At 45.7% G+C, this 72,089-nt stretch overlaps 2 protein-coding genes, 2 long non-coding RNA genes and 1 other non-coding gene across 6 annotated transcripts; 4 read left to right on the plus strand and 1 right to left on the minus strand.

Moving 5' to 3' along the window:
- The first annotated feature begins 18,525 nt into the window (after positions 1–18,525).
- On the plus strand, positions 18,526–20,816 carry LOC120639950 (SUPPRESSOR OF GAMMA RESPONSE 1-like). Its single transcript, XM_039915864.1, has 6 exons — positions 18,526–18,612; positions 18,716–18,852; positions 19,230–19,371; positions 19,821–20,007; positions 20,060–20,062; positions 20,443–20,816. Exons 1-6 carry the CDS (start codon positions 18,526–18,528, stop codon positions 20,814–20,816), a joined length of 930 nt encoding a protein of 309 aa, XP_039771798.1.
- Positions 20,817–28,992: 8,176 nt separating this feature from the next.
- Positions 28,993–31,662, plus strand: LOC120639839. 2 transcript variants are annotated; one of them, XR_005661711.1, is made up of 2 exons: positions 28,993–29,654; positions 31,185–31,662. It is a non-coding gene; the product is annotated as an uncharacterized LOC120639839 (long non-coding RNA). The 2 variants fall into 2 exon arrangements; XR_005661710.1 differs by having other exon boundaries at positions 31,194–31,662.
- Positions 31,663–33,011: 1,349 nt separating this feature from the next.
- Positions 33,012–39,311, plus strand: LOC120639840 (acyl transferase 15-like). The gene is made up of 2 exons (XM_039915778.1): positions 33,012–34,111; positions 38,975–39,311. The coding sequence occupies exons 1-2, from the start codon at positions 33,021–33,023 to the stop codon at positions 39,201–39,203; spliced, it is 1,320 nt and encodes a 439-aa protein (XP_039771712.1). The 5' UTR covers positions 33,012–33,020; the 3' UTR covers positions 39,204–39,311.
- LOC120639841 lies at positions 39,256–39,820 on the minus strand. Its single transcript, XR_005661712.1, has 2 exons — positions 39,710–39,820; positions 39,256–39,599 (listed from the first exon to the last, which is right to left on the minus strand). It is a non-coding gene; the product is annotated as an uncharacterized LOC120639841 (long non-coding RNA).
- Positions 39,821–51,740: 11,920 nt separating this feature from the next.
- On the plus strand, positions 51,741–51,849 carry LOC120643192. The gene has a single exon (XR_005662881.1). It is a non-coding gene; the product is annotated as a small nucleolar RNA R71 (small nucleolar RNA).
- The last annotated feature ends 20,240 nt before the right edge of the window (positions 51,850–72,089 follow it).

Raw genomic sequence — 72,089 nt, forward strand, 5'->3', positions numbered from 1 at the left:
GTGGCCGAGTAGCAATACTCTTAGTGAGTGCTACAACAACGTGGATGTAGGTGTGCCTTTGTGGCTAACCGAACCACGGGATAAACACCCGCGTCAAGAGTTTGCTATCTCCTATCCCTCTCTTTAAGCTTCCGCATTTCATACTAGCAATTTGTGTGCCTTTACTTTCATAGAATAGTTTCTTGATAGGAAAGGCTATAGGTTGCTAAACTTTTTTGGGATAGGGGTTTCACACTAGAACAACCTAGTTGCACATCTAGATAGCATGTTTTAGTTTAAGCTTTGTGCAAACTAGTTGGAGCCATAGGTCTAAGTTTTTATTAGTGCCTAATTCACCCCCTCCCCCTCTTAGGCTAGAGCACCCGATCACTTTCAGGCGGTAGCTGGCGGCGGCGGCGAGCTTGGCCCGTGGCTGCGGCGGCCATGGTTCGGCGCTGGAAGGCGGGGCGAGCGGGGCGGAGCGGCACACGGCGAGTTCGGCTCGCGGCCACGACGGCCATGTCGGCAACGGCGTGGCTCGGGCGTGCACAGCGCGTGGCGTGCATCGGCGACGCGAGGGGCGACGGCGCAGGGCACGCGGGCTTGTGGCCGCGCGCGCGGGCTCTGCACTGCGGCAGCAGCGTAGGCAGCAGCAGCAGCGCTAGCGAGCGGCGCTCGCGCGTGAGAGAGAGAGGCGAGGGAGAGAGAGAGGAGCAGCGGTACCGTGGACGACTTGATGACGGAAATGATCCGGGAGCTTCGAGAGGATACGAGGAGATGACAAGCGGGCCCAGTGGTCAGGGGAGCACAGTGAACACATTTGAATGATTTTGACCCGAATTTGACGATCCAAAACTCAAAAATTTATACTGGAACTTGAAATTTAGCCAAAATAGAAGTTGTAGAGGAAAAGAAAATCAACAACTTTTGTTTCGGGCAAAACTTGATTTGAAGCTTAGATTAGGGGAAAAAAACACGACTGAACCTAGCTAAAGTGGAGTACACCATTCCAACTCAGTTAACGCTAATGACCTGTTTAGGCTTGAGATTAGCGGTTTAAACCTAAAATTATCACCGGGGTGTTACAGCCTCACCCCCTTAAAAGAATCTCGTCCCAAGATTCAGAACGGACGACTCTTAAGGGAAGAGGAGCAGATCAACCATCAACAGCAGCAGGAAACAGTCACACTAGAAAAGACCGATGTTGTCGATATGATCCTTTGCAGATAAAGACTGAGAACTTAGAGAAAGTTTAAGAAGCAAGGTATAGGAAACACGATATCTCCCACGATTTTGTCCAACGGTTAGCTTGTCCAACTTTGCATGTTTTATGCCCGCTCGTGCCAACCATAATAGCACAGGTTGCTTGATCATCGGGGTAAGGTTCCTTGTCTACCACCTCTTGCAGTCTTCTAATATGTTCGTCCAGTAGCAGTTCTTTTGAAGTAACTTCGGTAGAAAGGCCCACTAGATTTAGGTCCAACATAGAGATCTCTAGGCAGAACATCGAAGGATAGATGCGGGAAATGTCCACGAGGAGATAGCACACCAACATAGTTGAATAAGGGATCATAATTAGCAATCTCAATACCAGCGTGTGTCGAGAAGTACAAGCATATGTCGAGTGCTCAGCGTAGGCTCTTGGTTTCCTTGCGACACCGTCAAGCATACTTCCAACGAGAAATCCCTTGTAGCATAGATAGATCGTGCATGGATAAGCATTACAAGACGGAGAGATAGCAAGGAGGCGATCCAAAAACGGAGGCATAACATGAGAGCAATAGGGGTTAGCGGCCACAGACTGCAGGAAATAAGATTCTTGCTTAAGCTTCACATACAGCTTGCGTCCACCGAAGAAATTGCCAAATTAACGATCAGCATGAGATTTGGTCCGGTTGACTAGCAATACGAGGTCAAGGTTGATAAGCATGCGAAGACTTGAGGAAACTAAGGAAAAACAAGTAGGACACATGAAACAAATCGATATACCATCTAGAGACTTAGTTGATAAAGCAATGACATGAGTTACAAGGGAACGATTTTGAGGCTACGGTAGAAAAAGAAATTAGCATTGCGCCAGATCATCTTTAGGATAAGCGATAGAAAGGTTTAGCAAGGATTATTAGGCATGATTTTTTTTAACAAGGAGCAGTCCAAACAAAAGGTACAAGGGGTGCATACATACAGGTTTTTACAGCACAACAACCATAACCAGCACTTCATCTAAAAGCTTCTAGCTCCAACCCTTGATCAGGGTCGTTTATGGGACTCAAAGAGTTAAACACACATTTCGAACCCAGGGTTCGCTGCCAAGGCGGAAGCAGCTTCCTTTTTAGATGTAGCTGGGAACACCTCCTAATGACGATGATAATTGAAGAAAACACCCGAACTCGATTCTTACACGGCTCCTCAACTAGATAGGATAATTGAGTGATGTAAGGTTTTTCGATCCAAACAAAAAATGGAAAACTGAATAAGGAATGACGATGAGACAAAATGGTTAAGTTCTCACAGAGTTGAGATCACAACATGAGGAACATAAATATCGAAAAGATTCATCACAAGGCTTATAGATGGCAAGTAAGGATAACACGGAAGATTGATTTAAGATGAGTTTCTAGAACATCCTTGCTCAGGATTATATTACTTGAATGAGTTGCACGATACTAACTGTAAAACATGCTTCTTTATGCCAACGCAATGCCACTATGCCAAGGGATAATGACAGAATGTTCCAACGCATGGTGCACATGCCCGATAACCATGCTAATGATGCACTCTTAAGATGAATGATTGCAATGATGGTGCAACACGAGGATGGAGTGTTCCATGTGCAAATGAAATGGTGCATATGACACGATGCATTTTCCATGATGCTGGCCCAATGATGCATACACCATGATGCAAAAATGACGATGCTCTTGATGTATGCATGTACGAGATGCATAAAATATGATGCATACACACATGAGTTTGCGATGCACACAATGCAACACGCGTCTTATGACTGTTCCCTCGTGACTAAACTCACGTTAACCCTATACCCTGGAGTAAGTATTAGAAGTTAAGACACCAGTAAGGGTTGCACAAGAAGGGATTGAGGTGAGGTATGTCACATATACCGAGACACCAGCGCGCTCCTAGTGGCTCAATCATGTGGCTGCCGCACACATGAGGCCCTAGGTTCCGTCGCGGCATCAGGGTCATGCAACTAAACACCACCACAAGAGAAATCAAGAGTAGCAACCCAACAAGGCCAGAAGAGACAAGATAGGTTAGAGGGAACCCAAGACAACCCACGATGTTTCACTCGAACGCATTCCTGTTAGTCAATCTATGGATTATCGATGATGATGCAACGCCATGCACTAACCAATGACGTGATGCATGATTGTTGCAATGGCTAGATTCAAAAAGTTATCTTGTCATGAACCTTTTTAATTTATCCAAAACTACTGACCAAGAATTGAATGTACAAGGTTCTGGTGTTAGAATCAAAATTGCCAACAATATAGATTACGACATCAATGATAGGCCGGTCATTGAACGATGGATTGAAGGACTTTGTTGGCAAAATCAAGGCTTAGCCATGGAAAGTAACAGTGGTTTTGTTGGAATAGGTCCGAGACATGGATCAAGTGTTTGATTTGAATGATAAGCTAAGATTTACTGGAAAGGTTCTCACATGATCCAACCCACTCGATTTACAGAAGATTTTCTCAACCAAGGTTAGGCTAGCAGATTATATTGGCCCCACTAATACAACACAAAACCTAGGCAGACATTTAGGTAAAAACAACACATTTTAGTAAAACAATGTAACAATCAAGGTGATCAAACCAACCAAAGATGAGATGATGCATGCACGTTCTATTCGTTCTTCACCCAAACAATTGCCAATAAATATGCATACGGGGACAACCGGTGGCACAATACGTACTCTCCCTATATATACTAGTCGTTCTTAAGTTCAAAGCTTATGTAACGTGGTTAGCGTACCTGCAGACAAACACAAGATATAAAGAGATATACAATTCCATTTCTAGACCCTTCGTGACAGCACACACGAACGGTCCCCATGTGTCCTACGTCACACGGGTAATGCATATGCAGTTTCCTATATATTCACACATACATTACCATCCACTATAGAGATGGCGCCCAAACGTTCGACGCTGAATGGGCAGCGCTTCATACGTTACCGGGGCAACGTATTCACTTCAAGTACAAATCGCCTTACGGGACACCCAAGGGTACACGTGTCCCAAGGTACACGGTTATGTCTAACCACATAACAGGTCTTCACCTCGTAACATTGCCTTACGAGATGCCCGTGATTACAATCACACGGTGGAAGTCCGCACTCCATATCAGGCGGCAGATAGAGACAGGCTCGTTTGAATTGAGCCTTATCACCTCCTCGTATGCTCATCATACGGGACCCGCACACGTATGAAACACGTGAGCTATCCTAAAGGACTACCAAGAATGCTTTCCTTGCTCACCTCAGCGTAGGTGCGTCGTTACAGATATTAAATACCAGTTGTGCAAGAAAGTAAGTTTTAACAGAATGTAAAGTGCTGGAAGTGCTGGAATAAAGTAGATATATAGATGCCACCATAGCTAATAAAACCTAGATAGGGCATACAAGCTATCTATCTTATTCCTTAGCGCAACTAGCATCAATCTTTCGAAACCGAACATTTTGCAAGCCAAAAAAAGTTAGTTTTAAACTTAATTAAGCATACAAGTAATCATCCCCAGTGCATTTCGGCTCTGATACCATCTGTGACAGAACCGCCCAAATTAAACCGGTTTAAGTGCGCTAACTATCATCTTAATGGTTAATCAAGTAAACACGCACTTAAAACAGTGTAATCTGGCAGCCTGTTGGGTTAAGGATCGAAAACACTGGAAGTCTCGCACGAAGACGAGCACAGAAGATTACAAGCAGACAAAAGTTCTCAAGGTTAATTTATAATGCGGAGTTTTACAAACAAGTTTACGTAAAATAACATAGTTCAAAATGCAGCGAAAAATAAATAGAAGTTTAGTTTAGAAAAACAACGATAACTATGATGACGTGAGGATGTCACATCGAGCCCACTGATGTGAATCCTGGTTGACTCCAACCAGTAACAGCTACCTGAAAATAGGATAACAACAAACCCTGAGTATACTAATACTCAGCAAGGCTTACCCGACTAGTGGTATATACTTAGCCGACTCCTAGACATGCAAAGATTTTTGGCTCTGGAGTTATTTTGCTCAAAAGCTACTAATAGTGGATCCTTATTTTCAATATTTTAGCTCAAATTTATCATACAAATACCAACTAGGTTTGTCTGAATATCTAGAGCATGCATGGTTGATCACATTATCTTTTTAGAGTACCACAGTCATATCTCATAATCTCAACTTTCCAGTCTCATTTCAATCTTTTACTACAATATGACACAGTGACCAAGGTTCTCTTAACTGAGAGAGATGGCGAATCGATCCGATTTAACCTTGCAAGGTGGACCTAACTGACACGACACATGCAAACCACGCCGGGCCACACGCGTCAACTGTTCCCATCATCACCCCGACATATGAATCACGCCTGCCAAAACCCGGGTGAAGGGCCCCTCACAGCGAACTCCCAGAGAACCCGGAGTTGACATACACTCCAACACCCGCCATCATTCTACTCCCAGAGTAGCAGGTCGCGATTCAAAGTATCGTTGCAAATCAGGTAATTAGCTTACCGGTTTCGACTACCTCCTACTTCCGGCATGTGGTTAGTACTGTTCAAACTCGGTCAGCAGGGCCAACAACGGTACGGTCCTCAATCGACACAGGTGGAGGCTTACTTTCCATCCATTCCATATCCAAAAACAAAATCATCTCCGCCCGGTCTCCATTTCTCTTTCCTCATTGATTCATTCTCAAGCCACATTGCCATAAGTAACAAAAACCTATAGCTCGCGAGTGACAGCAATCACTCGACTTCTACCGGATCATAGTTAAGCATGGCAATAATAACGACACCTGTATACTAGTATAGACTCATAGGTACCTAGGGAGAAACATGCATACTAGGGTTCCATACAACTCCTAAAAACGATAAATGCACAAATACTTAAATAAACATTGAATACTCAAATTAGGGGTTATGCTCTGGGGCTTGCCTGGGAGTAACACTAAGTCAGTGTTGGTTAGATGATACTCGCTTGACGAGCAGCTTCCTTTGGTCATGCACATCGGGATCCATCCATCCATCTTCTAGATGCGTCCACCAGTGCACCCTCTTCTGGCCCAGCTCCAACTTTATCCTTTAGTTCCACGCATCGCACATCTAGCGTACCTAGATGAAATGCAACGATGTAAGCACACGAACTTAAGGAAACACCACACGATGCATTTAAAAAGCACACAGAGGCAAGTATAAGGTCACAATTGCGTGGGCGCTGATGATGCAAAGCAATGTAACACGATTAAAAGAAAGACATGACTGGGTAATCATTTATCGAGCAAGCACCGCATACACACTCACCAAGACAAACTGGGTTGATGCTACAACACGAGAGTTCATTCAAGTATTTTAGCCTGAAGTGTTTCCTACTAAAAAGCATTGCTAGCTTGGTTATAAAAAGCTAAGCAAGGATATAAAGCAAGAAAGAACAATTAGGACAATTTATTTAACTAGCAAGCAACTTCAGCAAGCCCAACAAAAGCAACCTACGACTGATCATAACAGATTTGGAATGATTTACAACTAAGCAAAATACATTTCTGAAAAGTACACATGCAGATAAAGGATTTACTTAACAACATAAAAGAAAACTAGAGCTGGAACTAAACAATGCAAAAACTTAACTTGCAGCCATGATTTAGTAACAAAAAGTTACCAGCAAGACAAGCTAGTGATAAAACATGCAACATAATTTTTCCCACATTTATTGATGACCCAAAGCATTTACTTTAGCCCTAGGATGGAAATCCAACAATAATAAATCCACAAACATGCACCAAGGCTATGCACCTGAAAATTTTCCAGTGAACTACACATGCAAAGAGTAGGCTACCACAAATTTTCAATATTTTTAGACAAACAGAACAACAGATACAAAATAAACTAGATTAAACACAACCCAAAATTTTAGCAGGGGCAAAAGTGACATTTCACAAGCATGGGTATTTTTCCTCGGTAGATCTTGATTTAAGAAACCTAACAAAATTTAGTTTGTATTTTTCTGATTTTTCTATGATTATTAATTGAATTTAGAAGTTCACTGCTTTTAAAACTAAAAAGGAAAAGGAACTTTGCAAACAGGCCCCTGGAAACTTAAAAGATATTGCAAAATGGCCCTTGGCCGGGGTTGGAGACAGGGGAGACGGCGGCGGCCCGTTTCCCGGCGCCGGTGATCGCCGGCGGCGAGGGGGATGTTGGGGGAAAGCTAGAGGGAGTCCAGGCGAACCTGTAGAGGGACTTGGCCGTCATTGGGGTGGCTCGTGGTGGCGGCACCATGCGAGCAGGCGGCCGGCGGCAGCGCTAGGTCGCGGCGGCGGCGCTCCGGCGAGTAAGGGAGGGCGCGGCTTGGTCGATGAGCTTCCTTGGGAGGTAGGGAACGTGGCTGGGTGGTCGTTTGGGGAGGAAGGAGGCCGGAGGTAGGGGCTCCATGGCAAGCTCCGCTCGGCGGCGACTATGGCGGGTGGCGGCAGTAGTTGGCGGCAGCGGTGAGCAAGGCCCATGGCCGTAGCGGCCATGGCTCGACGCTGGAAGGCGGGGCGAGCGGGGCGGAGCGGCACGCGGCGAGGTCAGCTCGCGGCCACGATGGCAATGGTGGCAACGGCGTGGCTCGGGAGCGCACGGCGCGTGGCGTGCATCGGCGACGTGAGGGGTAAAGGCGCGGGGCAAGCGGCCTCGTGGCCGCGCGCGTGGGCTCGGCGCCACGGCAGCAGCACAGGCAGTAGCAGCGCAAGCGAGTGGCGCTTGCGCGTGAGAGAGAGAGGAGCAGCGGTGCTGTGGACGACTTGAGGACGGAAACGATCCGGGAGCTTCGAGAGGAAACGAGGAGATGACAAGTGGGCCCAGTGGTCAGGGGAGCATAGTGAACACATTTGAATGATTTTGACCCGAATTTGACGATCCAAAAGTCAAAAATTTATACTGGAACTTGAAATTTGGCAAAAATAGAAGTTGTAGAGGAAAAGAAAATCTACAACTTTTATTTCGGTCAAAACTTGATTTGAAGCTTAGATTAGGGAAAAAACATGACTGAACCTAGCTAAAGTGGAGTATACCATTCCAACTCAGTTAACGCTAATGAGCCATTTAGGTTTGATTTTAGCGGTTTAAACCTAAAATTAACACCGGGGTGTTACAGCTGGGCAAGAATCCAGCAGATCCAGTGAGCAAAGGGATGGCGACGGTGAAATGTCATCCCATCCATGATTACGTCCTCTAGCTTACAGATAAAGAAGTTGACAAGGTCAAAGTCTCAACCTGTCATGATATATAGTAGTAGCCACTGTTGCAGAGTTGTGATCCCCTCATTATATCCAATCCGGAACAACAGACTCATTGTATGGTGTGAGCCATGGGAGTCAGTCTGTCCGGGGTCCTTGGTGTGCCTGGCAGGAAGGGCTGCTGAAAGAGGACACTGACCTCCTCGTAGGACGGAAAGTAAGTCTTGTGGGGGCGACAAGGGGGCACGGTGTTCCCATAAGCCATGTAGTGAAGGTTGTGTGGCTCTTCTGGGAGATCTGAACTCCAAGATAGGTAGCCAATCTGGCGCGAATCAACCGATAGTGCCTCTCCTGGAACATGAAATCAATAAACTGACGGTCCTCCTCAACAAACAGGGTGGTGTAGAAAATGCGAACCCACTCACGGATGTACCGGGACCTCTCACTGAGTAGCGCTATAAGCCCATCATAGTGCTCAATGAAAGGGAGTACAGGTACTCCACCGGCTGCCACACGCAGAGCGACCCAGTGAAACATCTTGTGCTCACTGATCTTGATGTCAATCTGGCAGTAAACGTGGTAAAAAGACTCCTGGAGCAGAGTGTGAAAACAACGGTCAACTCCAATATCCCTCTGCTCAGGAAACCACGTCTCTAGGGTGACGTATCTCAATCTCTTCACTCGAGGCCCTGGTATCCCTCTGAGATCCAGCAACTCAACCTGAGGTGACTCTGACTCGCTGTTATGCTGAGCATCTGCCTCGGTGCCACTGTCGGTGTGCTGCTGCTGGGTACGGCCAGCTCCCCTCTGAGTAACCCCACCTCGAGTCCGTGGTCCAGAGTGGGACTGGGTTGTGGTCTGTGCAACCTCTGGCTGATGAGTATGCCCTGAGCGATGTAATAGCTGCTCCCCCTGAGCCTGAGGATCCCTGATCTGAAGCGATCCTTGCCTGTCTGCTGCATCTGCAACTGCCTCAGCTCACTCTCGCTCGCGATCCTCATGGGTGCGCTTCTTCTTCTTCTGTACAACCAACTTTCCCTTACCCTTCTTGTCATCATCCATCTGTCATAGAGAATCAATAGAAGATAATAGAGTTAAGACGGGGAATTATGCATATACGAGATATCCACTCAAGGTAAGATTGTCCTTAAGCAAAGAACAGATCGATATGAGCCTAGAAAAAGGTCATCTTGTGTTTAAAGGCTGGCAGGTCACACTAAAAGGGTTTTGACATGTTTAAAGTCTAGTGTGAATTGTGCAAGACAAAGGTCACATGTGTCCATGTGTGTAAAGGATATGAAATTGAAGATACAACACATGTGCAGGAAGATGAGATCATATCCTAACAGATCAGCAAAGAACCCTAGAAGACAACGACGAAATTGCCTTTGGGACAAAAGGTTGAACACCTTGAGGGCACAGGATCACAGGGTGGAAGAGGGAAGATGTGCCCAGTCCTATACGTGTGAGGGTCGAGAGCGGAGCAGCAGTGCGTGGAGGAGGCTTGTCGGCGTCAGCGAGCGGTGGCGCAGTGCGTGGACGGCAGCGCTGTGTGTGAGCGGCGGCGCGTGAGTACGAGAGAGCACGCGGGCGTGCCTGGTGTGCGTGCGCAGCGGCGGCGGCGAGGTGGGAACGCGACGGCCGGGCTGAGTACGAGCAGCGGCGGCGATGCGGGCAGAGGCATGGAACACGGGCGCGGCGACGGCGGTTCTGATTTGGGACTCGTGGGGGATTAAGGTGAAACATAGTGCGCGATCCCGCAAACCGTAGATGACATCGGAAGAACCGATGGTGCTAGAGGGGAGGCGACGGTGTATTGATCATAGTAAGTTTGACATAGATCTGACAGAGTTTGAATGTGGTCAATAGAGGGTCACCGGAAGATCCGCCAGTGAGGCATCAGAGTATCCGATGTGCGTCGGTGCAATCATTGGAATATTGTCCAGAGACGTTGCACGAGCCTGTGATGCTTTGCAGTAGCACCGGAAGAACCGCAGGTCAATGTCGGTTCTTCCGCCAACCATCGGATGCACCAATGGCCGTCGGTGTAAACACCGGTGTTTTATCCAGAGAAGATGCAGAAACCATGCCATGAAGACATAAGCACCGGTTGAACCGATGCAGGTGAAAGCAGGGCGTCGGTTTAACCGGAGGTTAAGAAATTTTTCTGCTGAACTACAAACTTTACTTCTGATCCAAATATCCAAAACCAAAGCCATAAATACTCAATTTGGACTATTTTCGAGAGACAACCTCACCCCTCAAACACTCATACATATAGTGCTCGCAAGCTTTTACATAAACATAGCCAAATTAAGGTCTAAGCGTGGTTTAAACACAAAAACCAAGAAATGTATGAGCCACTTTGCCTATGAACTTGAAGATTGAAACTTTAAGTTTGCTAGGACGTGGCTCAATAGGCATGAAAGCGCAACATTGATCTTATCACCCTTGTAGAGTTGATATATCATATTTAGTATGAATATCTTTCTCGAAGTGTGATTTGCTCCCTTGTGATGCTACTAACGTGATGCGATGCCAATGCAAAGCGAGAAATTAAACATGGATGCATTCTATATGACAAACACAATGCATTGCAAGAATTTAAGTCTATCTTGTCAAGTTTGAACCCTTAGCAAGCTTCTTCATGATGAACCATTCTTCATGCCATGAGCGAAACCAAGACCACCGGCTCACGCAAGACCCATGTTCATCACTATCTTAGCAAGATTAGACAAGCCTCTAGCATATGTACATATAAAATGCATCTATATGACAAGGCAATTACATGACGTTAGAAGCATCTAGAACGTTAAGCTCACTTCGTAACCTACAAAAGGTGCTCTCATCTAGAGGTTTTGTGAAGATATCCGCCAATTGATCTTCAGAATGAACACCACAAAATAGTATATCATTCCTTGCCACATGATCTCTTAGAAAGTGATGGCAAATATCTATGTGCTTGGTGCGAGAGTGTTAAACCGGGTTATTAGCAATTTTAACGGCACTCTTGTTATCACAAAGGAGTGGGATCCTATCTAATACTACACCATAGTCCAAGAGGCTTTGCTTCATGTAGAGGATTTGAGCACAACAAGCCCCGGCGGCAATGTATTCTGCCTCCGCGATTGACAAGGCCACGGAATAACTCCCTAGCAAGTGGCACCCACCCGATGTACTCTTGCGATCCACATGATATCTAGCAAAGTCCGAATCCGAGTATCCCAAGAGTGTAAAATTAGCGCCTTTGGGATACCACAAGCATATGCTAGGCGTATGCTTGAGATATCTAAGTATCCGCTTAACGGCACTAAGGTGTGATTCCTTAGGATTAGCTTGAAAGTGAGCGCACATACATATGCTAAACATGATATCGGGCCTAGCTGCGGTTAGGTAAAGAAGTGACCCAATCATAGAACGATAAAGAGTTTGATCGACCAATTTACCTCCCTCATCCAAATCAAGATGTCCATTAGTTAGCATTGGAGTCTTGATCGGCTTACAATCATCCATCTTGAATTTCTTGAGAATATCCTTAGTATAATTTTCTTGATGGATGAATGTCCCTTCCTTCAATTGCTTGATTTGAAACCCAAGGAAGAAGTTGAGCTCACTGATCATGGACATCTCGAATTTCCTAGCCATCATTTCTCCAAATTCTTTGCAAAGAGTGGGGTTAGTTGAACCAAAAATGATATCATCAACATAGATTTGACATACGAATAGTTCTTAATTGATGATTCTTGTGAATAGAGTTGTATCCACCCTTCCGATCTTGAAGCCCTTGTTGAGAAGGAAGTCACGAAGGCGTTCATACCAAGCCCTTGGCGCTTGCTTGAGTCCATAGAGCGCCTTGTGCAACCTATAAACATGATTAGGATATCTAGGGTCCTCAAACCCGAGAGGTTGTTCAACAAACACCAACTCATTAATGAAGCCATTTAAGAACGCACTCTTCACATCCATTTGAAAGAATTTCATGTTATGATGTGAAGCGTACGCTAAAAGGATACGAATGGCTTCAAGTCTTGCAACGGGGGCAAATGTTTCACCAAAATCCAACCCTTCAACTTGTGCAAAGCCCTTTACCACAAGTCTTGCCTTGTTGCGAACCACCACACCATGCTCATCTTGTTTGTTGCGGAAGACCCACTTAGTGCCAATGACATTCTTGTCTTGAGGATGTTCTTCAAGAACCCAAATTTTATTGCGGGTGAAGTTATAGAGCTCTTCTTGCATGGCCATCACCCAATCCGGGTCCTCAAGAGCTTCATCTACATTTGTGGGTTCCAAGCAAGAAACAAACGAGTAATGTTCACAAAAAGAGGCATATTGACGTCTACGTGTTCTTACTCCACCGGAGGGGTCACCCATGATCAAGTCAATGGGATGATTCCTTGAAGTTCTTGTGAGCCTCTCTTGTGATTGAGACGATGAATCTTCTAGTGGTTCGACATCTTGGGCTTGAGCTTGGGCTTGTTCACTTGTGATGTGAGTGTCATCAAATGGAAGTTGTTCTTCAACCACTTGTTCATCTTGGGTGTCATGAGGAGAATGTGAAGCGCCATCTTCTTCATCGGATGACTCATAATGGTGATGTGATGGTGTACTCTTCTCTGCAACCTTGGAGTCATCCTTGGAAGTGTCTTCAACTTGAGTGGATGAACTTGGTAGCTCCTCAACTTCCTCCTTTGGCTTGACTTGCCCAATGGCTATGTTCTTCATGACTTCCCTTAGTGGTTCATCACCTACATCATCACAAGAAAACTCTTCCCCTTGGGAGCCATTAGTCTCATCAAACTCCACATCACAAGTTTCTTCAATCATGCGTGCGGCATTATTGAATACTCGATATGCTTTGGAGTTTGATGAATAACCAACAAGAAAACCAACATCACATCTATGTTCAAACTTGCCTAGGTGCTTCCTCTTCTTGTAGATATAGAATTTGCAACCGAAGACCCGGAAGTATGAGATGTTGGGCTTCCTCCCAATGAGAAGTTCATAGGGCGTCTTCTTCAAGAAGCGGTGGAGATAGACCCGGTTGGATGCATGACATGTGGTGTTGATGGCTTCCGCCCAAAATCTTTGTGAGATGCCATAATCATCCAACATTGCTCTTGCAAGAGTGATCAAGGTCCTATTCTTCCTCTCCACCAATCCATTTTGTTGGGGTGTGTAAGTTGATGAGAATTCATGCTTGATGCCAATGTCATTGCAAAACTCTTTAACTTGAGTATTACTAAACTCCGTGCCATTGTCACTCCGGACCTTCACAACACTTGAGTCAAATTCATTTTGAGCTTGCTTGACAAAAATCTTGAAAATTCCCATGGTCTTGCTCTTGTCCTCTAAAAAAGAAAGTCCATGTATATCTAGAGTAATCATCAACAATTACAAGACAATAGAGATTACCGCCAATAGATCCATGTGTAGTAGCTCCAAGCTTCTTGATATTGACAAATAAGCTTTCATAGGATGTGATGATGCAAATTGCTTCCCGGCTTGACAAGCACTACACAATTTGTTTTTGTCAAATTTAACATCTTTGACATCAACCACCATACCACGTTTGAAGACCTTCTTGAGTTGGCTCATTCCAATATGAGCAATGCGGCGATGCCAAAGCCAATCCATGGAGTTCTTGGAGAAGAGACATGTCACCAAGCTTGCATCATTAGATGAGAAATCAATAAGGTAAATATTACCATGTCGAAATCCTTTGAATATTAAGCTCTTGTCCTCCATGCTTGTCACTACAACCTCACTATCACTAAAGGTGCATATTAGTTCTAAATCACAAAGTTGAGCAATAGATAACAAATTAAAACTAACCGACTCAACAAACAACACATTAGAGATAGAAAGATCCTTGGTTATGGCTACCTTACCCAAACCTACCACTTTTCTTTTTGAGTTAGCACCAAAGGTGACAAGTTCATGATCGCCCACATCTTCATCTAGTGAGGTGAACATCTTTACATAGCCGGTCATGTGTTGTGTACATTCACTATCAAGCACCCAATGCTTTTCACCGGCTTTGTAGTTCACCTACACACAAATGAATCATTTTTGAGGTTTGGGAACCTAAGCAAGTTTTGGTCCTTTGACATGAGTTACTAAAGCTTTAAGAACCCATAGTTGACGTGGTAGCTTTCCCTTCATGTGAGTGCCAATGAACTTTGCCTCAACCATGACACTCCCTTGTATGATGCCCGGTGATGTGACAACGTTGGCAAAATGAGACAACTTCCTTGTTGAAGCATACCTTGAGTTCCGGAGACTTGGGATAATTTTCCGGAGGCTTGGGAAATGATCCAAGTCCATTTATCCCAAAGTGTCTTGCATTGTGGAAGAGAATCTCCTTGTGCAAGTATTCTCCCATTGTCACATTGAACATGCACTTGGTCATGCTTTCAAGTTCCTTCTCAAGTTGTTTCTCCCTATCATGGTTAGTCTTTGAACAAAAAGGAGAAGTATGATGACAAGTAGTAGGGTGAGGCATCTCCACAAGATTATCACAAGAAGTAGATACATTGACTTTGATGACTTCCTTTTGAGTTTCTTTTAGTTCTTCATCCAAAGCATCAAAGACAAGGTCAAGTTCTTGATACTTCATACTTAAGTTGGCATAATCAAGCTTAAGTTTCTTGTTGCATGAAGTAAGGGACTTATTAAGCACAACTACTTCATCATGTTTAACATTTAACTCGTTGTGCTTAGTAAGTAACTTGTCATGCTCCTCTCTAAGTTGCTTGCTAGAGACAATGCATGTATCATGAGTTTTTACTACCTCTTGGTGTATAACAAGCAACTCATCATTTGAGGCCTTAAGCTTGGCATATTCAATTTCATAAACTTTACATTTTGATTTGTACTTCTTGATCACTTGTTGGTACTCATCTAGGATGGTTTGCACTTCATTAGGAGATAAACCATGTTCACTTTTATCACTAGAGGAGTCATCATCATCGCTCACCCTGGAGTTACCCCTTGCCATGAGACACATGGGTGGTGGAGGTAGAGGTGGCTCATCATCATCACCATGCAAGGCAATCCCAACTATCTTCTTCTTGGATTCATCATCACTTGAGGATTCTCCATCGGTGATCCACTCTCTAAGAAAAGCCTTGATATCTTCCTTTCTCTTGAAAGACCTTTTCTTCTTGAAGTCCTTCTTCTCATGACTTTTTTTTTGAGTGTTTGTTTTGATTGTCATCATCATCTTGCTTCTTGTTGAGCTTTGAGGGTTCGGGACAATCATATGAGAGATGCCCATATTTGCCACAATTGTAGCACATTTTTTGGCATTGTCATTTTTCTTCGGGTACGGAATTTGTTCTTCTTTGGATCATAGTTGTACCCTTTCTTGTTTAACCTTGATATCATCTTGGAGGTCTTCCTCATGAGAAGTGCAAGCTCAACATCACCATCTTCGTCACTTGAATCTTCACTAGCTTCAACATCACTTGAGCTTGGTGAGGGAGCCTTACACTTGTTCTTCTTCTTGGACTTGTGATCACTCTTAGCTTTGAGTGCAAGATCTTTCTTTGCTTGTGGAGGATCAACTTCTCCCAAGAGAAACATCTCATGAGATCGAATTCTTCCAACCACTTCACCCACTTCTAGTTTTGAGAGATCTTTCTCATAGAGCAATGAGGTGACAATGTTGTACTTGGGCTTGTGAAGCGAGTGAAGAATCTTTCGAATGATGTCATTATTAGACAAATGAAAAATTTCAAGAGCATTAATGTCCTCAACAAGTACATTCAATCTAACATACATTTGCTCAACTAACTCATTGGGGAACATTTTGAAATCATTGAGTTTTTTCTTAAGCACTTGATACTTCTCCTCACGAAGCTTTGTAGACCCAACATGAATGGTCTCAAGCTCTTTCCAAATTTTGTGAGCAGTTTTCTTGCTATGCACACGAGCAAATATTTCCTCACTTAGAGCATCAAATAAAATATTCTTGGCTCTAGCATGATATTTGATCTGGTCTTCATTCCAAGCACCAACAATAGGTTTCTCGGTGACCTCCCAACAGATGATATGAAGAGCTTCAAGGTAACCCGCCATGCGAGCTTTCCAATAGCTATAGTTTCTCCCATCTAGCTTGGGTGGTCCACTTCTCCCCGCACCTCTAGGAGTTTAAGCCTATAAAAGAGAGCCTAAGCTCTGATACCAATTGAAAGGATCAAGACCCAAGAAGAGGGGGTTGAATTGGGACTATTTCAAAATTCTAACAAGTCCTTAACCTAGACTAGTATTGCCCAATCTACAAATTTGAACCCTATTGACTAGAGCACACTAGCAAAGGATCCTTAGGACGGAAAATACACTAACATACTCATCTTTTCTAGAGGGAACCACACTAGCAAGTAAAAGTTCTAGACAAGAGATCAAACTATCATGCCATTGTCCACTGTAGAAGGGCAATATCACAAAAAAGGAGATTAATTTCTTGAATGTAAATGCGAAGGACACGAGACAACCGGATTTTTTTTTCCGTGGTATCGAGGAGTTGATGCTCCCCCCATAATCCACATTGGAGCACCCACACAAGGGTATTGCTCCCTTGCTTCACTAAGGAGCAAGTGATCACTAAGAATGCTCCTTCTCCATCTCCGGAATGACGAGCTTCACACCGTGTACAAGCTTCTCTTCTTGGGGCTCCCACAAACTCCAAGAGCTCACCAAGAACCTCCCGATCACCAAGACTGTCCAGGTGCCGTCAAACACCAAGAGTAACAAGCTCCTAAGCCTTCACTTGACCTACACACAGTTGGCTCTAGCTCAAGCACACTTGCTACACTTGCAAAGGTTGATTTCTTCAAGGTTGGAACACAATCAATCTCTAGATTTTCATCTCATGGCTCAAAGCTCTCTCGCTTCTTCTCAAAGGTGGCCTTAGGTATTCAATGCGTGAAAGGCAGCTTAAATGAGCCAGGGGGTGCCCTTATATACAGTGGAGAGGGTCACATAGCTGTTGAAAGTCCACTGCAGAAAAATCGGGACCATCGGAAGAACCGATGGGTTAGAATTTGATGGCGTTAGTTCAACCGGTCTCTCTGTGTCCAAATAGTAGCCGTTGGGGGTTCTGACACAGTATCCAGGCTTGCGTCATTGCACCGGTGCATGCTCCGAAGGGGCATCGGTTCAACCGGTGCTGAAGAGGTTCTCTGGTCCACTCAAACAAGCTCTCTGGAACATAGTACATCCAATGCACCGATGGTTGTTTCTGAAGCGTCGGTTCAACCGGTGCTGAAGGCGAGTTGAGGTCCACAAAATATGCTCTCTGGAACAAAATATATTTATTACACCGGTGCTTAGCTTGAGACCATCGGTTCATCCAGTGCTATAGAGTATGTTGACTTGATTTCTGCTTGCATCCAGAAGAGATAGGCCGACAGGGCATCAGATCTTCCGCCAAGCGTCGGATGCACCGATGCTAAGGCATCGGTTAAACCGGTGCTACTGTTTTTCTTCGTTTTCAGCTGAATTGACTTGGATTTGATTTCAACTTCGATTGATTCTTCTTCCAAGTGTTGTGTTGACTTCTTTTGACTATCTTGAGCTGTTTTTGAGTGAGTGTGCTAGATTTCTAAGGCCAACTCAATTTTGGTCAAGCTACTAACTCAAGAACCCCTCTTAATAGTACGGTCAAGAACTAGAAGCTATAAAATCTAGCTAAATCAAGTGTCCTTCATCTCCTTGTGACACTTGAGACTAGAAATGTCCTTAATCTTTGAAGTTTAGTCCTTGGCACGTATTATTGTTCGAATTGAGGGGTCTCCTTTCACATTTCATATGAGACTAATCCAATCATTGATTTTTCCATCAAAACACATGTTAGTTGCATACGGTTGTCAATAATCACCGAAACTTACCATTAGCATCTATCGGCCTAGATGCGCTTCAGTGAAGTCAGAGGAGTGGGAGGTGAGCAGCAGCGGTGGAACGCCGGTGGCCGTGTGGCACTTGCACCGAGAAGAGCTCGGGCGGGGTTAGCGTGGCACCGAAGACTGCAGCTAGCAGAGGTCGCTGTGATGGCGATGTTGAAGACGGCGGGTTGGCTTGGGTAGAAGGATGGCGGGGAGGAAAACGCTGGTGCTGCTGGCCGCGGGCCGCCTGAGATGCGAGAAATCGCGAAGCCACCAGAGACGGCGCCCGCTCGTGAGCCTGAATTTTTACCGTAGATGTCGGATCTAACGGTCGATGTCTTGGAGGCGACGTGGCCCAATTCTAGCTAGAGCTTTGTGCAGATTTCGTTATGTAGATATTTGATGGTTATGTGATGTTCAATGATTGCCATGGATTGATCACTGATGGTGTTAGAATATGGAGATGGAATAGGGGTTCGGAGAGAAGAAATGAAATAGCAGATTTAACTTCCCAGTTGCCAGGGGGAGAAATGTAGGTTTTAATAACTATCTCTTGTAGCATCAATTTGATTCTGTTGCCATCGAATTGTACATACTGTGTTGCTATCGTGGCTTTGATTGGGGCTTGGAGTAATGGTGATGCCAAAGATTGCAGTATGTTTCTTTTTACCCTAGGAAATGTGAGCGTGAGGGATCGGATTACATACTGCTCGTTTTTTTCTTTTGGTGTTGATATACGATGCTGGCTTCATATATTAAATTTTTGGGCCTTTGTATTACCTGTACTATCTTTTAGGCTTCAAAAATGGTCTTTCCAGTTGAATGTATAAAATTTTGTACACAGTGGATCTAATGAATGATGTGTTGCTGTTTGTATGTATCTCACTTAAGCATATATGTTTGTTGTAGGCCTTCATGGTTGATTGACTGCAAAAGAATGGCTTCAAAAATTAAAAATGCTTCTGGACCTACACACCATACCACACATACCTGGCAGAGCAACCCGACTAAGGAATGCCCAAAATGCAACTACATTATCGACAACAGTGATGTAAGAATCTTACATTTCTCATGTATGTAAGTAAACTTGGATTCAGTATCTCATAACCTCAATTTCATTTGACATATCTAAAGTTTTCCTCCCTCATTAAATCCAAATTTCCCAATGTTCTATAGATCTTACTCTACTCTAAGGAATGTCCAATTTGGACACTTGCTTTAAGACTAGGCATTAAACCCCCCTTAAATTTGTTAAGCAGAGCTGTTTTCACCTTGATGGTATTGGTATTGTTTACTAATTACATTTCCATAATATAGTCATGCTTGCGAAGCCAACTTTGGCTCTCTGATAGGCTGAATCTATTAAATGTTGCAATGCTATTTCTTTTTCTTGATAATCTGGAGGTTAATCATATGTTAATCATCAGGATTACATTGTTCATCATTGCAAATTTTTATTTATTATCCTGATGGCATAGTTGTGTGTGGTTTTTGGTGTAGGTTGTTCATGAGTGGCCTGGTTTGCCAAAAGGCGTGAAATTTGATCCATCGGACCAGGAATTGCTGTGGCATTGGCTAGTGAAAATTGGGAAATTGGGTGTCAAACCTCATCCATTTATCGATGAGTTTATTCCCACTATTGATTCAAATGAAGGCTTATGCTGTACTCATCCGCAGAAACTCTCAGGTAAGCAAACACACTCACAGAGATTATCTAGTAAATGTCTTGTGTAGCGAAGGTGGTTACCTTTTCTTCCCAACGTTTTTACCTCCTTGCTTTCAGTGTATCTTCTCTCCCTCTCTTAGTATCTTTGCATTACCACCTCTTCAAGTTCTTCTCCAATGTGCAAGTAGTAGACTAGTAGCCCATATACCATGTTATATTGCCTTTTTCTTTTTAAAACTGGGGCAGATGCGCCATCTCATTTAAACATGACCTCACTATTCAATGTTTTAATTGGGAGGAAGGATAGAACATGCCATTTCCATGACTACTATTTTCAGTCTTACCTGCTGTTGATGTGGCTCATAGCCCTGAACTCATATCCACTTGCCAAAGGAGTAATTTGCAAACAGATATGCCTTCATGTTTTTTGACTGGATAACCATGTTGCTTCCGGAGTTAAGCAGGATGGAAGTGTATCACACTTCTTCCACAGAATATTTAAGGCCTACACCAATGGGACTAAGAAGCGTCATAAGATAAATACCGATGAGCTTGGTGAGGTTCGTTGGAACAAGACTGGCAGGACGAAAGCAGTAGTAATAGGTGGAACACACCTTGGTTGCAAGAAAATAATGGTTATGTATGCGAGCAATGTAAAGGGTGGGAAGCAAGAAAAGACTAATTGGGTGATGCACCAATACAACGTTGGCACTGGGGAAGATGAGAAGGACAGTGAATTTGTTGTCTCTAAATTATTCTATCAGCAGCAACCTAAGGCCAGGGAGAAGATTTCAGAGGGCATGGGTGATCATATGGAACCTGTAGGATAATTAGAAGTACATCATCCCAAACGTCAGCCGGAAGGTGCTGGGGGTAGTGACAAGTCCAAGGAGAGGCGGTCGTAGCGCCTGTAGTCACGATGGAGAGTGCCGACCAAACATCCTGGGCACTGCAGCACTCGTAGAAAAGATGTTCTGTAGATTCAGTTGGGGTCGAGCAGGAAGGGCAGGAAGCATCTTCGTCACACAGAATGTGCTTGTACAGGAGGTTGGCTCGAGTCGGCAGCTGGTCGTTGCAGAACAGCCATGCGAAGAACTTCACCTTGGATGGGATCTTTGTCGCCCAGATACGCTCCCCATTGGCATCGAGCTCCCCAGTTGCAGTTAGGCACCTGTAATAAGCAGAAGAAGAAAAGGTCGCATCTTCGCGATCCCAGGTCATGACACGTGCATCCGTCTTAGCAGAGAGGGTTCGGCCAGCGATGAGCTCCCTCAGGGAGGTGAGTTCAAGGCTAGCCACAGTACTGAGCCGTGGTCGAAGCTTGAGGTTTAGGGATGGTTGATGAGCAGAAGCCATAGAGTAAAAGGGACGAACTGCATGGGAGAGAAGAGCTGGGAAACGGAGGTAAAGCGGACCGTCAGGAAGCCAGTCGTTAAACCAGAAAGAGGTGGAGCAGCCATTTCCTACAAGAACGCGAGTAAGCGTACGGTCCACAAGATGTCGGAGGAAGGAATCATCGGGGAGACCATCTCCAAGATCACAGTTAAGGTCGTCGACAATCCAATCGCGCCACGGAAGGGAGTCAGAGAGGTGGAGGCTTGTGAATGAATTTAAGTAGCAAATAGTTATTTTGGGTAGTCAAATCTTTTATTCCAAGCCCGCCTTCAATCTTAGGCAAGCACGCTTTGTCCCAAGCAATGAGGCAGCAGGCACCCGAACAAGTTTCTTCGCCGGTCCAGAGGAAGACACGGCGGCGGCGATCAATGGCATCTATAATACCATTTGGGAGCAACAGAGAGGACATCTAGTAGACCGGGAGGCTGCTGAGAATAGCATTGGTTAGCACGAGGCGACCGCCAGTGGAGAGAAGTTTTTCTTCCCAGCCTGCAAGGTACTTGTCGCATTTGGCGATAAGAGGGTGGAAATCAGCATTCCGCAGTTTGGTGGCGGAAAGAGGGAGCCCGAGATAAGGCTGAGGGAAAGAAGAAATCGGACAGCCCAGGATGTTAGCGATGGCTACGCAGGCGTTCTCATCCATGTGCATGGGGATGAAGGTGGATTTGTGGTAATTGATGCGCTGCCCAGTGGCAGCGGCAAAGTCGTCGAGGACATCCTTGAGGGTGGAGGCAGCAGCGGGACTTCCACGGAGAAGAATCAACATACCATCCGCATATTGAAGGATGGGACAGGGAAGGGAGGGAATGATTGGGTGATTTAGCATGGCTGATTTGGAGCCAATAAGCTGTTTCAAAACATCTGCGACAATGATGAAGAGATAAGGCGAGAGCGGGTCACCTTGACGAAGGCCGCGCTTGCACTTAAACCAGTGGCCGGGGGTGTTATCAGAAGAATTGTGGTGCGACTGGTGGAGAGGAGGGAATTGATCTAGAGACACCACCGATCATCGAAGCCACGAACACAAAGGATTCTATCGAGACTTTCCCAGCAAATTGAATCGAAAGCTTTATGGAAGTCCAGCTTAAGAACAATGGTAGGGGATTTGCGACGGTGGCAGCGGCTAAGAAGCTCAGCGGCATACACAAAATTTTCAGAGATGCAGCGCCCCTTGATAAAACATGTCTGATCGGGGCCGACGAGGAGAGGGACAGAAGGCTGAAGCCTGTTCGTGAGGACTTTTGCAAGAGATTTCACAAGAGTTGTTTGGAGAGAGAGGGCGGAAATTTGCAGCTGAGCAAGCTCCGTCCTTTTTTGGGGAGGAGGACAAGAAAAGCACGGTTCAGCCCGTCGAGAGAGAGGTCATGGGAGAAAAAGGAACTGAAGAGATCATGAACATCAGGGAGGACAAGATTCCAGTAGGTCGCAAAGAAGCTAGGGCCAAAGCCATATGGACCCGGACTGGAGTTTGCATTCATGACGTGGAAGGCGCTGCTAATCTCAGAAGCAGAGAAGGGGAGGGAAAGGGCACTAGGATCCCAGGCATTCTGATCAGCGTAGAGCTCGGAGAGATTGAAATTCCAGGAAGGCTGAGAAGCAGAGCACAAAAGGTTGGAGTAGAAAGAGAGAAGAACGGCAGCCTTCCCATCGTGGTCAGTGACCTCACGGTCACCATCTTCCAACAAATGGATGGTGTTTTTACGCATACCATGGACATGGAAAAACTTGGTGTTCTCGTCCCCCTCGACGGCAATGCGAATTTTGCTGCGTTGCCTCCAATAAGCAACCTTTTCCTTGATTGCAAGCTCAAGAGAGTCAATTGCTAAAGTCCGCAGGAGGGCGTCGGCCGGCCCAAGAGGCCTCTCTTCCTCGAGGAGATTGAGAGCATCAATGATGGCCTTGCAGTCGCGTTCCCACTGCCGATGAGGCCCAGTGCGGCTTTAGTTATCCTTGGATTCCATTTCTACAATGATGAAATGATGAATAAATACACTATTAAGAGTGCAAAACAAATTTTATGTTGTAGCCTTTTATAGATTTAATTAAAGTTAGAAAAATATTATTTATGATGAAACCAAACTAACTTAGTAGTTAGTATATTTGAGAATGGGGGCAGTATTAAGCATGCAGATTTTTTAAAACTCTTTTGTTTTGTGGGCTGCATTTGACGGCGACCAAATATCACGAAAGGGAGGCCGTGCAGAGTGGCTAACCTAACAGACATCCGGCGTATCATTGGATCACTAAGCGCAGAAAATTCTAAAACCAGATACAAGTTCTAGAACTTTCGCGGTTCACAGGCCACTCTGGCAATTCCGCAACTAGTTTAGTCGCAAGTCGCAACATGGAGGGGGCCGCATATAAAATGCCAGGTCCTGATTGGACCGAGTGCTCCCTGTCCCACGCTCCACTCCCGACACCTGTTCTGTTTAAAATCCCGGGCGTCGACGTGGCCGCGTGCACAGCCACAAACCATCGCTCCGCGGTGCAATTATCAATCCGCTAATCAGCTCGGCGCATCTCAAATCCCCCGCTAATCACCCGCTAAGCCGCTCTCTCCTCCCTCCGCAAAAAAGCTAATCTCCTCGCTTTTCCTATCTCCACTTGGGGGGTTGGGGGTTCTAGACTCGTCGATTCGGTTTCGATCCTTCCAGACAGTTCGCTGCGCCGGGCTATAAAAGCTGGCACCTCCCGTGGCCATCGATCGGCACATCAGCATTCGCAGGCAGCCCTTTGCTCATTGGCCGGGGTTGGGGTTTGAGACTCATCGATTCCAAGGTATGGAGAAGTTTCTGGATACTGCTGTTTTTTTCCCTCGTAAGATCTCGTAGAGACATCTCGATGCCATTTTTCGCTAAGATTTCGTGTTCTGAGTGGTGATCGTGGCGTGGCGCATGAGTGATAGATCCGGTGTGTTTTGGCTCTGTGGTGTTACTGTTATTTTCCAAGTGGATTTCATGAGTAGGTTGGTACTTGAGAGGGATGTTCGAATTCAGAGGATATTCCAGATTCGTGGTCAATTAGGTCCTGTTTAGATTACAGCCCATAAATCCCGTAAACGCAAAAAAAAAACATCACATCGAATGTTTCGACATATACATGGAGTACTAAATGAAGTCTATTTACAAAACTTTTTGCATGGATGGGCTGTAAATCGCGAGACGAATCTAATGAGCCTACTTAATCCATAATTTGCAACAGTGATGCTACAGTAACCATCCGCTAATTATTGATTAATCATTGATTAATTAGCATCATTAGATTCGTCTTGCGATTTATAACCCATCTGTATAAAAAGTTTTATAAATAGACTTCATTTAGTATTTCAAATTAACAAGATTCAAACGCAAAATTTTTTGCGCGTGAAACTAAACACGGCCTTAGATAGCAAGTGATATATCAAATTCGTGATTGATTTGATGGGAGCCGATTGTCCAATCTGGAATAGAGGAATTCCAATTGACTAGTTCCTGATGCGCTTCATTTTTCCTTTGTTTTACTCTGGGAAAGTTAGGTGCTCCAGTGCACGGTCAGACTTTTTAACTCAAAATACTTAGGTCATCTGACAATATCTGCAGCTAATGATGCAATGCTCATAATATTTTAGCTTATTTAAAGCCAATTTAAACATCTGAAAAACTATGTTTACTGGTAAGCCGATTTTGGCATTTTGGCTTCTCAAAACACGAAAGCGCGTCCGTGCTTTGGTCATTCCCTGGCCTCTCACTGCACCATGTAGCCCGAAAAAAGATTGGCCGTCCGATCGAGCTGCCTCTCCATCCAAATCGTCTCCTCCATCCTCTGCACCACCTTTCTCCGCCACAGCCCGCCCCTACCTTTGTCGCCGCCCCTGCTCTGCCGCTTGCCTGCTCCTACCTCGCCGCCCTCGTCAGTGTCCCACGTAGCCGTCGCTGCTGAGCCGGCCGCGGCCCCGTCCTGTTCGCTGCCCAGCCCTAGCCCGCCACCTGTGGCCATGGTCGGGCCGGCTCAAGAACGCCACACACCGATGGCTCCCTCCATGGGGAGGCGCCCCCGGACGATGGGGTCGAGATAACCTTCTCCGTCGCCACTCCCGCCTTGGCCCCATGCCGTCCCCCTCCGTCGCTGCCTGTTCCGCCATGGTCGGCGCGGAGACCCCGCCCCGCCTACCCTACCTCGACGCCATGCTCGTCCTGATCCCCATCCCACTCGCAAAGTCTGAGATGGGAGTTGGAGGCCGACGAGCGACAGCGTCGGGGCCGGATGGCTGAGTTGGCCAATGGCGCAGCTCGTGGACGAGGGTTGCCGAGGAGCCCGCCTGAGAAGGAGAGCAAGGCGGCTGACCCTCCTCCGCACCTCCACGAGACCACTCTCAACACCTTGCCTCAAGGGGCGTTCGTCACGGCTGCTAACATTCCCTTGCTCCTGAGCTGCTGGAGTGACGCCCCTACGATGTTCGATAAAATGTCCATTGAGAACACTGTAAGGTGCAAGTTCCTGCTTGCCTCCCCTATGCTTACCCATTTTCTCTCGCTTGGACTCGTTGCGGCAGATGAGGTAGCATTCCTGTACGCTGCTCATTGCATGAAAGGGAGATTCATATTCTTTATCTGTAGTTCCAGGATCATGGTTGAAGAGAAGAAAAACCATATGCCACACCCTTTTTTATTATTGGGCCAGTTTCAATTGGGTGGAATAAAAAAAAACTTCACAAACCTGAAATTTTGAATTTAGAGGAACCAAAACGGCTTTGATAATTCCTTTAGCCCTACAACAAAAAAAAAAGAATCATGCAAATTTACAGAGAAGACAACCAAGACACTACTACATAAAAGATTTTTAAGGGTGGATAAACACGTATTTTTAGAGGCGGATCATGGCGTGACCCACTCTTAGAAACTAATTTCTAAGGGTGGATCATGCCATAGCCCGCCCCTACAATCCTTTTCCAGAAAATATAAAAAATCTATAAAAAAATTGAGTATAGCGACATAAAAATGAAAAAAATATTCTAGCCACCACCACTAGTCCAATAGTGCCGAGCTACAATTTTTTTAACAAAAATATGCACACCTGCATCTCTTGGAATTTGAACTACAAACCTCACGAGTACCTTCCTTACCACCACACTATACACTGAATTGTAACTCTACGGGGTATGTTATTCTTTTATATTAACTCAGAAATTGATTAGTAGGGGTGAGTGATGCCATCACCTGCCCTAAAAATATTTTTCTATTTTCACCAAAAATTCATTTAGAACTTTACATATGGCAAAATAAATAAAAAAGTAAAAATTTTACACTATGGTTATTGTGAACTATAGAAACAAAAAACTAGTCCAAGTAATTTCAGTATATATAAAGGTTAAGATTGTGAAAACTCAAAGTATGACTTAAGTTATATGAGATATTATATATGTAGTCATAGCTATTGAGAACTAGACCATTAAATGATCATCTTAAATGAAAATGTTGTGAGATCACAGGAAAAGTTATAAGTTTTTTTTGCATAAAAATATTAGTAGGGGCGGGTCATCACCCGCCCTAAAAAAATTTTTGTAGGGACGGGTCAGATGCTACAGTAACCTTGCTTTCTTTGTAAGAACGGGTGAAATTTAATTTAGTCCGCTCATGAAAAATCGTGACGGTGTTACAAATTGTTTTTATAATAGTGAGAAGAAACACGCGTAAGCTCGCACGGACCATCTGAATCTTCCTGACAAGAAGCCAATCTTGGCATGTGATGGCCTACACGTGAATCTCGTGTAGGTGATTGGTGTCACAGCTACAGATAGAGAGAACCGAGAAGCAACGGAAGGGGGGGAGGACCGAAGTATCTCCTACGTGTGTGGCTCGAGGCTGCCTGCCTGCAACATCCATCGCAAAGGGCCCCAGACAGCCATGGCATGGAAGAGAGGAGCTGCCGGTCGCTAAATCGTGGTTTGAGCTGTGTGATAGAGCTATCGAGACATATTTCATCGCATAGCTTTTGTAGACTTGTATGCACAATGCCAAAAGCAAGAGAATATCGACTAACCGCATTCGTGAGGAAGGTCACTTAGTGCACACCGGCGCGGTTCCACAAAAATTGCCAGTTGCCATGAACCATAGGCAATGGGGGCGCACATTGATGAAAACATGTAGGATACGCTAGCATGTGCGTAAGGGGATCATAGTTTGTTATCACTAGCTAGAGCAGCGAAAGAGTAATGCGTGTCGGTGTGGAGGAAGTACACGATCTCTTTGTCCAGGTCCTCGTAGCAACTAATTAGTTAATCAGCAATGTCTCTATGGAATCAGCAGTGCCGCGTTACACTTAGCATCACGTAGCTGACAAAGGTTTTAGGATTAGATTGGGTGAGGTGGTGGCTAGGGTTTCTCGCATGTTGAATAACACACTCCTAACCCCCATTCCAAATATTTATAGAGCATGGTAATAGGTTTTCAAGTTGTTGGCCCTTTGGAACCCTATATGATCACTCATGGATCAGCATCCCTTTGGTCATTAGTTCTAATGGTTTGTGATCACACCTTGGGTACATCACCAACAACCTCCTGATTGCACAGGAGACAATCATTTAGAAAATTCTTTGAAAATACTACCTTTTAATTGTGTGACCCATGAGGTTCATGTGTAAATAGGGGTGGTAAGGGGCTCAAAATTTTGAACTAGAAAAATCTAAAGGCCGGGCTCTAATCTTATATAATTTTGAATTAAAAAATTTAAGGGCCTTGATGAGCTGTGAAAAGGCACTGGGGCCATGGTCCATTACCACCCCTATGTGTAAATCTTTTTGAAGGAAAAAACCATTCTTTAACAACAAATAAATAGCGGCACCAAGCAAAATATACTAACTCCTAAATACATATAAAGTTCATATGGGCCCAATCCATATATACTCATACACGTATCCCTTTGCCGGATGATACCAATAAAGCTCAAGGCTATATATGTGCCACCATTGTAATTGCTCGACCATTTACTCTATCAAATAGTAGATCCAATAAGAGTAATTTTTATTAATGCATGGTGGTTGACCTCTTCATGGCCATGCACTTCTAATCCAATTGTCGAGGGACCTAAGGTATCTCTCATATAAGGAGGAGCAAATTCCATCTCTATTTTCTCACATCGATTCCATGTTTCATGATACACCTGATGGATACTTTTATGTATCTCCGTTGATTAGACCCGGCCACAGAATCAATTATATATATATAATAGCTCTATTTAGTACCTTGATTATGATTATGGAATAGTTTATTCCATACCCGAGCCGGCCCGTGCACCTGATCCGCCCGTCGCCGATGGCCGCTTCCGGTTTTCTGCGTCCGGTTCGCCCCGGTCTGCGTCGACATCCGGACATCCCCCCTCCTCCACCCCGTCCCCACGCCCAACCACCCAGCTCCCGTTCCCTGCCGCCGCCGCCCCCCGCCCCCACCCCCACGGGCGCCGCTCGCCTCCACTGCCCAGCTCCCGTCCCGTCTCGGCACCCAATCCCGTCTTGGCGCCACACCCCCTCCGCGCCATCGCTCTACTCCCGGTGCCGCTCACCGCCCATCTCCCGTCCCGGCGCCGCACCCTCCCCGTGCCGTAGCGTTCCTCCCGTGCCGCTCGCCTCGTCCGACGGTGCCCCCCTCCCAACGCCACATTTTTTTTCAGCCAGCCCCAAATCCCTCCCGCCGCCGCACCAACCTCCTGCGCCGTCGTTCTCCTCCTGGCGCCGCTCGCCTCCTCCGACGGTGCGCCCCTCCTCCGACGGGAGTCTCCGATTTGATCGCCAGTCGTGTGCCACTCTCCTGCGGTGATTCTTGCCCCCCTTCTATGCATCGGCGGCGACGGCAACACAAGCGTTGGATGGATCCTAGGGATCCAATCTTCCCCACGGCAGTTTGCTATTTCTCCCGTGGAGATGCTCTAGCGAGTTAGGTGCCCCGTCGAGCTCCTCGCTCTGCGCAAGTTGCCCCTTGATCTACCACACACCGAATTCCCAAGGTGCGCAGATCGACCAAGGGTGCCCTGCGAGGCTGCGAGCATGTTTCCCATTCTAATTTCCTCATTGCGTGCAGATCAAAGATTCTTCGAGAGGATCTTAATTACCTCTAGTTTAATTGGAGCACGGCGGATGTGTGGATGGATATTGGTTGTTTTTTTTCAATCGACTGCTGTTTTACTCCCTATTGTGGTGAGATGGTGCCACTGCTGCCTGCTGGGATGACTGGATCTAACTCTGGTGCCAACGACCATTCGACAATATGCTGAATGGCAGGACCTCCTTGCGAAACTGTCAGGTAGTGCTTGCCAGTGCTGGTTTAGTCTCATTTCCTATTATCATTAGTTAGTACTTCAGCTACTGAACATTTTGATCTGGCTCTTGCATGAGATGGGTCCAGCAAGCTGCAGTCTTCTCTGCATTTATATTTTTTGTTAATAGTTCAAGTTATGCAGTAAAGGTTAGATCAGGGCGTCAATTACATGGTTTCCTTACAGAAATATCTTAAATATCTTTTGTTTCCTGAAATCCTATCAGTATCTCTTCTTAGATCGCACCTATTAAACTTTGGGCATAATACCCGGTATCAATCTGTCTATCTTTATCTGTATATAGGTGTTGATATTTCAGATTTGAGGTTTCTGATTGTTACACTTTATGGCATCCTCAGTAGAACCTATTATGTGACAAGTAGTTGCTCATATGCTCATAAATCTCAGATCTGATGAACATTGCTGTCCATTTGCATGCTTATGTATTCTGAAATTTCAGTATATAATTATGCATGCCACTTTGCTTGCTGCAAGACCATAAATATATTGCTGAGATTCTTATCTTTGAATATGCACATCATTGTATCTTATGAATTTGATGCACACCTCATAATTGCAACTTGCTGCCATATCTTGTCAATATAATGCACACTGTCCAACATTTTGACTGTGCACTAATGTCCACCCCACTGCCTTATCTATGTTCATGTAAACCATGGCATAAGAGGTATGGATGAAGCTTCATCAACCATCACAAAATGCACTATTTTTGGTTGGTAATTTGACTTGTTCTGTATCTCTGGGTTGCTGTGAGATGGATTTTTTTTTCAAAATGCACCCCTTTATCTCTGAACGCAAAGAATTCGAACCTATAACTGCTTTTTTATTCAAATGCCAATTTGTGCTTTCTTATTCATATCTTCAGTCTCATTTCAGGATGATTGCTTGCTGGGTGTCTATATATACCTTAATTGATATATAGAAAGAACAAGTTCTTTATCAATTAATTAGCTTGACCTTGTGTATCCAGTGTCAACAACATTTTTTTCTTGCACTTGTCCTGATCTAAACTGAATAATTTGTTGACTAATTCTTAAGTCTGCAGCCAGTTCATGCAACTGAGTATATCCTATCCATGGGGTTTGTTGCAACACAATGCCCATCTATTGTTAATTAATAATTGTTTTGCTCTTCCGCAATGTGTATAGGCTGTCTTTAACCTGCATATAATAATAATTCTTAGCTCTTATGCAGATTGCAAGATGCATGCTTGTTACCTGCACGTGAGATGGTTGATTGGCTTGATGGTTGTTGATTTCCTTTTTGTTTATTGTAGTTCTGCCAAATTATAAAAACAGGGTCAATGAAATAGCTAAATGCATTGAGTTTTTATGAACTCTTATCGTGTGCTCAGTTTAAATATGGTCAATGGAATAACAAAATGTACTCAGTTTTAGGTTGAAACTGAGATCAACCAATCACGAAATCACTATATTCAGTTTGCAATTTCGTATATGCAAATATATTTTGTGATAAGAAAACTAACTTGGTGCTAGTCTGCATAGGTTTGCGATCTTGCGGTGGTTTGACAGCCTGCGGATTCGGCAGCACTGGATTGGGACTGGGACGGAGCCACATGCGGAGGTGAAGGACTGGCCTACAGGCTACAACGACATTGCGGGGTGGGTGCTTCGCCGCCCAGCAATGCCCAGGACATGCTGCTAGGCTAATGTTAAGAGAAGAATAATTTAATTGGCTGTATATGAATGCACTATCAGGGAGGAGGCTGCGGAACAAATAATTGATTTTGTAGAATCAAGTGCCTAAAAAGGACAGTATGTCTAAAACGGAAATCTGATTCACTCTGGGACTGGCGCGTGTCTTTATTTTCAGGTATTTGTTGCAGCTTGTGCATTCTCATGTATGGACCTTGGAGTAGATCTTCAGAGAGGTCGATGATTGTTGTAGTAATTGGTATTTTTCCATTATTCCATTGATAAAATTTCTGAGTATGTATAGATTGTCAAATATACACTTCCGTTTACTTCGTGGGGTTACATGTAATTTATTTGTGTCCAAAGAATGTAATTTATTTTTTATGTGAATTGGGGCAATACGTAATACTAGCTGAATCAGGCACCTCCATGACATCACATGAAGTATACTCAAAGAAATAACTATGCAAATAGAAATATTTGGTACGTGGGGTTATAAAGACGGCGAGAAACAACCAACGATGAATCCCAGAATTGATGGCGAGTTCCTGCAACTGACAGGGACGTGCGCGTGGGGAAGTGGAGGAAAACCGTGAGGAGAAAAACCAATGAGGGAGGAAAACCCGGAGAAAAAAACCAGCGCCCCCTAGCGGCAGACGCGATCGGCGTGGCACCGTGCGTGGGCTACGTCGGGTATGGAATAAGTATTCCATATGCAGCTTACGGAATAGCGTGTGTGTGTGTGTATATATATATATATATATATATATATATATATATATATATAGCAAGCAATGTTTTCTTAGTCCATCATTTGGAATCCTAACCAGAGTCAGGACAAATCAATCCAAACATGGATAATCAATATCTGGCACAATCGTGGTACGGTCTTTACATGAAGTGAATAAACACAAAGTTGATGGTGTTACGTAGGTCTATTACAGCACCGATTGTCACACAAAAACGAATAGCGCCTATGATCATTAGGTCAATACGAACAATATAGACATTGCTAGGCTAGTATACGAATAGCTAGCCACGTAACAAATTCTAATCAACATGGCCTACTAGTCGCATATGTTTAGTTTCAAATAGCGGGCTATGGCCTTTAGCGGCAACACTCTAAAACAGCTAATACGGAGCTAAATCCGGCTATAGGAAGCTATATCGGCTAAATTGTACATGAGACATTAATTGTATTAGATGCTTCAAAATTAAGGCTATAGCGGGCTATAGCAACAGCTATAGTCGGAGATTTAAAACTTATGCACACATTTAAAAGTTCATTTATCCCATGCTCATATTGTTCAACTTATTGAGATCAAAGTGATAAACCACCTAAATTGTATTGAGCATACAATTTTCCTAGCTACTAATATAATATAGATCTCTTTATCTAGAGGATTCTTAAATTGGAGTGATATAGATTAAGTGGTGGGGAGAGCGAGGGAGCCCCTGATGATACACGCACATGAATGAATGAGGAATTTTTGTTTTAGGGCAAAATGAATGAGAAATTTGAGCAGGGGGCAATCATCTGGACTCTGGAACCATCACCGATGCCTGTTCAATAACAGCGCGTGGCAGTCATAGCGCGGTACATGAACATGACCTCGTGCCTATAAATGCACGCGAGCTAGTGAAGAAAAGAAACCAAGTCCTTGCCTAACAGCGCAGATGTACACCCCCCATCGCCTATCAAGAATGGCAATAAGCTCTTGCGTGACCAAGTCCTTGCCTTTCCTCGTCGCCCCATCGGAGGCGACGCCGACCGGCACCCTCCGGCTGACCTCCATGGACCGCGCTCTGGCGTCCCTGCCCTTGGCAGGGCTGTTCGTCTTCGAGCACCCCATCGATCAGCCGGCCGAGACCCTAAGGCAAGCTCTTTCCCGAGCGCTGGTTCCCTACTACCCTGTCGCCGGGCGCCTCACTGCCGGGGCAGATGGCCAGAGCATCGCGTGCACGGGTGAGGGCGTGGTGTTCGTGGCCGCGTCCGCGAGATGCACCCTGCTCGACGCCAGGCTCGTGGATCAGCGTCCGGCGATCCCCGTGGAGGACCTCACCGTCACCTACGCCGGGCTGTACAACAAGGACCCGCCGCTGCTGCTTATGCAGGTGACCGAGTTCTCCTGCGGCGGCTTCGCCCTCGGGGTGACGTGGAACCACGTCGTAGTCGACGGCGTCGGGATGGCGCAGTTCTTGCACGCCGTCGGCGAGTTCGCCTGGGGGTTCTCGTTGCCGTCCGTCGAACTGGTGAGGGTGGACAACTTTCTCCCGGAAGTCCCGCCGCCGATCATCACCATGACCAAGTCGATGGTCAGCAGCAAGCACACCGACTTCCCGAGCTCCTACATCACCATGCCCATGAGCTTCATCAACCGCATCAAGGACGAGTTCCGTCGCAGTGGCCCGCAGGGTGACCAGAAGAAGGCGGCGGCGGCGACATGCACGACGTTCGACGTATTCGCCGCCGCCATATGGAGGTCCCGTGCCCGCTTGACAATAGCCGGCGCCGCCAGCCAGGACGCCCCCACGGCGCTCGCCTTCACGGTGAACCTGAGGAAGCAGGCTGGGGCCAAGGACAGCTACTACGGCATCGTCTTCGCCTTCGGCCTCGCCGCGGCGACGCTGCGCGAGGTTGCTGACGGGGACATCCTTGACCTCGTGAGGCTGATCAGGGACGCCAAGGCGAGGGTCCCGTACACCTTCACGGACGGAGCTGCGTACATCGGCGACGAGATGGGCGGCCGGCTGCAGGGCTTGGAGGTGTATGCACTACTACAAAACAGGTCTTTGTTCCAGGCCATTTGTCCCGGCAGCCTTTGGGCCCGGGACAATAGGTGGCTTTTGTCCCGGGTCCAACGGCTAGCCGGGCCAGCGGAGGACAGGGGCCTTTTGTCTCGGTTGGTGGCTCCAACCGGGACAAAAGGCCCGCGTAGCCTTTTGTCCCTGTTGGAACCACCAACCGGGACAAAAGGCCCCCCTTTTGTCCCGGTTGGTTCCTCCAACCGGGACAAAAGGCCTTGGCCCCTTATCTCCTTCCCTCTCCCCCCGCCCGAGCCATTCAGCTCACTTGTTTTCTTGCTGTTCTTGGCTCGGGATAGAGGAGTTCTTGTTCATTTCTTCACCATATTTGTAAAGATCTTTGATTCCCCATCCATCCATCGGCGCTAAAGATTTGGGGCTTGTTTTTCTCTTCTTCCTTGGATTGTATAGCTCATTTCATGCTTTAGAAATAGAGAAAATGTGTAGTTAGCTCATTTCTTGGACATTTAGCTAGATTGCATATGTAGGTGTGATTTTCTTTTAGATTTAGATGAGTATGTGGATAGTAGAAATTTTTAGAATGATTGTAGACACTTCATGTGATGTACTTGTATATATGACCATATTGTGGATAGTTGATTTTTTTATTCATGAATGAATTAATGAAATGAGTATATTAGAATTTTTTGTATTATGAATGGATTATTTTGACACTCTAGTGATGTATTTAATCAGGCTCACATTGAAACCATCTAGAAGCTAAAAAAATCTTTATTTCGTAACAAGTATACGTCGTTAATCTCCATCCAACGGTGATGGCACTACATTTCGGGGATACACGATGCGCTATAAGGACGTCGCAAATCGGTTGGTCGCATCACCAGCACTTCCGATTGATAAGAAGACAACATTTGACGCAGTCAGCATGCCCGTTGTTGTACTGAGAGCATATCAACGAGCATGCTGCCTGTGCCAAGTGCTGTGCCTATTAATCGTAAATGTTGGTGCTGCGACTGGCCGATTGGTGACATCCTTGTACCGCACCGTGTTCCCCCGAAAGGCAGTGTCATCACCGCAGGGTTGAGGTTACTGACATATATATTTTCAGAAATAAAGGTTTATTTTTCTTCTAGAGGGTTTATGGATATTGAAAATAGTGTACTCCTGGAACTGAAGGGTGTCGAAGTAATTAGAAGTTATAGAGATTTCTTTCAATTAATTAGAGATTTCTTGAGGATTAATGATACATTTTGTCTTTTTTATATGATTTCATTGTTATTTGCAAGAGTTATTAATCTGATCATTGTAATTGTAATAGTAAATAATTTTTGCTTTGTAATGGTAAGAATTTATAATTTTGTGGAAAATAAAGGTATTTTTCAGTAAAATATGGCTTCAGCAGCTGGAGGAAGTGGCGCCGGTGGGGGTGATCGTTGTCCTTCTGGAGAGAAGGGCACAACTCGAGTAGGTCGTCGGTTCAAAAAACCTAGTGCTTTTCATAGGGCAGCGCTCCGTTATTTGGAAAAAGAATATAGAGAATGCATGGCAAGGGGCGAGGAACCTCCGTTTGATCTTGAGGATTTATTGCGGCGTTACGGTTCGTCACCACCAAACTCGGAGGTTTCAGCTCCGCCATCTTCTTCTGCGCCAGCAAGAAATCTGTTAGAACATTCTGTGTTCCAACGCAAGGACGGTTGAAAACCTATGTGTTGTTGACCGAATTTTTAAATTTCATGTATAGTACTCCTTTGTTAAGTTCTGTAATGGATTAAGTACTCCTTTTAATTAATCAAGATGTATGATGGATATTGCATATCTTTTAATTATTTATGTTATGTTACATTTAGTTTAATTTAGGTTTGATATATTTTATTTATTCGATACGTGTAAAGAATTCAAATCGATTTATTTAAAATGCAGATGGACCGGCAATGGATGTACAATGCTGACCGACGTTCGAAAGAATTCATTGATGGCCTGCATTATTTTTTGTCTGTGGCTGAGGCAAACAAGCAGAATGGTTTTATGTGCTGCCCGTGTGTTCATTGCAACAATAACAAGGATTACTCATCTTCAAGAATCCTACACAGCCACATTTTCGCAAATGGTTTCATGAAGAAGTATGTTTGTTGGACGAAGCACGGAGAACAGGGGGTTACCATGGAAGACAATGAAGAAGAAGATTTTGACGACCACTTTCCCGGGAATGCTGGAATCGGTGTATTCGATGACGATATTCCCATGGAAGAGCCCGAAGTAGATGTAGCAGAAAATGATCCCAGCGACGATCTGGGGCAGGCATTGCATAATGTGCAGGCAGACTGTGAGAGTGAAACGGAGAGGTTGAAGTTCCAGAAGTTGTTAGAGGACCACCATAAGTTGTTGTATCCAGATTGTCAAAATGGATTTAAGAAACTTGGCACCACCTTGGAGTTGCTGCAATGGAAGGCGACAAATGGTGTATCCGACAAGGGATTTGGTGAATTACTCAAACTTGTTAAAAAAATGCTTAAGAAAGAGTTAAAGAGCACTTCAAGCCGAAGCCGAAGCCGGAGCCCGAGAAAGTGATAAATCCGATAGATTTGAAATTTTTTAAGGGAATGTGCGAAGCAAATAAGAGAAAATTCATTCCGAGAGACCCCTCTTCAGACTACGAACGCACAATTATCAAAACTACTGAGAAAAAGAAGAGACAATCAAAGTCATCGTCGTCCGACGTTCCACAGCTCGGAGCCCAAAAGAAACAATCAATAGAGCCTCTCGTAGTGGGACAGACGACGCAAGAACAAGACTTTGTTACATTTTTGAAAGAATCAAACCTGACGGCCGCTCAGATTGCAGGGGGAGAAGATATTCCAAAGGCCGATGTGGTCATCAAATGGACGTTTGAGATCGGCAAAACTCTTGTACCCCCCGAAGTAGTGTCTGTGCTTCCAACGCAAATGTATAAGCTGCACCAGCACTACATGCGTGCGATGGCCGATTGCATCTTCATGCAGGGCGCAAAGATTAAAGATGACGATTTCTTACGGGGGGAGGCCATTATATGGATAAACTGGGAAGAAATTTACCAACTATTCCATCAGGAGGCCCTCGACATCTCTATGGTCGGCTTGTGGGTTCTGTAAGTATTTTACTCTCCTTACGTATTGTTTTGCATGATCTCAACATACTGATCTCTTGATTTATTCGGTATCATGTAGAATGGAGATACATACGTGCAGAAGAAAGGGATACTCTCACCTCGACTTCATCGACCCAATTACTTGTAATTGGAGGCTTCTACGTGACAATCCCGATGACATATTCCAAAACTTGTTCAAGTACATAAGCGTTCATCACAACAAGCAAATGATATTGTTTCCTTACAACTTTGCGTGAGTGATTCCTTCCGTCTAACTCTTTCTATTCTGTAATCGAATTGTTTAAACCTTAACTACCAAGAACTGCCTCCGTATAATCTTGCAGTGAACACTTTGTCCTAATTGTCATAATTCCCGAGAAGAGCCTACTCGTGGTTATGGACTCATTGAGGAGACCTCCAGAACAATACGAAAATCTTCTTAACATGATGAAAAAGTAATTCTACCACTACTCTGTCCATGACCGATAATTTGAATCACTTTGTTACTTGACTATAATTGTTCTAATCATGCACAGGGTTTGGAAAGAATTCGCTAAAAATCATCCAGGCAAATTTGATAAGGAATTGAAGATCAAGACAGATTTTCCGGTACGCACTTGGATGATTCGTTGCACGATTCATTAGTTTTATTATATATTCATGTAAATACCTGATAATTTCTTCTCTATTAAAGTGTATGAGGCAGAAACCAGGCACTGTATTGTGCGCATACTATGTATGCGAGAACATCCATGGTCTGGTAGGTCCTCCAAAGGGCTGGACAGATTGGGAGGAGGAAGTAAGTAAAAAAACTTGTTAATATTTGAACTCGTATTTTAATTAGTCGAAATTAATTATCCCCTTTTTCCATAGGTCGGGGAGATGCGCGATAAACTCATACCGGGGGAAAAGATTATGGCGATTCAAGAACAATTCTCCGGATTTATTGTTGAGCAAGTCCTCGATCCAAAAGGTGAATTCTATTATGATGGAATATTTAATATTTACAATCACAGCAAATATGACAATATACGCGTATATATGTAATTAAGAACGAATATAACTATGTAAATATATATGTGTGTCTATGTATTAAATTTCTATTTATGAGTATGTATGTATGTATTAAATTTTCAAAAGGCGAATTCTACTATGTAATTAAGAACGAATATACCTATGCAAATATGATGGAGTATGTATGTATTATATATATAAGCACTCCAATAATATATATGTGTATATATATATTTATATAATATTGGTCCTAGACATTTTCATATGTAAAGGAATTCACATGTATAGATATGTGTATACATATATATATATAAGTGAATTAATTTATATATGAAAACTATCTAGGACAAATATTATAGAAGTAACTATATATATGTATATATTAGTGGAGATCATACACACTGAATTCTAATACATAAGTTTAATTGAAATGCAAAAGCATAATTGAAATAGAAAAAGAATTGAGAAAAGAAAACATGAAAAAAAGAGACCTTTTGGCCCGGTTGGTAACACCAACCGGGACAAAAGGGTGCGCCAGCCACGTGGGCGCTGGCTGCACCTTTTGTCCCGGTTGGTGTTACCAACCAGGACAAATGGTCCTCTTTTGTCCCGGTTGCCACACCCGGGACAAAAGGGCACCCCCTTTTGTCCCGGACAGGCGTTCCCGGTTGGGAAACCGGGACAACAGCGATTTCCCAACCGGGACAAATCAACGTTTTTGTAGTAGTGACGACAGCCTGTACGTGACCAGCTGGTGGAATCTCGGCTTCGATGACGTCGACTTTGGCGGTGGCAGGCCTGCGCGCGTCATGGGGAACATGGAGCGCAAGGTGGTGCTCGGATGCATCCTGTGCGGAAGGAAGGACAAGGCCGATGGTGTCGCCGCCATGGCGTTCAGCGTCAAGCAGGAGCACGCGGAGGCCTTCCATGAAGAGTTAGGCAGGCTCAAAATGTGACATGCGTATGAAAATGAATGTGTGTTCCTGTTACGAGCATGACACCAACATGTAAACTTATTAGACCAAAGACCATTGGTCCTGCTTATATTGAACTTGAAAGTAAAAGAGTTTGCGCTGGGGATACCAGCTTACAATGGCAGAGCTCAGAGAGCGAAAACGACTCACTCTAGTTTCATTCACACACAACCAGGAAAGGACCAAAGGCAGAAAAAATAGAGGAACAAGCGCCACTGTAAGCCTTTCAGGGAAAGAAAACATCTTCACGCTTCCTTCACGTCAGCGTCGGGGTATTCATCCCACCATGGCCGCACCCTTCAAAGTTGTTGGAGCCTAGAGTGTAGCTTTTTCAAGTGAATCTCCATCTCCCTCCTCGCCTCCATCGACGAAAGCTGGCTACAGTAGTAAAGGAAACCAAAAGCTCTGTGAGCAATATGTTTTGGATGATTCACCAAGATGTTCGCAAACACACTGTCATTTCTGGTACGCCGGAGCACCCAGCTCACCACTGCAAAAATGAAAATAAGCAATCGATTTTGCTTGGCTCCCGGGTGCCCTAGCATCTCAGCTTGGACACTTCCTATGCTGCTAGGCACACCCCTCCACTTGACTCTCTGTCACCCAGCACCACACACAAAGACAGCTACTGGACATCTGAAAAGAAGGTGACTGATGTCTTCCTGATCTCCACACAGTTTACATTGGATCTGTCCATCCCGTCTCCTTCATTTCAATTGAACCGTAGTCTGAAGGCTATTATGCCACGCCATCCACAAAAAGATCTGAATTTTCAGAGGTAATTTTGTGGTCCGAATGTCTACTATCCTAAGGTCAACACAACTTAGGTCAACAATACTATAAGGATCTAGTCGAAAAGACCCTTTCTTTGTCAAGCCTCCGCACTACCGTCACACTCCTAAAAGTGGCACGCATTTGTAGTGGCGGCTGAGGGGTGACCCACCCCTACAAGTAAAAGGAGACACCTATATTAGTCACCCGAAAACATCACATGTCGCTAATATAAAATAGTGATGGCTAATAATCACATACGTCACCAATGTATAATAGTACCATTTGTCTTATCCTGGAACGCATATATTGGTGACGGTCAACTTTTACGCGCGTCACTAATTATGTAATGATGACGGGCAATGACAACGCGCGTCACTAATGATGACTTAAAATTGTGATGCATAATTTGTTGCGTGTCACCAATACGTATAAGGTGACGCACATTTAGTCCACTGTCACCTATTAGTTGCTATCCTATCAGCTATTACCCGCTCATCTCTATCCACATGCTAACTCATCCTCGCCGGGCAGCCGCACGCCGCCATCTCCGGTTACCGAGCAGCGCGCCGCTGCCCGCACCACGGCGGGCTGGCAGGTACGTCCGACCCGCCCTCACCACAGCGCATAGGCCGAGCTCCACCCTCACCTCGTCGGGCCGGCGGTATGGCACCGTCGCCTTGCCATTCCCCCGCTAGCCGGGCGGCCCTGTCTTCCTTGCTGTGTGTCACACCCGGTTTTAAGAACAAAACCGAATACATAACTATATATATGCCAGAATCAAGTTTCATACATATAGTGACAATATAAGTGAATAATCTGTAACAGTATCACAAAAAGATAATTAAAATAATTAAGAACACTATCAGAGTTACAGCTTATCCTGGAAATGAAGGCTTCAAACTTCACAGACAATCGACTGGGGGTTGCGTATGCCTAGAACTCAGCAATATCTTCAATAGACTTCACCATAATTTTTTCCTTCTGAGCAGCAGTAAGTAAGGGTGAGTACATTTATGGTTGGTACTCAGCAAGGCCACAAGAAATAACCAGAATATGATTTAAGTCCATTTTTAAGTTAAATTAAGCATGTGAGGGTCGAAGCCGCTCTTGACCGTGAGCACGACTGACATATCAATTTTATACTCTGCAGAGGTTGTACACTTTCACTATAATTCGCGTAAAAGTTCCGAAGAACTTTGAACCCAACCACGCTGTGCTAGCTAGGCACAATATCACACTTCCGAGGTGTGATTGTATAGGGACCGTACGAGGCCTTTCCAAGAAATTTCTATATGTATGTGTTGGTTCCTGATTGCTGCGGTACCTCTGAAGACAGCTTCATTCACCCGCTCCACCATACACAAACTCATAACCACCAAGCTAACACCCCAACACAACATATAGTTCATCCAATTACTTAGCCAAGACTAGAGCCATGTAGTATTGTGGTTGTACTATTTTTTTGGGTGGTTCTTCATGTTCCAATTAACAAAGTATTCTTATAAATAAGCATAGATAGAAATATGGTTAGGGTCACTTGCCTTTATTCAACGAAAAGCTACTCTTACTGCTCTTGCTGCTCTTCAGCTCTTGCTCACTTGAAAAACTTGATCTTCAAATTTTGAACAGCGATCCTTCTACTTGAAGCAACCATTGGGCAACTATACAAAGCAAACAAGAAATACAACTAAGAACAATACACCAAAACAAAAAAAAAGCTTTAAAAGACCATACTAAAGGATAGGGCTCGAGAGGTCGGTTGGAGGCCGGACAGGGCGTGCGGCAGCGTGGAGTGGAACGGCGACGATGACAAGTGATTGCTGCGGCGAGGAGGCACAAGACAGAGGGAAAAGTGGTCGGCAAAGGTTCTCACCTCGACACGAAGCTCCAGAGACGGCTTGTGGAGGCGAGAGGGTGGCGGAGTAGTGGATTCGCTTCAGCCCGAGCTTCAGCGGAGTTCTAATGGCGTTGCGGCCTAGGTTTGCTGGGCAAAGGGTGGTGACTGCGGCTTCCGTGGGTCAAGGGCAAGTCCACGCGGTGCCTTTATAGAGGCGGGGACGGGCCTTGGCATGCGCGAAAAGAAGGCCACGGCGGGGGCGTGTGCCGGCCGGACTTTGCTGAGTCTGTGCCCAGCACGGGAAGAAGATGGCCCGGACGGGTGGGGCCCGCGCGACAGAGAGAGAAGAGAGGGGGAAGAGGCGGATTGGGCCGGAACAGAAGAAAAAACTAGGCCGGCACGAGTTGGGCTGGGTAAAGGAAAAGAGAAAGAGAAGAGGTGCCCTCAATATCCAAGGAAATTATAAGCTTTCTTCATTTTCTCACATTGGCCACTTCTAAGTAATATACATGTCAAGCATAATTTAGTATTAAGACAAATACACTTGTAAAAGGAAAAAAAAAGACAGGCCCAGTGCTGGTAGCTCCCGCTTGAGTGGGTCTAGGGAAGGAGTAACCGAGGCAAGCTTTTCCCGTGCATGCAGAGAGGCCGCGTTGAACCCAACCTTTTGGCTCAATGGGGCGACTTTAACCACTGCACCAGGCCTGTCCTTCAAGGAAAACACAGTTGTAATAAGGAAAAAAGAACAATTGAGACAAGGTTGAATCATACCAATGGGACCATGCAGCACCCATGGATGGTCTTTGATGGTTTTCTTGGCTTGTTGAATCATCTGATGTTTTTTTCTTCCATTTTGTTTGTTCTTTCCCATCTGTGGTGCTTTTCTGTTGTGCGTTTGATGCCAATTCTTCAAAGATTTCCTCAAATCTCCATACACTACTCTCTGGACCAGTAGGTCTGACTAACCAAGTCCAAATTCCTTGTGTGCATGACAGCCTTTTCATTGACACTACTGCTAGCGCTGGCAGCAGATAAGAGCTTATTACTATTGACGGACCTTAAGTGCAAAATCGGACCACCAATTATGATCATGCAAATAGAAGAATGGCATTACTTACTCACATATGTGTACCACTATCCTAGCTCCACAGTTGTATTTGCATATTTGACCATTTTAGGTTACAAAGTCCGAAATAAGATGAAAACACGTTGAAGACACAGGCAAACCACATAGAAGATCCCGTCCTGCATCACAGTTACAAGAAGGGCTCAATTGGCAGGCCTAGCCGATGTACAAATGCGGCAAACACCCTGAAGATAAGATCAAGACCCACCTGGTAGGGCCCTGGCAAATGGCGGTGACCAGTGGCCCCACTAGGGGGTTGTTGACGGCCATTAATTCATGTTTTTGTCCGTCAACTTCTCAGAAATAAATAGAGTTTTATACTATGTTTCATACACATTTTGCTTATTCCTAACAAATGCAACAAGTTTTGGGTGAGTTGTGATTGCAGGCACTTGTGATACAAAAATGAGCCAAAATGGGAAAAATCACAGGCCGGCCGGTCTAGGCAAGGCCGGCTGCCCTAGCTACTTTGGAGTTTCGGTCTCAAACTTTGCCAGTGTGCTTACAAACACAAGTCCAAGACATTCCAACTTGCATACATCAAAGAAACACATCCTATGATCGAAAGGCTTGAGCCATGGATGGATGGACCCACCTGCAGCATTTACCCTAGATTTCAGGCCCGAAACCGCCTTCCTAGAGCACATGAACACGTTGATCAAGAAATCGATGGAACCGAGGCCGACCGACCTATCAACTGTCAAGCTTTGGGAAAATGCAACTTCCACCGCCATCCAGAAGGAAATCAGAGATGTCCACAAAAAGGTCGGTGCTAGATGGCACAAAACCTAGGCTGATCGGCTGGCCCCACTTTGCAGCATCTCAAGCTCATCTTCACATGCAAGCTACGTCAACCGCCATACCTACCTACAACGCATGCAACTACCTCATACCACCCGTGGAACACTATAAATAGAGAGCAAACCCTCACTTGTAACACGCCCAAGGAGTTGTCTTCCCTTTTTTACTTTCTAGAGTAGGTTTAGTAGTCTGGGAGTTAGAGCCAAGTCGAGCTTGTCTCGGAATTCCGAAGTCGGGTATAAGCTCTTGTATTTTTTTCTGTGACATTTTATCAATATAAGTTATGTTTTTATCTTTTTGAGTCAGCTTTACTTTTCACATTTATTTATCTTTCTAAGCTATCTTGCTTGTGTGGGGAAGTATTCCTGTGGTTTAGGCTTTATTTTATTTTTTGTTTGTCAGGATCTTACCTTGCAGGTTTCACTACTACAGAAATCTTAACCGATGCGTTCAAAAAGCATTAGCTAAGACGGTTTTTGCAACCGCCTCGGAGCCAAGGCCATGGTTAATCGAGGCATTAACCGAGACGGTTTCTATGCCCGTCTCGGTTAATGTATTAACCGAGGTGGTTTTTTATAATGCAACCACCTCAGTTAATAGAAAAAAAAGCAAAAGCCCGGCCAAGCCCATTGAGGGCCCGCCGAGCCCATCTGCCACCACCACCGCGTCATGTCGCCGGATCCCGCCGCTGGTGCCACATCTGTCAGACCTGGGGCAGCAGGACTGCTCACAGGCGTGGAATATTCTAGAGTAATGAATAGCGCATGAAATATACCTTGCCTCTTTGTAACTACCCGTACAGCAGTAGGACTAGTCAACATACAAGGAAGCTACCCGACTATGGTGTAGTAGGACTCTATCAGTACTCGACTAGGACTTTCCATATAACCCTATCTACCCAGAATATATAAGAGCAGACAGGGACCCCTCCAAAACATATGCTGCACATACACAACACCTAAGGCAATACAAACTGCTACACAGCACGTAGGGTATTACGTTTCGGCGGCCCGAACCTGTCTAAATCTTTGTGTTCCTTGCACCATCACGTTCTGATCTTGGAGAGCTCCCGCCTACAATCAATCTCCTCGGGATATCTGTTGACATTTCTTAGCACAATCACTAGGAACGGTTAATCCCCAGCAATGGCGCCAGAAATACTTGTTGACATTTCTTAAGTCGATACCAGGTTTGCGATGACCTTGGTAACAACCTCAGAATTGCCTGTTGGCGGTCCTTAGTGCAATCACTAGAAATGAGGGCGCCGAACCCATCCTAGCAACTGCACCCAAGGGGTGCCATTATCGTGGTATAATCAATACGATTACAGATGGATCCGCAAGCGCACAGATATACTGTTGTAGCATTTCACCCGGAGAGTAAGGGTATCGTCATTTATTTGTGTCCCAAAGGACGGCAGTGGCAAAGGTATTGTACTTAACATTAACCATGACATTGTGCCTCAAGCAATAGGCAAAACTCTAACAGGGGTAAGTCCAGGTAAAGAATAAGCAAGGGTAATGCGACACAGCACACATCCAAACTCCAAGAGGAAGGAATAAATGAGAGAAACAACAAAACAAAGGAACTACTCTACTCTAGGTTAAGTCAGCAGGAGCTTAGGCTAGGTTAGGTGTCCTAGTGCTTCTATCCAAAGCTGGGGTTATGTTAGGACATGGTCAGGACTGCCAGGAAAATGGGATAGCGGGGAGAAGGTCCCGCATCAGAGTACATCCAATCCCATTACCTCTTTGCATGAACTCCTACACCGAACCCGAACGTCGGGGAGTACGCAAAATGCAACACCGATGTTATGTCGTCGGACAGGGCTGTCACCACCTGCCATCTACCCCAGTCACACCGTTAAGCACGGTCATATCCGAAGGATCCCGCATACCCGAGCACTACGCCCGTGTATGAAGTCACTACTCTAGTGCCCCCAGGTCTCCCACCCTTCGGTGGACGAGTAAAACACTAGAGCAAGCCTGAAAGCACAACGAACCTCTATCCATACCCAAATCATCTGGCCTAACCAAGACCTTAGCATAACTCATGAACGAACTAAGCATGGATTGACAAACTATCAATATAGTAAAGCAACCATGACATATCTCTATATTATGAATAGAAGTCTGAAAAATCGGATACAAAGCCATACCGGGAGCCGAGGATTGCTCAATGACAACGAGGACGACTTGCTCGCTAAAGAAGAACTAGCCTAGCTCCACTACTTATCTAAGAGAGCAAGAGAGAGGAGAGCCTTCTTGGAGAGAATGGAATGAAGTGTGTGTGTGTGTTTAGGTGGGGGAGAGGGAGGCCCTATTTATAGCTCTAGAGGTTAGTTTCCCGCCAAAGCACATATGGAAGGTGATCAGGTGCCTTGGTAGCCACTCCTCCTCGAAGTGCACCTGGACGGGAACCAGGCCAGGTTCGGCCGACCCAGGGGGTCGGCCGACCCCACCTGGCAGTCTCTCGGCCTGATCTTCTGCTAGATGGTATATTCTTTGATCCTTATTCTTATCCTCTGGTGTATCTTGCATGGAGGCCTCATTTCCTCTGACATGTGGGCCCTCTTTGTAAGGGTGTGACACCGGATGCGATATTCTGTGTAGTTGTATGGCGTCTGCTGCGTGTTTTCATCTTATTCCGCTCCTACTCATTTGAAATGTACAAAACTCGAAAACAACTGTGGAGCAAGGCTAGTGATATAAATATGTGAGTAAGGCATGTAGCTTTCCTTTTTTATTGAGTATAGTTGACGGGTGAAAATGGCACTTAAGCACCGTCAACAACTCCCCAAAGCTAGCCCTTTGCTCGTCCCGAGCAAAGTTTTAGACTTAGGTTGTTGATCAGGAGTTGCTACAATGTCGCATTCTTGACTTATGCCCAAGGCATAACCGAGTGTTCTTACCTTCATTCTGAATAAGTTGGCCTTGTTCGCACCTTTTATCTTACTACTATGGGGCTTATAGCATCATCCTCATCTTTGGCTGTTGAGGGTCAGAACAGCTTGTAGAGTACCATTTACCACTCCTTTGTTCAACCGTCAATCCGGAGGTTTTATAAAGTTTTTTTTTGAAAAGAAATTTGTAAGTTCCTCAGGTGATCTCTCGGATCGCTCAAATGTGTTTCATTCCTCACCAAGGCCTTTTACGCGCCTTTCTTTTCTATCCTACTTCTAATGGCTCTTATTGGTGGATCTGTAGGTATGGAGGGTATGATGGTGAACTTGCTTCTCATATTTCGCTAAGTCAAAGACCGGATCCAAAGGAGAAACAAGTCATAAGCCTTGATCAAGATGTGCAAGTGTGTGGATATTTTTGGTGGATGATGGATGGAACTCCTTTATATGAACTCTCTCTCCCTTGTAATACATTTGGTATGGGCTATATTTTCTTTCTTTTTTTTATGACACACCTTGTGGGTGTGTGGCATACCTTCTTTGGGTATGCATCTTTTATCTTCTCTTTTTTTTTGACATGCCATGTGGGCATGTGGCATACCTTCTTTGGGTATGCATCTTTTATTTCTTTTTGTACAGCCCATACATTATGATGATAACTTTGAAGAGAGTTAGACATGGTACAACATGGAGTTTTATTTGTGGGTGGATGGATGTTCTTGCTATCTTCCAAGTGTATAAGTATAGCATGTGAGTGAATGTGTACGTGATCTTGATCATGGGCGTATGAAGTGATTCTCTCAAAGGGTCACAACAATTTGACAAAGCTCAATGAGAAGACAAGTTGCATATGTGGAAAGGCTTTTCAAACTTGTAACTCATATGGTTCTGGATGGGAATTGCATATCACCGAGGAACTTTATTCTATTTTTGTATTTTTGAAAAGAACAGCTCCGGATATCAAGCATCACGTAGGAGAAGATCATAGCAACTCTTTTCAGCCATATCATAGCCCACAACAATCTAGATTCGAATTCTGCTTTTCGCTACCCACAAGTTTCAAGCTTAAGGTCTGAACAACTAGCCACCAAACTCAAAACTTAGGAAGAGCACAAGGTTGTAACTAGGCATATGAAAGGAACTAACAGAGCAACTATTCATCATCTCAACAAGGAAAAACTACACATACTTACTACACATACAGGAAAGTAAGTAAATATTTTTGGGTTTTTATGGGTTTTGCCAATTTTTATTTGATTTTAGTTATGGAAATTTTTTATGAATTTCCAGAATTTTGCAAATTTTTGTTTGGTTTCATGCAAGGTTTTGAAAGCGGTAAGGATAGAGTTTGTTACAAGGTACCTCTCATGGGGGTCCTCCCCCAAGCTAGCTTCAGGCTCACTGCTGTTGGTTGGGGTTAAACCCAGCCCAACGGTAGTAGGCCCTCCACTCCTCCTGGGTTTGCTGCTGTTGCTGCTCTAGGTTGCGGATCCTCTCGCCAGAGTATCGCTGCCAGTTTTGAGTTGACTCGATGTGCTGGCCCAGCGACTCGTCGATGTTGGTGGTGCGCATGTTTAGCTCGCCCATCTATCGAGTCAGAGTGGCGAAGCCTCTGGACGAAGCTGTACGTCGCGGAAGTCCACTGGAGCTGGAACTAGTGGACTGGTGCGCTGTGGCCTGTCATGCCCACTCTGAGGAACCGGCATTCTGCCATGATGAACCTCCAGCCTCATATTGCTGCGGTTGAGGCTGAGGTTGCTACTGCATGAATTCCTCCCTTCTGGCCCTGCTTCTTACAACCCTACTAGAAAGACCAGAAACACTATATCGGCGGCTCTCCTCTTGTGGAACAAGAGGGATGGTTAGTGAACGGCAGTTATACAAATGATACCCTGCGTTTGGCAACGGGATTTCATTCGCATAACCAAGCAAAAAGAAAATCAATGAGTCATCCGGGCCTCTCTTGAGCATGTGGCCAAGTACGCCTCATCGATCATAACACGGGGCTCCTCAATGAAAGGAACGGGGTTCCCGTCTAAGATTCCCATGTTTGATGCGATGCGGGTAACCAAAGAAGTGCATTCAATAGGACCCGTCATCAGAAAATTTATGAGCCATTGCTTAACCATTGCTTGTGCGGGGGAGATTCGGATCTTGTTGACCATGGCGTATAATATCATCAACTCATCGTTACGCACTGGTCGTGGATCATCTCTTGGAAAGAGAGTGATAGCCACCCACTTGTGCATCAAACGAAGAGTCAGATTTTGAATGTCATTGCACCGAGGTGCAAATTTTCCATGAACAACTTGTCCCGAAATCAAACCCCAAAACTCATGTCGATCAAAACCGCAGCAAGTTCTTGCAAGGAAAACTGGCAAGCACGCGCTAAAACCAAGGAGGTGACCGAAATTTCTCCAATTAAAATAGAATTCAACTCCAAAAAGTCGGAAAGAAACACCATTGTCCACCTCCCGAAGAGTGCAAAGAAACTGGATGGTGAGGAGACGAGAACCATTATCCTCAATGGGCATAAAACCATCCCATCCAACTGCATGCCAAACACGAGCGAAGTCAACATCCATACCTGTTTTCTCGAGAAGGTCCGGATCGAAGGCTCTGGTATGACCAAAGCTTCAATTCTCGATCATGGCGTAGGCTTGACGCTCGCGGTCATCTTGCAAGTCGAGGTATGGTGCATCATCTTCACCTATCTCCATGTCCTCGGCTTGCAGATCTGCAGCTTGCTCTTCGAACTGTTCTTCTTGTTCGTCTTGCTCATAGTCCATCATGGTCGGTGTTGGTGCAGGTTCGGAAGAATGACGAGAGCTTGACTCACCCTGTGAATGGGATGGGCCTGACCCTGTCATCCTTTTGAGAGATCCGGAAATCTTACGTCCTGCACTTCTCATGCTTGCAACAAGAACGAACGAGAACAACTCGATTCGGGTTACGTTAGTGAAATGAAAATGAAATTCTTACCCGAAAGTTGTTCCACCAAGTGTGTGAACAATCTTGCAGCAAAGAAATGAGAGAGAGAGAGAGAGAGTTTTCTTGCAATCAAACTTGAGCCAAAATCCAATGGAAACCCGAGCAAGAATGTGTGAGAGGGAGTGAGAGTGAGTGTGTGAGCATGAGAGAGCTCAACACCCCTCTCGTTAAAGAAACTGAGTGTGTGCACCCGAGGAGGAGCCAGGCACAACGGTCTGGTAGCCATTGGAGAAGGTGGGGCCCAGGAGCCGTTGGCCTTGGGTCAGCCGACCTGTGGGGTCGGCTGGCCCCAGGGTGGCCCCCCTGGTGCCCCCCTTTGGCCAGGTGATTCGTCAACGGTCATAATCTTTGAAAATTTGGTGCACGGCCAAAAGTTTGCTCGAAAAGATGTCCAAATTATTTTTCCCAAAGGATTTAAAACTCAGAAAATATTTTTGGTATTTTTGTAAAAAGAAAAAAGTGCTAGAAAAATTCCAGCATGAAGAAAATGATTTTGAAAATTTCAAACATGTAGCGGGGAAAAACAAATGAGGTGCAAAGAAAATTTGTAAAGGAGGAGAAAACAAATATGAGATAAACACCAATTTACCTTTGGCAAGGACGCGTCGTTTATAGTCCAGTGTGCACGACTTTTCTCCATCATTCTTACCAATTGTCGGCTCGTCCTAGAGAACTGGACAAGGCCGAACTCTCGACCTTTCACCACACCTTCTTTCCCTTCTTCTTTCTTTTAGGTGTGGAGGGTCTGTGTTCTGGCTGGGATTCTGGTGCACCCCAGAGTGCTTGCCCTTCGCTGTCTTGTTGGATCATGAAGCGCTGCTCTTCCCTCTTCTTGAACCTGAAAAACATATCCTCCTTTCCAACACGGAAGCGGATTTCTCCCTTTTCGACATCGATCCTTGCCTTGGCGGACCTTAGGAAAGGTCGCCCAAGTACGAGGTCAACTCCGAGGTTGCCCTCCATATCCATTACCACAAAGTTGGCAAGGACGAAGGAGTCTCGTACTTGTACGAAGATGTGTTTGGCTATCCATTCGGGGATACTGAATAGTCAAATCTGCAAGCTGTACGAGCATGGTTGTTGGGGAAAGAGCAGGATATTCAAGTGCTTCATATATTACCTTAGGCATTATGTTTACGCTTGCCCCCAGATCGTATAGGCATCGCTCGAAGTGTTTGATGTAGATCGAGCAGCTAATCATGGGGACCCCTGGATCTTCTTGCACCGCTACGACCATGCCATCCCAAACGTCATTTCTTGGGAGATTGTACCTGCCTGCAATGGTTGTTGCGTGGTGGCCTCCGGGACGAGTTACCCCGTCTGGTGAACACCATGCTGACATTTTCTACGGGAGTCTCGGGTTGCCCCGGGATCTTCCTGATCTCAACAACAGGTAAAGCGGTAGCAATTTGTGCAAGCTGGGTTTCAATCATTTTATTGAAACTTAACTGATTTTTAAGAGTTGAAGATAAAGTTTCAAGCTTTACATTTAAACTTTCCAGGGATTTGTCATTGGCCGAAAGCTTTTTATTTATATTTTTGTTGATTTTAACTTGGCCAAGAACAAGTTCTCTCAAGGGAGGTTGGTTCGAATTGAAATTCGAATTATAAGAAGGATTGTAGTTATTACCTCCCTGAAAAGGTGGATGTGGCTGGTTCCACCCCTGGCCTCCTTGTCGTGGACAGTACCCGTTGTTGTTGTTGAGGTAGGTGTAGCCTTCATGGGTTTCGGGGCAGTCATACCCCGAATGTCCGTCATTACCACAGACTTCGCACATGAAGTGCGATTCCATGGCACGAGCATAGTTTTCTCTATGCTTCTTGAATTCGGCCCTTTCGCCGAGATGCTTTAGTAGGAGGTCCAGCTTGGCAAAGATCATATCCGTTTCCTTGACGGTATACGTGCCTTTTGTGCGGAGTTGGAGTTGTTCATCGCTCCACCCCTGATTGGAGACCATCTTCTCGACCAATTCTTTTGCTTTGGTGATAGTCAGGTCGAGGAAGGATCCTCCAGCAGTGGCATCAATATTGTCTCGAGATGTCGTTGTTAGCCCGTTGTAGAAGCTTTGCAGGACGAGCCACTCGTCCATGCCATGGTGAGGATAGGCTAGGATGTATTCCTGTAGCCTCTCCCAAGCTTCTGGGATGGATTCCATCCCCGTCTGCTGGAAACTTGATATCCTCCCGTGCAGGGCATTTGTTTTGCCTAGCGGAAAGAACTTTGCAAGGAACGCCTTGGAGCATTTGGCCCAGGTGTCGATGTCTTTTTCCTTATAAAACCACTGTTTCACCTTTCCCAGTAGGGAGAAGGGAAACAGATGAAGCTTGATAATATCGGCGGTGACACCTCGTATGACAATGGTGTCGTAGAGTTCCAAAAATTTCTGCAAATGAGCATTTGCGTCCTCGTTCGGCTTGCCACAAAATGGGCTAGCCTACACCATGTTGATGAGGCTTGATTTTAGCTCGAAGTTCACGTCCCCGATGTTGATGTTGGGGCCAGTGGCCACATTGTTGGTGGAGGTTACGGAGAACTCGCGGAGAGTTTTTTCAGCCATAGCCTCAAGAACAAGTGGTGCTTCCTGAATGGGTTCCTGTGCCGGGAGGATAGTGAGAGGACGAACGATGCGAGGTCGTGCCCTTCTCATGAGCCTCTCTGGGTTGTCTGTGTAGTTTTCCGGCAGGGAGAAACCAGTCATACACTACCCCTGTCTTCTTTCAAATCAAAAATAAAAGAAGACATAAAGTGACATTAGTCTGAAAGAGTAAAGACTATATCCTGAGTACAAGGCCTAGATTAATATCAGCACAATATCTTTGTTCACATGCCGTCCCCGGCAACAGTGCCAGAAATGCTTGTTGACATTTCTTAGAGAAATCACTAGGAATGTTTAATCCCCGGCAACGGCGCCAGAAATACTTGTTGACATTTCTTAAGTCGATACCAGGTTTGTGATGACCTTGGTAACAACCTCAGAATTGCCTGTTGGCAGTATTTAGTGCAATCACTAGAAATGAGGGCACCGAACCCATCCTAGCAACTGAACCCAAGGCGTGTCACTCTTGTGGTATAATCAATACGATTACAGATGGATCAGCAAGCGCACGGATATACCATTGTAGCATTTCACCCGGAGAGTAAGGGTATCGTCATTTATTTGTGTCCCAAAGGACGACAGTGGTAAAGGTATTGTACTTAACATTAACCATGACATTGTGCCTCAAGTAATAGGCAAAACTCTAACAGGGGTAAGTTCAGGTAAAGAATAAGCTAGGGTAAAGTGACATTGCACACATCTACTATAGGTTAAGTCAGCTGGAGCTTAGGCTAGGTTAGGTGTCCTAGTGCTTCTATCCAAAGCTGGGATTATGTTAGGACATGGTCAGGACTGTAGGTGCTAGGAACATGGGATAGCGGGGAGAAGGTCCCGCACTAGAGTACATCCAGTCCCGTTACCTCTTTGCATGAACTCCTACACCAAACTCGAATGTTAGGGAGTACGCCGGACGGACAGGGCTGCCACTACCTACCGTCTACCCCAGTCACACTGTGGAGCACGGTCATATCCGAAGGATCCCGCATACCCGAGCACCACGCCCGTGTATAAAGTCACTACTCTGGTGCCCCTAGATCTCCCACCCTTCGGATGGACGAGTAAAACACTAGAGCAAGCCCAAAAGCACAACGAACCTCTATCCGTACCCGGATCATCTGGCCTAACCAAGACCTTAGCATAACTCATGAACGAACTAAGCATGGATTGATAAACTATCAAGATAGTAAAGCAACCATGACATATCTCTATATTATGAATAGAAGTCTGACAAATCGGATACAAAGCTATACTGGGAGCCGAGGATTGCTCAACGACTCCGAGGACGACTTGCTCGCTAAAGAAGAACTAGCCTAGCTCCACTACCTAGCTAAGAGAGCAAGAGAGAGGAGAGCCTTCTTGGAGAGAATGGAATGAAGTGTGTGTGTTTTGGTGGGGGGAGAGAGAGGCCCTATTTATAGCTCTAGAGGTCGGTTTCCCGCCAACGCACATATGGAAGGTGATCAGGTGCCTTGGCAGCCACTCCTCCTCGAAGTGCACCTGGACGGGAACTAGGCCAGGTTCGGCCGACCCAGGGGGTCGGCCGACCCCACCTGGCAGCCTCTCAGCCTGATCTTCTACTGGATGTTATATTCTTTGATCCTTATCCTTATCCTCTTGTGCATCTTGCGTGGAGGTCCCGTTTCCTCTGACATGTGGGCCCTCTTTGTAAGGGTGTGACGCCGAATGCAATATTCTGCATAGTTGTATGGCGTCTGCTACGTGTTTTTGTCTTATTCCACTTCTGCTCTTCTGAAATGTACAAAACTTGAAAACAACTGTGTAGCAAGGTTAGTGATACAAATATGTGAGTAAGGCATGTAGTTTTCCTTTATTATTGAGTATAGTTGACGGGTGAAAATGGCATTTAAGCACCATCAACAATGTCCCTAGGAGGGCTTGGTGGTTAAACACCGATAGCTAGCGCGCTAGGTAGGGGCTCTCGCCAACAATCACCGAAAGAACTCGATGGCTTCTTTCGACGACAACTCTGCCCCGGCAAAGGGTACCACCTTTTTCGTCGGTTCCTAGTGCTTCATCGCCGATGGCTCAGGTGGCTTCGACAGCCACATGATTAACCCTAGAACGACGGAAGCATCGAAAGCCGCACGACGCCACGCAATCGACGATTTCATCGATAAATGTTGACGGAGCTTAAGTGCCATTTTCACCCATCAACTATACTCAATAATAATGGAAAACTACATGCCTTACTCACATATTTGTATCACTAACCTCGCAACACAGTTGTTTTCGAGTTTTGTACATTTCAGATGAGCAGGAGCGGAATAAGACGAAAACACGCAGCAGACGCCATACAACTACGCAGAATATCGCATCCGGCGTCACACCCTTACAAAGAGGGCCCACATGTCAGAGGAAACGGGGCCTCCACGCAAGATGCACCAGAGGATAAGGATAAGGATCAAATAATATACCATCCAGCAGAAGATCAGGCTGAGAGGCTGTCAGGTGGGGACGGCCGAACCTGGCCTGGTTCCCGTCCAGGTGCACTTCGAGGAGGAGTGGCTGCCAAGGCACCTGATCACCTTCCATATGTGCGTTGGTGGGAAACCGACCTCTAGAGCTATAAATAGGCCTCTCCTCCACCCCCCTCAACACACACACACACACACACACACACTTCATTCCATTCTCTAAAAAAAGGCTCTCCTCTCTCTTGCTCTCTTAGCTAGGTAGTGGAGCTAGGCTAGTTCTCTTTAGCGAGCAAGTCGTCCTTGGGGTCGCTGAGCAATCCTCGGCTCCTGGTATGGCTTTGTATCCGACTTGTCAGACTTCTATTCATAATATAGAGTTTTGCCATGGTTGATTTACTATCTTGATAGTTTATCAATCCATGCTTAGTTCATTCATAAGTTATGCTACGGTCTTGGTTAGGCCAGATGATCGGGGTACGGATAGAGGTTCGTTGTGCTTTCGGGCTTGCTCTAGTGTTTTACTCGTCCATCCGAAGGGTGGGAGACCTGGGGGCACTAGAGTAGTGACTTCATACACGAGCGTGGTGCTCGGGTATGCGGGATCCTTCAGATATGACCATGCTCCACGGTGTGACTGGGGTAGACCGCAGGTGGTGACAACCCTGTCCGTCCGGCGTAATAGCGGTGTTGCGTTTTGCGTACTCCCCGACGTTCGGGTTCGATGTAGGAGTTCATGCAAAGAGATAACGGGACTGGATGTACTCCAGTGCGGGACCTTCTCCCCGCTATCCCATTTTCCTGGCACCTGCAGTCCTAACCATGATCTAACATGACCCCAGCTTTGGATAGAAGCACTAGGACACCTAACCTAGCCTAAGCTCCAGCTGACTTGACGTAGGATAGAGTAGTTCTTTGTTTTATAGTTTCTCTCCTTTATTCCTTCCACTTGGAGTGTGGATGTGTGCTGTGTCATATTACCCATGCTTATTCTTTATCCGTACTTACCCCTGTTAGAGTATTGCCTATTGCTTGAGGCACAATGTCATGGTTAATGTTGAGTACAATACCTTTGCTGCTGCCATCCTTTGGGACACAAATAAATAACGATACCCTTACTCTCCGGGTGAAATGCTACAACGGTATATCCATGCGCTTGCGGATCCATCTATAATCGTATTGATTATACCATGAGAGTGGCACCCCTTGGGTGTAGTTGCTAGGATGGGTTCGGCGCCCTCATTTCTAGTGATTGCACTAAGGACTGCCAACAGGCATTTCTGGCGCTGCTGCTAAGGATTAATCATTCCTAGTGATTGTGCTAAGAAATGTCAACAACAATCTCGACAAAATCCCTCTACCGGTTCACATCAAATAAATCCGAGAACAACCCGATTTCGACGTAACCAAATCTCCTTTCGAATTGGAACAAGACTTGGACAACCTCCCAGAGATCACAAGGCCAGACATTATCGTCAATCAAGAAACTCCGACCTTGCCCCTCCATCAAGATACCAAGTCAATAGGCGTGGAAATTGCAACCATCACAATCAAAGACCTCATGGAAATTCCGCGCCCTCGAGTTGATAACTCTGATCTACTTAGCGGCATCGATCGTGTATCATACAGTATCACCGATTGCATTAGCCTTGTAGAATCCTCCTTACACAATAAGAAATCTAGCTTCAAACCTGAGAAAACTAGTCCTCGACTCGATTGTACGGATGACATCTTCTCAGGACTCGACTGCATTGATGATAAAATAGCAAAGTGCATCAAGATGGCTGAAGACACACTCCGCGCTGGAAGTTCCACCAATCAAGATGAGTCCGATCTTGATCGTGATCAAGCTTTCATTAACTACTTGGACGAGCTGGATGGACCAATATCCGACGATGAACTCGCTGAATGGTCAGACGACCTTGACTTGTTTCTGGAAGGACTCTCTAACCCTAAAAAAATTAAAGAATTATGAGAACAATCCAAAGCGAAGTAGCTATGGGATGAATCTCAGACAAGATTTGCAGATTACACCCCCAAGAAGGACACTCAATTGGATGCTTATCTTGCCAAAACAAGTCACCCAGAAGACTCTGTCCCCATAGACGAGTACATGGCCAGATGGTGTAACACTATCTACCAGCCAAATTCCCCAACTCCACTCTATCCACTAGAAGAAGTCAAGAATTTGCAAGACTATAGGATAACATAGGCGACCTTTCCATTCGGGCAGAACGAGGATGGCCATTTTTACAAATTGATGATGATCTACTACGACAAACTTTCAGATTGTCCCCTCGTGCGGATCCCCACCGTGAAGATTTAAACCCCGATTCCAACTCCAATTCGGAGCAGAATAAGGTGGTTCAAACCTTTACAGGGAAAGGGGGAGCTCTTAAAAAATTTTGGAATTCCGATCGAGCAGAATTCAACTCCGACCAGAACCAACACTCCGACCAGGACTCTACATTCTTCGAGACTATAAAAAAGCACCAGGACACATCAAAGGCAGAGACGAAGTGCAGAAATCAATCAAGACTACCGTACCCTAACTTTGAAGGTGAAGATCTTCCGTTCCAGGAAGGATTCCCGCTGCAAGACAAAGATGAACAGAAGCCTCAACACCCTGATCGCAAGATTTTCATCACGATAATCGGAGAGAACCAAGAACACAACAACCCATTGGAGAAAGTAGTCCTCGTCGACTACAACTCCAGTGACTACGACGAATTTCTCTATGACACAGAAGCTCCATCGGTTTCCATGGAAAAAATCCACTATGAAATACCCACTCCATCACAAGGTGTCTTCATCACTATCCACATGGATGAGGACACAAATGAGCAGAAAAAGATCCGAAACCAGAAGAGAAATATCAGGTGTCGCATCACCGCTCAACGCCGTCACCAAATCGGCGACCCCTTTGACTACTCCAACACTGATCTCCGCAACATGATCAACATCGGCCGAGATGCCCGCACTGTCATCATCTCCAGAAGAAAGGAACATGAAGAAGAAGAAGCTTACAGTCCAACATCCATCTATCGACTACCCGACGATTGCGATTGGAGCTCGTGCAAACGCTGTCATATCGATCCCACATCTCCACCTCCGAAGAAACAACCAAGTTACAATGCAGAGTCAGCTCAAGAACATACTATTCGCAATCTACACACCAAATGTTTCCTGCACCCCAAGGCATAGCACTCGAGTTTCCAATGCATCACACTGCGCAAAGCCCTGGGAACACCACCTGCTCCCGCCAACGAGGGCACCAGTGCGCAGTGCAGACGTTATCTCTACTACATCATCACTACTACACCATCTGCAAGGGCCGTGCTCATAGCCCATATATTATTGGTTGGGCCATGAGCCACCTGTATCGAGTAGAAGAAATATTCATAGTTACTACAAATTTTCTACAAGGGTCGATTTTCATAGCCTTCGTAGTATTGGTTGGGCCATGAACCACCGGTATCGATTACTAGGGTCGTGTTCACAGCTCCCATAGTGTTGGTTGGGCCATGAACCACTGGTATCGATTACAAGGGCCATGTTCACAGCCCCCGTAATATTGGTTAGGGCATGAAACACCTGTATCAAGTTCAGTATTACTATATATCAAATAAAGGAATTGAAGCTTTGAGCATAATCGAGTACTTTGCCAATCTCCAATCCTCAAATTTAAACATACTTCGGGAGACAACTCTACAACCCAACGACCAGTAATGGAGGCACAAGCAGTATCAAGACATCTAGCCCTTCTACAGAGGTAGAACAACTAGAACTCAACCTTTCTCTGATTCGCAGAGTCCAAAGGCACGAGTATTCCGGGTCACCAAGCCCTTCGGAGTTGCTACTCCAAGAACTATTTTGAGTACCAACCTTTCTTTGCTATGCATAGTCAAAGGCATGGGTTTATCGAGTAGTTGAGCTAGGAGTTATGTTCTCCGACGCCTAAGAGATGAGTTCTCTAACAAACGCTTCGGAGTTTTTACTCCAAGGACTATTTCGAGTACCAACCTTTCTTTGCTGCACAAAGTCAAAGGCACAGGTTTATCGAGTAGTCGGGCTAGGAGCTATGTTCTCCGACGCCTAAGAGACGAGTTCTCTACAAAATGTTTCAAAATTCTTACTCCAAGGACTATTTCGAGTACTAACCTTTCTTTGGAACACAGAATCAAAGGCACGGGTTTATCGAGTAGTTGGGCTAGGAACTGTGTTTTCTAAAGCCCAAGAGACAAGTTCTCTACCAAAGGCGTCAAATAAAGAAGTCGAGTGTTGAGCACAATCAAATACTTCATTGCCATCACAAGCATACTCCAGACGACGATTCTACAGCTCTTCAACTAGTAATGGCAGATCTCTAAACCTTGCAAAGAATTCTTGAATTAGGCCAGCTAGTATCACGGCTCCTCAACTAGTAATGGCAGACCTCAGGCCAGCTAGTATTACGGTTCTCCAACTAATACTATTGACAATGATAGATATATCTAATACTCAGATCGAGTACATTATGGCCACAAAACAGATACAAACAAATGCATACACGAAAGTAGAAGGTATCTGTGCCATAGAAGAACAATGATGTTCACAATAGACAATCATTACAAAAAGATGTTCAAGCTTCTCCATCGGAGAACTACTCTAGACTATCAACAATCTTACTGGCGACGGGCTTCAGTTCTTTTACATACCCAGCGAACTTCTCGTCTGAGCACCCGTCGGCCATCCCATCACTATGTAGAGCCAAGTTAGCCCCAGGCTAGTACGACTTGACCAATTCTAAGACATGCGCCATTTGTTGCTTCGATGTATCGGACACAAAGTTGGCAATCTTCTAAGGATTTTCACGTAGACTCTCCACCAAAGACTTCTCGTCGACATCGCCATCTTCAACCATGTCGACTATACTGCCTGTGCTGCCGTCTTGAGATCGGATAGCTCTTGGGCCTGAAGATCCCTCTCAGCTGCCAAGTCCCCAATCTGCTTCATGCTCTGGACAAGTTGCTTGTCCACATCAGCTTTAATCTTGAACAGCTTCTCCACCGCATCTGTGTGACGGTACATAATATTCGTCAAATCGGTCACCAATTCCTCTTTTCTCACTAATGATTTTTTGAGTTCTGTGTAAGCATGAAAGAATATAAGTACCAAAGCAACAAGAGTGGAGACGAACGACTATTTCAAAAAAGGGGGAGGAGAAAAACAACAGTACAAGAATATTTACCCTTCTGGTCTTGGGTCAATTTCTTATTCTTCTCCTACAGAGCCTTATTTCTCTCCAAGAGAGTGGCCTTGTCCGTCTCTAGGGTGTCAACCCTGCCTTGCTAAAGGTCGACTTCGGCCTTGAGCTCAGACTCTAGCTTCTCAAGCTTTCCTCGAAGACTTGCAATCTCTTGCAGTTGACGCGCCTGATCGACTGACAATCGCAAGCCTTCTCCAGCTTGTCGTAGAGCTTGAGCTCTAGCCGCAGCTTGTCCAGCCAGTTCCTGCATAAAGGAGCTCAATCAAGCCAATAATTATGACAGATGAGTACTCCAATTGATTGATGCTTACAGTCAAAAACTTCTCGCAGTCGAGAATTTTTTCTTTATACAATTTTGCCCCCTCCATCGACAGCTTTGGTTCCCCTTGCAGGTCCTTGTGAGCCGACTGCTCGACATCATGGACAATAGCGGCGACCTTCTCCTGATCCGCGTGTTGCAAATCTACTTGATAAAGAAATATTTGGAAAGAGACAAGATAAAGAATAACCGCAAAGATAAAAGCAAGATGCAGAAGAACTCACCAGCAGAGTCAGCACTACCCCATGTCCACAACAACATCCACCGGTCTCATCGAAGGATTCTCCTCGACTACCAATGGGAGCTTCCTCGATGAGCTGGGACACCGAGGACACACCCAAGTCCTCAAGTCCATGTTCGGCCGCCTTGCTGCTCCACAGAAGCACATCAAAGATACAACATCAAGAACATCTATCACTCCATCAACTACAAGTGAGAAAGGAATAACTTACTGGCTCGACCTCCTGACCGTCAATTTCTTCTCTCGCAACAATTTCGTGATCGAGATGGGTCCCAATGAAGCTTGCTCCTTCACCATTCCTCCAGAGCCTGTAGCAGCACCGCTGTCCGAAACTAACTGTGTCAATACTGCCGGACTAACAGCAGCACTCACAAAGGTGGCACGCGCGCGCTTCTCACGCGAAGGGCTGGAACAGACACAAGATACACAATCAAGACTTGAAGATCGACCCAATCATGATCCAAAAAACATCTACCCAGAAATATCTGTCGTCGCCACCTGCTGACAACGCTTTACGCTTCCGCGCATCCGGGGCGGCAGACCCTGACCCGCTAGTCGCTGAGTCTTCGAGAGCAGCCATGGTGCCTCCCCCATCACCGCCATCTCCTCCATCAGAAGGATCTGCTACAAAAACTAAGTTTCCATCAGTTCCAGCATGCAAATACAAAACAAATAGAAAACAAACACATGGAACAAGATGCAGACTTGGGTTAGCTTGTGCAGCAGGCTCAACTTAAGAAAGTGGAGGCCTACTCTGATATTTACCGGGGATTATCTGCACAACAGTTCTGAGATTAACAAGACCGTGGGAGATAAAGTACTCGATACTTATGATGAATTGACTAATTTACGGATACCTCTCGAGGACGTTTGTTCAGTTGAAAGTCCTTTATACATTTGGGCTCTCCAGTCACCCCATCAAGCACTTGACCAACTTGACGCAAGGCATCTGGACTGGTAATCAAGTCAGTGGTCAAGCGCCCTGGATCCCCCTCTCCAATATATGAAAATCCAGGATTGACTCGATGTTGAAGAGGTTGGATCCGCCGGATGACCCAGTTCATCAACATCGTCGCTCAAGTCAGCCCTTTCTTCTTCAAATACTAGATCTTGCCAAGCAAATCATTGTTCTGGTCAAGATTTCGAGCCATCAACTTCCAACTGGGCTTTGGAATCGGAGGTCCTAGGGTCCTAGTTGGGAGCGCTAGTGCTTGATTCTCAACATAAAACCAAAAATCCTTCAAATCTATAACTTTGGACGACAGCTTGTAAGGGATATACTTCATCCCTAAACCCTGGCGCAACTGAAGTCCAGCCCCTCCAACCACATCTATCTCCGAGAAACTAAGTTGGGGTTTCAGATGGAAAAGATGCTGGAACAACCCGAAGTGGGGTTCAATCCCCAGAAATGCTTTGCACAAGTGCATGAAGATGGAAATATGGAGAATAGAATTGGGGTTCAAGTGGTGTGCTTGAATACCCCAATGAAAGAGAAGACTGCGGAAGAAATCAGAGTTGGGAATCCCAAAATCACGAAGAATAAAATCCTTAAAAATAACGGTTTCCTTGTTTCCGTCATGCCGACGCTCCTGTCCTAAAGCCTTACACCAATGAACTACTTAACACGGCTGAAGAATCTTCTCTTCAACAAGACCATGGAGATGGAAGTCAGAGCACTTACTTGCTCTCCACCCTTCCACTTCCATCGGACCATCCGCTCCACCAGACCTCTCCTTCCCCTTGCTCAAAGTCTTCTTGGGTGCCATCTGAGGGAAAAGGATCTCATTCCTGCTGCCACACTCGGGGGCTAGTGGTGGCTAGTTTCTCGAGCAAAGGACACAAGAACAAATCTAAATAGATGGCGAGCAAAGGCAGCGGACTTCAACTAAGCAGCAAAATGTGCTAACCCTAGGTTTTACCGAATGGTTAAATAGACTACTCGATGGCATTCCTGTTAATAAGGATAAGCCGAAGGGACACGCGCTAGTTAAGATATATTCCTGAATAAGCAATACATAATTTTTCTGAGGAAGTTATATCTGTACAATATTTTTTCTGGGATTACATTCCGAACAAAATGAATGCACAGATTCTACACCTTAAAACTACTCGACTACCTGAGAAACACAGGCCATTGGCCTTTACAAAGCCTCAAAGCTTGTTTTTTCCCAACAGGGGAAAAACTTGATACACCAAGAGGAAAAAGACTCAAGACCATAGAAGAATATACTTGCAAGCGCATCGCAAGTCCTCTTCTCACATCTTGAAAGGGAATAATTTCTCCTTCCTCAAGGATATTTTGCAACACTGGATAAAATAATAACTGGAGATGCCATTTCTTGGGAACTTGAATAATATAACACCCAAGAAGGACACACAATCAGAACACCGCAACCTTTGAAACTCCTCCCACTTCGATAATCACAGGGGCAAGATGCCCAGGTTGGATTCGCAGAAAGAAGCATGGTTGCCGGCTTAACGCACAGAAAGTATCCATGTTGCTCGCAAGTACTCTTCTAGCACTAGTTTCTAACACTCCAATTTAAATTCCAGTATTTAATAATAAATTTAATTAGCTTTATTTAATTTTCTAAAGTTTATTATGATTAGTCTTGCATTTAATCTAATTTTGTTTCACAAGGAATTAAAATTTTTTCTAGGATAAATATGTTGGTGCATAATTTTATTTGATTAAGTATGGTTTGAATTCAAATTCAAATTTGAATTCAAATAGTATTAGTTTGGTTTGAAATAGGAAAAAGAAAAGAGAAAGAAAAACCCAAAACCAAACCGGAATCCAGCCCAAAACCCCAAACCAGGCCGGCCCAGTTCCCCTTCTCCTCTCCCCGCTCGGCCCACCCTCTTCCCACACGGCCCAACGTGGGCCCAGCTTGCCCTCTCTCCCCGCGCGACACTGAGCTCGCTCGCCCCGGCCTAGCAGCGCCGCTTCCCCAGCTTCCGCTCACCCACTCGCGCGCGTCGCCCTGTTCCTCTAACAGCGTGACCCCACGCGTCAGCGCCTTCCCCTCCTCTTCCTTTCTTCCACCTCGCGCTCGAGCTCCCCTGCTCAGACCCGCGCTCCACTCGCCCTCCCACTGACCGTGGACTGCTCCATCCCGAGCCTAGGGCCCACTGGCCAGTCACGCCCCGCGCCCTCGCCCTTCTAGAAGCTCCCCACCGAGCCTGGATCACGCGGATGCCGGTGCACGATCCACTTTCCCCGCACGGTAACAACCCGCCGCGATCCCCGCCGGGATCACGCCTGGACGTGCACGCCCAGATCACCGGCCTTTCCCCTTTTATTTGGCCCCGTGACCCTTCCGTGCGCACCACACAACAACGGCCGCCGCCCAGAACTCAGCGCCGCTGCACCTGTTCCGCTCCGCCGTGCCCCCTGCATTGCGCCGCCGTGGCCACGCCGCTCCGCCACTCCCTAGCCTTTGCAAACCCCCGCGACATCTTCGCCATGACGTCAGGAAGCTCCCCGAGCCAGCCAATTTCGACCACCGCCTCTCCAGTGGCTGGAATTGAGCCCGGACACCATCTCGGGTAAAATCGTCCGCCGCTGCAATTTCACACTGCCGGCGTGTTTCAGCTCTCCCTGACCCCCGTGAGATCTCCGCAGGAGCACCCCAAGTCGATCCGTGCAGCCCAGACGCCCGGAGGCCCTCTGTAGCACCCTCCACCGTGATCCTCGTCCCGACGCCACCGCCCGACCTCGCCGCCGACATCCCTGCACGCCGTCTCAGCTCGCATCCGAGCCTCGGTGAGCTACACCCCGATCCCCTCCTTCTTCTGCGCCAGTTCCTGTAGCCCTTGGCGCACCCTAGATGCCAGGTCACCGGCCGCCGGTGCTACGCCGCTGCCGCGCCATGGCCAGAGCCCGCCCTGCTAGATGAAACCCGACGACTAGGCTCTGGAGTAGATCACCCATGCTTCTTTGTCAATCCCAGTAGCAAGACTCGACCCAGAACGGGACCGGGACCGCAGGAACGCGGCTTGCCGGCGACCAGGGCCGCTTCTCGCCACGGCGAGCCACGGTCGAGCCCAGAACTGCAATCCTGTGCACTCCAGTGGGTTACACATGTCAAGCATTCTCTTTTGCACCAGATAGCGTCCCGAATGACCCTCTGTATCGCCCGAACCACTACTCCGGCGATCTCGCCGCCGCGGAGCTTCGTCTCCGGTGGATTCCGCCACCCTGCCCCACGCTCGGCTGTTCCTGGCCGCAGGATCACGATCGGACGGCCCTCAGTAATCAGAGCCGGAGTCAATATGGAAAGATACCGGTCAGCACTGCCACTTTTGCATAAGAGTCCCTTGGTTTCTTTGAAATAAACCCGCAGTCCACCCACGTTCAAAAATAATTCTAGTTTGGCCCAGAATCTTGCACGGACCCCCTGAGCTTCTCGGATATAGAACCCGCAGTCCAGCCCCGAACTTTTTGCGCGTTAGCCCCTGAGTCTATGGGTTAATTATGTATAAGTCCCCGGTTTTGCCCAGAACCCCCCTGCAGTTCTGTTTTTCTTGCAGTTTAGTCCCTGGATCTATTTTAGGCCTAGTTTTTGCGTTCTACCTCCATTTTTGGTGTTCTTTATGTCCACGTGATCATTGTAATGCGTAGAATAGTTCTAGCTTAGTTTTGTTCGCTGTTTTTATGTATTGTTGTACTGTTTCTTAGCATCTGCTCTTGTTTGCATGTATGTGTATATGTGGACTTGTTTTGGCGTTGCGATCGTGAGTAGACGTTGATCCTTCGGAGGAGTACTAGTACCCGGAGCAGCCACCGTCTTCACAGTAGTTTGAGCAGCAGGAGAACTTTGAGAAAGTAAGTATAACATGAACACCACCTATCACCTTTAAATATAATTTCATACTGCATTTTAAATTAGTTTTTCTAGAAACATGGTTTAGGGGGCCAGCACTGTGCTTAGTTCTTGGTTGGCCACTCTCCATAAGGACCGGTTCATAGAGCGACAACCTGGGACAACAACGCTACCACAAGACTGGAATGGGACGGTCTTGGCTTACTAATTAGGTCTTTTTGGTTTGGAGTAACTTACCTGCGGGGAAAGGGTGGTAAGCTTCAATGGTCCCTGCTCCTCCGGCTTGGTCTATACTTCGTGTCTTGTACCCCCATGAGGTGGGCCCCGTCGTCGCTGATCCAACTCTTCACGGTTACTCCTTACCAACGAGATTCTTTGTAATGGCCTCGTAGTGAGTTTGCTAGTCATATCACCTACGGAAGTGTGATGAACAACTAGCGTAGCTCACGACTTGTGGAACCTCTGCAGAGTGTAAAACCGGTATATACTAGCCGTGCTCACAGTCATGAGCGGCCCAGATCCTCCTTTTGATTAGTGGGGTTATCTTCCTTTGATTAGGAGGGTTCCCCGGGTGATTTGGTTTGGTTCTCAGTAGTTCATAATTTTTTTTGATTAATTTCTATGTAACTGGGTTTATGGTAATTCATCAACTTGTAGTAATTAGCTTTAATAAAATGTTGCCAAGACTTAAAAGCTAATGCAGTTGAGTCAGCCAACCTTAGAGCCTCATAGTTTGTGTTATACTTGTTGAGTACAAGTTGTGTACCCACACTTGCCTCCTCTACTCTTTTTCCTCTTGTTCTTTTTGGGATACTCTACTGCTGCTCAGTTCCTGCCGATGCGAGGGAGTTCACCCAGAGCTACCAGGAGTACGAGGACTTCTAGGCGTTCGTCTCCCAGTCGAAGGTCCCTGTGGTGCCCAGCTTCGACGAGAGTTTACGTATATGTTTTACGCTTTCGCTGTATCAGACATTTTTGTCATTTATGTAATAAATAACATTCGTATTCGCTTTATTATATCTTTTTACGTGATATGTGTTGTGATATATTGTTCATTCTGTTGTATATACGTGTGACTTGATCCTGGCACGTATATGATTGCTCGGTTTATGTCCTTTTGTAAACCGGGTGTTACAGAGTGGTATCAGAGCTATATCGACTGTAGGACGAAAGCCTAGATAGAACTGGTCGAGTTTTAGGTCTTCCTCTCTCTATCCTTGGTTGTTGAAATTATTTTGCTATCATATTCCTTGAATTCTTAGATTTTTACTTGTCTTGCCTTGATTTTTCTCTATAGAATAGTTTCCGTAGATTCTGGCCTCAAGTAAGTCGACTGACCATCATACGTGTAAGCTAAATGACCACTTTATAATAGCACGATAGAATGTTCTGCGACATGTTGTGTGTTAAACTCGGCTAAATTGTAAATTTGTATGCTTGTTATTATGCAAATGTTTGATTTGGATTTTTAGATGATTGCATAGCTTAGTAGTTAAATTTTTGTTTAATGAAAATCAGTCTGAAGTTAAAGTTAATTAATTAATAAAATGAGTTATATGGTTGGGGTTAAAACCATGCACTCTATCATGTCTACTTTATCATGCCTAAGTCTTCCTTGCAGAAAGATATCATATCCGTCAGAAATTATTTCTGCAATATCTTTGCTCATACATCTTTTGTTCAAATCAGATGGTGAACACCAGGAGCACCAGTTCCGGTTCTGGCCAGCAGGGACAGAACAACCAGGGTACAGGAATGCCGATGCCTCCACCCTTGGCTCCGGAGCAGTACTTCCAGCTTCAGATGCAGATGATGGCTACCCTGAACAACACTGTTCAGGCACTGCAGCAGGTTCACACGCAGCCTCTGCCTCCTCCACCACCGCAGACCCACGACAGGCGCGCGGAGTTTCTGAGGGGTCACCCGCTGACGATCTCCCACACGTCTGACCCACTCCAGGCGGACGACTGGCTCCGTGCAGTGGAGCATCAGTTGGACATCGCCCAGTGCGATGATCGGGAGCGTGTCTTGTACGCAGTAGGACAGCTGCGAGGGGCAGCTTTGGACTGGTGGGAGTCCCACCGGGTTCAGGACCGCGAAGCTTTCACCTGGATCCAGTTCCGGGAGCGGTTCCGCAGCCACAACGTCACCGCGGGCATGATGAAGACAAAGAAGAAGGAGTTCCTTGCACTTAAGCAGGTAAACTCAGATATAATCCTTCAGCATTTCCTTCTTGAGCTAAGACCTCCCTTGTACTATCTTTTTGAAACAAGAAAATCTAAGCTAATCATTCGTCATACATCTTTCTTTTTCCACTTCAGGGGACTATGACGGTCACGGAGTACCGCGATCGTTTCCTTCAGCTCGCTCGCTATGCCCCTGCCGAGGTCGCGGATGACCGCAACAAGCAGGAGCACTTCATGGAGGGCCTTGAGGACTACATCCAGTACGCGCTGCTCAATCTCCGCTTCGATGACTTTCAACCATCTGGTTGACAGCACGCTCAACACGGAGCGCAAGCACCAGGTGATGGAGGTTAAGAAGAGGAAGATCACTCCAGTTGCTTCCGGCAGCATCACCCGTCCTCGCCTCCAGCCGCCCCAGTAGTACCAGCAGCAGCAGTACCGGCCTCCCCAGCAGTACCAGAAGCGGCCGCAGCAGTACCCGCCTTGACAGCAGCAGCAGGTGGGCCAGGGCCAGAGGTTTGTTGGCGCTCCTTAAGTATCCATTTTTATCCCCTGTTTAACTTTGATAATGGCATGAATTTAGTATCAGAATCACTAACCATCTTAACCTCGACCCAATTATTGGTCATTTTCGTGTTTGCACATATATTTTGGAGGTACTTCGTTTTTGCAGGTTTTTGACAAATTTTGGAGCATGAAATGACAAGGCCCACGATCACACGATGACACGAAGAAAGACAAAGGCCAAAGCACGAATAAAGGATCGAAGGCCATGATGATTAGAGGCCCGTTCATGCACATGCACCCTCCAATGAAGCCCAAAGGACAAAGCCCATAAGATAAGATCATGATACTTCGGGGCTAAGCAAAGCAAAGAGATATTTAAGGAAGGATTTTCCATCCTATCCTTTTCCTCGAAGAAATCACGAAGATAACGACGTCTAATGGGGTGCAATCGTGAAAGGCATAAACTCTAGAAGATTCCAGGAGACTTGGGGAGAAAGAAGGACACGAGACGGCGAAGGAATGAGCCAGGCCGGCCGGCCTAGGCCCATTGGGCCGGCCGGCCCATCCCTTTTTTAGGTCGATTCGGCCTCTCCTTTTTCTTAGGGTTTCCTAGCGGTAGGAAGACCACATTGGAGTTCTGGAGCTAGGATCATCAAGATCAAGGTAGGGCCCCGGTTGTGATTTGTGATGTACAATCATTCATGGTGAACTTATTTGTGATTCCGAATGTTTAGCGACCATGTTCTCTCTTTCGATTTCGTTCTTTTCTTTGAGTTTGCTTCATCCTAGATCTATTATCGAGATGGATCGCTTAGCATGATCTTGTAGTCATGGTGGCTAGAGGTTCATGGCGGAACTACCAATGGGGGTTCGACTTGCTTCAGGGTACTTTTGTCGAAAGGGGTGGCGTCGTGACAGGGCGTTGCCACTAAGTAGGTGGGGTATCGAGGGATCGGATTGGAGATTTTGAGTTTAAAGATGCTTTTCATTGAAATTGACATCTACCTTACTTCACTACATCTAGCTGGAACTACAACAAATGCATGATCTAGGTGATCTAGATTAGTTATCTCTAACTTTCTCTTGCTACTTTCGGTGTTTGTCGTTTTTAATAGATTAGATTCGTTTTTCACCATCTCAACACAAAGGAATCTCTATGTTAGTACATTGTTTCTTGTCTTTTTGGTTCCGTGGATTGATAAACCTTGGGGGAATACTCTGAGGGAAAAGCTACACGAAACTGTGCGCTTGCGGTATATAAATCGGGGGCGCTAAGGAGCGTCAACAAGCTTTTCTGGCGCCGTTGCCGGGGAACCATCGATTTAAGATCCAATCTTACTTGCATTCGTAAATAATTCTTTTTCTTGATTTTTCTTTTTGACCTTTTTAGATCTCTTGTTTTTTTGTGCTAACTAAAAAAAGAAAAAAAAACAGATCTATTCCACGAAAATCAATCTAATCTAGAGTTTGCTTTATTTTGCTTTATTTTTCTTTTATGTTTTAGATCTTGTATATTCATCTTTTAGATCTAGTATATATTTTTCTTTTTCACTAACCCCTAACAGGAGATGGACGGGTGCCTCTCCAACAAACCCGAAAATTTTGTGGATGAACCATAAAAAATTTACAGGCAAAGGAGACGAGAAGCACGATCAAGGAAGCCGAAACTAGTAGATCCAAAAGTCGAAGCCGACGGTTCATCATCTTCACGTCAAGCAACTCCACCAACAAGTCCAAAGGAGGCGCCACTTCATCAAGGGATGGCGCTACCGGAGCAGGAGCGTACGATCGGAGAGCTATGCACTCCGGACATTCGGGACTTGCCGATCCAAAATCTCGACAACATCGGAGTTCTGTTCGAGATCAAGACTTCAATCATAAGGATGGTACAAAGCTCGCCCTTCACTGGAAAAGAAGATGCTAATCTGCATCTTCAAGCGTTCCTCCAACTATGCCGCACCTTTGACATGCAAGGGATGACTCAAGATCAAATAAGAGCAAGGCTCTTTCCTTTCTCTCTACTTGGGAGAGCGTTGCAATGGTTTCATTCTCTACCACCGCGCACGGTGAAAATTTGGGAGTCCTTGATGAAAGAGTTCATGACGGAGTTCTACTCGCCGGGCAAGACCCAGATTCTGCGCAACAAGATTGCAACATTCGTGCAAGCCCCGACGGAGACTATTGCGGAAGCCTATGAGCGCTTCAACGACTACATCCGCGCCGTACCTCATCACAAGTTCTCAAGGGAGGATGTGGTCCAGAAATTCTATCAAGGCCTCACTACTGCATCAAGGGGGATCATTGACGCATCGGCCGGAGGTTCTATCATTGAGCTCACGCCTACTCAAGTTTTCAAGCTATTCAAGAAGGTGTTGGACAATGACGCATGGGCATCATCGGGGCGCCTACAACCACTCCAAGCCGTGGGCGCCGCGAAGAGTGTATTACAAGTGGAACGTGAAGAAGTGCTAGAAGGGAAGATCGACTCGCTCATGAGAAGGTTGGAGAAGACGGAAGTGGAAAAGAGAGAAGTCCAAGCTATCGATTTGAAGGTGGCCGAAGCAAGGTCTACATGTGAAGAATGTGGAGAGTACAGCCATGTCCAAAAGAATTGCCCGGAGGAAGCCAAGATGCTCGACTACATGAAGAATGGAGAATGGATTCCGCCACCCAACTTCCGCTACGGGCAAGGTAGACCCCAATTTAATGCAAGCTCTTCCATTCAAAACTCGGTGCCTCTTCGTATACAATTGAAGGAGTTAATGGAGGAGCAAGGCAAGATCAACAAGGACACTGTCACCAAGTTCAAGGCTATGGACAAGATCTTGGGAAACATTGATGCCAAGGTGATGGAGGTCGGGAGTTCTAACCTTCAAGTACTCAACATGATGAAGATGCTAGAGACGCAAGTAGCCCAGCTCGCCGGATGCCTATCTAGCAACGAAGGAAAATTGCCCGAGCAACCTCAAAGTCCGTAGACGGCTAAGGCAATTCAAACTCGCTCGGGAAAGGAGACCGAAGAACCCGAACATGTAGCGGGAGCAAGGAAGCCTAAGCCAAGAGTTGAAGTGGAGACCATCATCAAGGAGAAGGCACCTACTCCTATGCCAGAGATAGTCACCAAAGAATCAGAGTTTGAGCTAGATGATATAGACACCAAGATTCTACCGCCAAGGCCACAAAAACATAAAGGTAAACATGAAGATGAGCAATTCAACAAATTTGTTGACATGGTACGCAGGTTGAGCATCAATATGCTGCTCTTGGACGTTTTACAAGTTCCGACGTATTCTCGCTACTTCAAAGACATCATGGGAAACAAGCGCGAGATACCGCCAAGCACTGTCAAGCTAACCGAGGAATGTAGCGCGGCAATCGCTAATGAAGCTCCTAAAAAGAAGAGGGACCCCGGATGTCCAACCATCCCGTGCTCCATTGGATCTCTTATGTTCGAAAGAGCACTTTGTGATCTCGGTGCAAGTGTGAGCGTCATGCCAAAGAATGTGTTCGAGAAGCTACGCTTACCAGAGCCAGAGCCCACTGCCATGTGCCTAGAGTTAGCGGACAATTCCGTTCGCTATCCTTTGGGAATCGCTGAAGACGTGCCCGTGAAGATTGGAGAACACTTAGTCCCCGTTGACTTTATGATTCTCGATATGGGAGAAGGGAGCAAGGCACCTCTCATACTTGGGAGGCCTTTCCTCAAGACCGCAAGGGCAAACATCGACGTTGGCAAGGGGGAGATAAAGTTCAACATCAATGGCACCACAAGCGAATGCAAGTTTCGCCCACGCCTCGAGGTATGCAACATGATCAATGTCAAATATGTTCCGCCTCACCGCCGTGCCACAGAGGAGAAGCCAAAGAAAGAAGAGGAGCCGAACAAGAAGGAAGTGAAGAAGGAGATAGAAGTCGTCGCATCAATCGCGACAAAGAAGATCACTGCACCCGTCAAGAAGAAAGCTAAAAGCCCGCCTGTGAAGACCAAAAAGACGACTAACCTAGAAGACAAACCCGCACCACGGATTGTGCAGAGGTGGGTACCCAAGACTGCAGCGCCATCACCAAGCGTTGGTCCGAA

Source organism: Panicum virgatum, chromosome 7K (genome assembly GCF_016808335.1).
Source record: "Panicum virgatum strain AP13 chromosome 7K, P.virgatum_v5, whole genome shotgun sequence".
Classification (NCBI taxonomy): domain Eukaryota; kingdom Viridiplantae; phylum Streptophyta; class Magnoliopsida; order Poales; family Poaceae; genus Panicum; species Panicum virgatum.

Bases quoted from the DNA above. Each gene is read 5' to 3' on its own strand.
- LOC120639950 (XM_039915864.1), top strand. From the start codon at position 18,526: ATGGCGGGGAGGAAAACGCTGGTGCTGCTGGCCGCGGGCCGCCTGAGA. The intron at 18,853-19,229 runs GTAGGTTTTAAT...TGTTTGTTGTAG, and splicing joins CAGTTGCCAGGGGGAGAAAT to GCCTTCATGGTTGATTGACT. The intron at 19,372-19,820 runs GTAAGAATCTTA...TTTTTGGTGTAG, and splicing joins ACATTATCGACAACAGTGAT to GTTGTTCATGAGTGGCCTGG.
- LOC120639840 (XM_039915778.1), top strand. From the start codon at position 33,021: ATGTACACCCCCCATCGCCTATCAAGAATGGCAATAAGCTCTTGCGTG. The intron at 34,112-38,974 runs GTATGCACTACT...TTTTTGTAGTAG, and splicing joins CGGCTGCAGGGCTTGGAGGT to TGACGACAGCCTGTACGTGA.